The following is a 60,948-nucleotide window of genomic DNA, read 5'->3' on the forward strand; positions in this document are numbered from 1 at the left end:
GGAGGCAAGTCAGCTTTAATGGGCCTGATCTCAGCTAGTGTAAACTAATTTCCCTCCTTTGAATATACTAGAGCCATGGTGATGTGCATGAGGACTTACCTCTCTATCATCAGGTGCATTTTACAGCTAATTCATAATGAGAAGAGAATTTCCACTGTCAGATCATTGTACCGCTGAGCAAAATTGGAGCAGCTGCCTTGTAAAATGTGAAATGGCATCAATATACTATGCTGCGTTTCAGAGCATGTGACTGAGAAGGTGATTGCACTCGTTAATAATGAGCCACTAAATTGGATGCAATTGCAATAGCTCATCATTGGTATAGAAATATTATGCTTTATAGGTACATTACTGGACTGTATTTTATAAGGCTGTTAAGCTTACGCACTTTCCCTTGCAATAAATGTCAGCAAGGTTACAATAAAATTTAATACAATATTATTAAAGCTGAAGTGCATCAGTATGGAATGATCATGTACACACACTAAAAATTCTTTATTATTGCTTTCTTAACCTTCTTAAGGAACTGCTTGTTTTAAAATACAGCAGTGAAAAGGATCAAAGCTTGGAGGTCTCTCTGTCCATCCAAAGGTTCATTAGAATTTTCAGTGTAGATGGGAATTTTGTGACCCATTAGTTCAAGTAAATTAAACATTAAAATTTCAGCTCTGCCAGGAAAATTTCAATACAGCTGCAGATTATAATACAGGTGGTGAGGTCTCCTCACGTTCACCTTAGCTTTCATGGGGTGGAACTGATTGGCAGATTGTTGGCCTCAGAAGAAGCCAGGCATGCCCTCCACGGTGCATGTCTCGGAGGGGTGGTACACCTAACAAGCCTTCAGGGGTCTGACATTACCATGACAATGCCAACGTCCCTCCCCTTGTAAAAAAATCAATAGGCTGCGGGACTCCGAAAACAATTTCCCTGACCTCCCAAGGTTGCCAAAAGCAAGGTCAAGCAGCAGAGATCAAAGGCCCAGTGGAAAGAGGTGTCCCCTCCCTGACCTGCTGGCTTAGGAGAGGGATCAGTCTTACCTTGAATTATTTTCTTAATTTAAGAAACTGTTATTATTTGCACATACTCTAGCCAGAGGAAATCAGAATTAATCCCAGTGAAATCTGAGGCATTGTCTCCCAACTGATTAGGTTTTGTGTAACATTTCAGGGTGGTTTTCATGGGCAAAGCAGCATGCAGAACCGAACGGCAGCCCGAGAGAGACAGTTTCGTTTGGATTTTGGTGCAGAATGGGAATATTAAGGTTCAGCTGTGTACCTTTGAGAAAGTATCAGTGGTTAGAACTATTCTTGGTGTTCACAAAGCTAATCCTTAAGTATTTGGAAAGAGCAGAATAGACCTTGACTACATGAATCTTACAGTCAACTTCTTCAGACTTGTCTGGTATGAGTAGCTGATGTAAAAATATGTATTTCAGATATAGTCTCTTATCAGTAATCTTCAGCTTCACACGGGAGCTCCAGAAATCACCCCCGGCTTGAGATACATCAGCTCTGGGAGCAGCTCAAACACTCTGCGGTGTGTTCATCTTCTAATTAGACTCTCTCAGTCTTTCAAACTGCTTCTTATTTTCCTTTATCATTAAATAGATTTGGATTCTTGTCAAAATGTTTTGACACTTGAGAGCTCCCAAAGAGGGTGAATTTTAGGCAAGTGGGTACTTGGTGCTTCCCAGATACCTGGTCCTAGCAGGGGTCTCGAAGCAGCAGAGATCTGGAAATGCTGCTGGGGTTCATGGGCTCCTTTTCCTTTTGAAGCAGCAACTCCTGGAAGTGGCAGTTGGCTCGGATGAATTAGGTTCCTATCTCTGCCATTCTGCTTTTGACCACACTTTTAAATCACAGTTTTAAGAGCTTGTGCCAGAGGTTTCACCTCTGGAAATTTATGAGAAGCTGCTGCCTTTTGTGCAGGTGTGATTTTTGATAGCCCCACTGCAGAGCACTGTCCTCGGGGCGGCCCTGCGCAGCGGCAGGGTCTGCTGTGTCCCCACAACCGCAGAGGATGCGGGAGGAGAGGAGCTGCTGAACTGAAAAAAAGCAGGGACAGGTTCAAATGAAGGTGAAGAGACTTGCGGTGGTGCTACGAGGCCAGTGGGCAGGGGAAGGGACAGGGAAGAAAAGCAGGTGGCATTTGTTTGCAGTGGTTGAGACCTTTGGGTGCCATGTGTCACTGCATTTGGGCACAAGTGTGTGCACACGCTGGTTGTACATCTCGGGTGGGTCTGCACACACACACACAGACAAGCATATGCATATGGACACACATGTGCACATAAAACTTGCTCCCTCTAGCAATCCTATTTCAGATGAAGACTTGCCCTAGCTTTTTCTTTTCAGCTTCTGGAGTGCAAAGCTCCTGGAGGATGACTGGGTGTGATGTTGCTGCCCTGCCTGTGCTTTGGGTGAAGACTCTTGACAACTTTCTTTGAAGGCCAGCCCATGTCTGGGCTCCTGCATAGTCCGGTCAGACCTTCCTGCGCACAGAGCTTGTGCTAGCGCTCACCTTGTGTCTGTGGCATCAGCGCATGGTGGTGATGGGAACATAGGAGGGGTATGGGGAAGGGCCACTCCTACCAAAGAAAATCTTTTGATTTTTTCCCCCCTTCCCTTTTGCAAAGCTATAAAAAGGAATGGGTTGTGACAGACTTGTGAAAATGGTCAAAGAACAAATTTTCATAAGATCAAGCCCAAAAATCTTGCTCTAAGTGGATACAGAGTATACTGCAAACTTTCCTCTTTTCACCTTGCTTGCTTGCTTTCTCTACTCTCCCTTCCTCCCTGCACAGCCCCTGCTGTCTGTTTTCCTGGTTGTCTCATCACCGTGCTGTGGTACCTGGGCAAAGCACAATCCTTTTTTCCATGCATGGATGACGTGGCAGTGGCGTTTAGGTGCTGCCATGAGCTCCCACCAGCTCCAAGCAGTCGACAGCCCACCTCACAGTGGCTGTCCTCTCCATTTCCAGGCTGCTTGTTTTCTTCTGCAATGATCCTCCACTTTCCCTTCCATAATTACTTTCTTGACATTTATTTTCATCTTGGTGCCTGATGTGACCAAAGTACATAAGTCTGTATCTATTGATTTCTGACAGCAAAGTCTGCTTGTTCTCCACTAATATTTCTAGCATCAGCATTCATCTTCCTTTCAATCTAAAAGATATGTCAGTACCACATCACTAAGGCTTCAGTTTTTTCTCCCTGTCAGCAGCATTCTTTCCCCATGATTCATATCCATAAATTGCTATGGGAAAAATTAAACTTTTTATCAAACTCTTAAATATTTTGAGACTCCACATTTTTTCCATGCTTTCAGGAGGGAGGCCATGGCCAAGGAAGCTGGGTGATCTCTGGGTTTTTTGGGAACTGCCTCTTTGGTCTGGTGTCCGTGGTCCCATATAGTCATCAGTTCCTTTAATACATTGACTACTTGCATCCACATGCACACACACTTTGTTTTCACCATGCTTGAGGGTAGCCCATACTCATCGATAGCCTTATTTTTTTTTTGACACTAGCTCTGACATTTCTGGGGGTTGTAGCAATGAGCTATGTCTGTCACTGTCATGTGTGATGTAGGTTAATAGGTGTCTGTCAGTGCAATTCCCAGCTGCTTCCACTTTAGCCAGGGTTGTTTTAAAATAAAATCGATGTACATGTTGCAGAGGCTTGGTGGCAGGACATGTGTGTCACGTCTACCCAGTGCAAAACCACTTGTTCATTGCTGCTGTTCATGGGGATGGTTTCTGTTTACAATAAGAAAATCACACTGAATTTGGTGAGATGCTCTGGAGTTCCTTTATCTCATGGCAGAGAGGGATGTATTGGATATTTTGAGCAGCCTGTGAAATGCACAACCAATGCTGAAACTCTATTTTTTCAGTGACATGAAGGATGTTTTTAATTTCCCCATAGGTGCCTTTTCTATCTCAGGAACCAGCTGATGGTGGCATTAGTTCTGCTTCTATCATTTACTTCACGTGTCTTGAATTATGTCGTGCCATGCTTGACCATCAGAGAGATGCTATGATAGTTACAATATTTCACGTGACCCTTCTCATGATCAGATTCCTTTCATTGAATTGGCTGGCTGATTTCCAGGCATCAATATATCTTCACAAATTTATCACCTGAGAGCAATACCATGATCACTGATCACTTTGAACAATTCTGCTGATTTGCCTTGGTGCTCTCCCAAGGTTCATGTTCAAACTGGCATACACAATTTCCTCCAGATGTATCTGTCTGAGATCTCCATTTTGGGTTGGAACTGCTGGATGTACCTATTATTTCAGGGATATTTCAGGTGGTGTTTGATTCCTGCACCCTCAGCATAGTTCCTATTTTTATTGATCTTTTACTGCTTTCAGTTGGAGGAGAATATTTGTAGCAAGGAATCTGAGATCTGTGAAAAAACACCCAGTAAAACAGAACAAACGGACAGCAGTGGGAAACCTGTCTGTCTCTCATTACAAAGTACCACAGCAGGGTACAGATAAAAATGACCCAATTAAAGCACTTTGTTGTGGACTTCTAGGCCTGAAAGTTCAACAGAGTAGAGTGGTGGGCAGGTTCTTCCTGGTGAGAAGAGTATATTTGCATTCCTGAAGGTGCTGGACTGAATTTTGGGGGAATTATAGTGCTTGGTGGGAAAGGAAGAAGCCATTTGAAGCTTTCTAAGGAGATGATTGGAGCTGGCATTTGGAAAGTAAAGATGAAGGGATGCTTGCTGTTATGTCTAGGCCATTGGAGAAGTATGTGACAGATATACATGGCTTACATAGTAAAGGAAGAATTGGGTTCAATTTGTGGTGAAAGAAGTTGGGTACTTGGGGTGAGAGAAAGCGTCGTATATCATCTGCAAACCGACATCAGAGATCACTCGGGGAGAACCCAGCCTGTGGGAGAATCACCACAACCTGCTTTGGAGGGACGCCAGTCCCTGTGGTGATCATGAAGGTTTTGTGCCCCTCTGATAGCAGCTGGGGGCAGGTGGTCAACAAGACCTTCAGTGACATGAAGAAGCATTTGTTAATGAAATTGTCCAGCAGTTTTTCTAATTGGGAAATTAATATTAGAGCTGAAGAGATAAGCTCTCTTAAAGAGGCAATGGCAAACAATAGTCTGTTTTATAAAATGGCAGTGGTGGGCTTTGTAGGTTTTCTTGGCTGCTGTGTTCACCTGCTTGGTCTGAATACCCAGTTCTTTAGCATGTGCTGCTGTGACAAAGGACTGAGCCAACTAAGCAGTCTGCTCTGGAGACTTGAGTGTTTGGTGGCTGAAGGCTTTCCAAAGTGCAGGTTTGCGGTTGTTGTGATTTCAACCCTAAAACGAGCAGCTTAGAAGGTAAGGGCCATCCCCTCCAAGGGTTGTGCTTGAATCAATAGCTACCTGGGTACTGCCCAGAGCTGGGTCTGCTCATGAATTCTACTCCCAAATGGAAGTGTTCCTCAATTTCACTTACTCGTGTTGTCAGCTTTAGGTTGCACCAAGATGACTGGAATTGTTGTTGAAGTAGCAGAGAGAGCACAAGGAGTGGTGGGAGGAGACAGGACGCAGAAGTGAGTGCTTGAAGTCAGGGTGAAGGTGTGCTGGGGCAGCTCCGAGCTATAACTCATGTGTGTGCAGCCGTGTTTCTCCCTGCAGGAGCGCTCTCCCTCGGTAGCTACTTCTGAGACTTTACAGGGTGGTGGTGAGCTCGGGGTCCCTGTCCCCCCTTCCCATCACCATATGAGCACTAACCCCTGCACACAGCTGGGAGAGGGAGAGCTTCAAATTAAGCCACAGATGTTTCACATTACCCCTGCTAATGCCTGGAAAGAGATTACACACTCACCCTCACGTGAAGGCTGGGCTGATGCTGAGTGTGAGTGGTTGAAGGTGCAGGGACCCTGTGTGGGTATTTGGCATGATAAATTTGACTGTAGGCTTTCAGGAGTCTCAGACGGTCATCTGTTGAGGAAGGTCTCTCCAGAGGGAGCTCTGGGGTGTCCATTCCCCTGCTTTTGCTCTCTGCAAGTCATGAGGACACGGGGGCAGATTTCCCGGCATGGGGCATCAGCTTTTTGGGCTAGTGCAGCCTGCAGCGTGCATGCCCCTGGTTGCAGGGCAGGGGCTGATCCCTGCCCTTCCACCCAGCTGCTGCCTGGCACACACACAACGTATAACCCAACACATCCATTCTCTATATTCCAGCATCTTCATGAGGTTTCTGTCTGTTTTGGTTTTGTTTTAAAAAGGAAAGATTTTATTTCAGATGTGTGTCGAGTAAGACTTTGGCTCTTTGTTTTATTCCCTGTGATGGATTCCTGAGCTGTGGTGGTGTTGCACTGCAGCTCCAGGCTCTTTGCAGGGTCTCCAGAAGGACACTGAGAAATCACCAATCATTTCTTGAACCCTGCAACAGGCATCTGCAGGGAATATCCACCTAACTAAAGGTAGCCATTGCTGTGAAAAGGAAATTGTTCCCCTTTATTCATGGGATATGACTGCAGGGTAAATACAAAGTGAGAGCAAGTTTTAAGTGCTTACACTGAGAGGGTTAGAGGGGTCACTTGCATTTGTGAAATGTCCAGTGCCTCTTGTCCCTGGCGCAGCTGACAGATGGAAATCATTTCAGCTCAGGGGGTGTGAGCCGGGGTCAGCGAGGGAGAGAGGCAGAGCCCGTAGGGAACAACTCATTAATACCCTGGGGCCAAAGAACCACCTTTCTGAGCTGTTTTCTTTGTGTTGGTATAAAACACAAAGGCGAGCAGGCAAACCAATGGGCTGTAGGAGTTTAAATCAATATGACAAATCCATAATTACGTAGCGACTTGTGCAGTGAGAACATCATGGGCTTATAAGGAAAAACGAATGCCAGTGTGAAGATACAATGTTATACAATGTCCAGGTATATATATTCAATATATATAAATGCATATTTATCTTATTTTGGATATTGTGTACATGAGTGTTTTTCTAATGTCTCTGATCTTTCTGCCTAATTCATAAATCATAACAGCAGATACAATAAAATGAATTAGGTGATCATTAAAGTAGTGTGCACTGGATATATTTTTCCTTTCCTGTTTTGGTCTGAGAGCTCATTAAAAGCTCACTTGCCTCTTGAAGTATCTTGACATTGAAGATGATGATGAATAGAGCTGCAACGACTGTTAATAATTTGAAATACATTGTCAGGATCACATGATGGTGCTATAGGAGATTGTTACAGTGGTATTATTTGTGTGTGTTTTATTCAGTTATCCTCTAATCAGCCAAGATTAGAAACAGAGAATTAAGCTGGGCAAGTATTTATTTTCTTTCTTGAAGGACATTTTAATTAAAAATGAGCTATTAAAAAAAGAAGTCTAGGCAGGTGAAAATTACTGGAATGTCAGCATCATAGCCAAGTTCACCAAACCATGCTTAATTCCAGTCCCTTGCCAGAGTCTCCTTTGCTTCCCAGGCATAAGTGCTTTGCTGGCTTGGGGACAGTTCCTAACATGCTGACACTTAAGCGTGTGCTTAACCTGTCCCTGCGCAGTTGGAGCCATCTGTTTGTCCTTAGCATGGGGGGACAGTGGGCTGGACGCCCTCACTCCGCATTGCTCTGCTGACAAGTCCTGTATCAGTTGTCCGGACTCTCACTGTGGGGAGCAGCTTGTTTGCTCTCCGTGCAAAAGGCTCTGCTAATGTTGATGGAAAGAGCCCCTTTTGCTGCTTGGAGGGGATTTCTCCTCCATCCCAATGGCTGGAGTTTAGCCCATCGCAGAGGCGTTTCCAAAGGAGTCTGTCCCTGTGGATGGGCTTTGGCTTCCCCATTTGAACCACCCGAGATTCATCCTAATAGAGTTGTTCAATGTATGTAGGAGGACTTGGCCTGGGAGGGGCCATGTTCTTCAGGGAGCACAGAGGCACATGGGCAATTACATCCCTACATAGAGGTGGCTGTGGTTCAGGCTCATGCACCCCAAAAGACGTTTGGGACTTTGCCCCTTGAGGTTAGGCTGTGCAGGGGGGTCCAAGCCATTTAAACTCCGTGGGGTGCAGATTTCTAAATGTTCAAATTGCTTTTGGTGATGGGAAGCATGTACCTAAATCCCCACTGCTCTGATTTGCAAAGGAAACTGGGTACTTTGGGAGGCATTTCCAATGTGTGGGGGGCAGTTGCCCACCTTCAAGCTGTGTTGCCCTTTAAGTGCTTTTATTTTTTTCCCACTCAGCTTGGCATCCTGCAGCAGGGAGGCAGTGGCTGCCTCCCTGAAACACATTACTCATGCCAGGTCAGCTCTTCATTTTCCTCTATCCACTTGATGCTCTCAGATAGAGCGTCCTGTAAATCATATTTAAAAATACATTAGTGTAATGTTTCTGGAGTTGATATTAAGTGAGCTTTGGGGACCCTGCTGGCTCCAAATGCCCCTGTCTCAGACTAATTTACAGTATATTTCACCAGGACAGGCATTTCCATACCCAAGGACACGCCCCAACCCTTCTCTCTCTCTCTCTCTCTCTCTCTCTCTTTTTTGTTCTATTATTCAACTGTTTTTAGAGGATGATTGATGGCTTCTGATGTTGATGCAAAATTGCTGTTTTGTTTTCCCACCTACCTCTGTAAAAGGAGAGGAAAAGAATAAAAGGGAAATGTGTTACATGGGGCGGGCGAAAGCGCCAGCTGATCCCACCCTGCGGTAGCTCCTCCGGCCTTTGCTGGGGAAGCGCTGCTCGTGCCAGGGGTGCAAAGCGTTTTGGCAGGTGGAGCACTTGGCGCGGGGGCTTTTGTTTTCTGCCGTGGGACGAAACGCTGCGTTAGCAGGAACTTTTTACCCACTCTGCTCCCCAGCATCAGGAGGGGGCTCAGAGGCAGCCAGGGGCTTCAGGCCACCTGGAGCAGCAGGGACATTGTTGGGCAGTTCCTACAGCTACACGGAAGCTGATGAGTCTTTGCTCAAGCAAGAAAGTTAAAGCAATTTAGTGAGGGAGAAAAGATTTCTCCCTCTGACATGCTCATGTGAGAAGTGGAAAGCTCCACAGTCTGGGTGAAAGCTTAGGAAAAATAATACAATAATAATACTTTGCATTTACGTAAAGCTTTCCTAGAATAGTTTCAAAGCACTTTGCAGATAATACGGACTTAAGCCTTGCAATTCCCCTGTGAGACAGACTAGAAATTCGTCAGGACTTAGTGCTGCTAAGAGAAGTCCACAGCAGGAAGGGAACAGGGCTTCTTCCAAATGTGAGCTTTGCTGGTGAGAGAGTGAGCAGTTAATTTTTTAAATGTAAAGGCTGATCATAATCTTCAAAATAGTGATCAGCCCATCAGATGCTTGGACTGTGAATCTGGGCAGTGCAATCATGCCCATTCTTCAGAAGAAAACCCTTTAAAGCAAATGAGATCCTGGTGGATGCTTCCAAGAGGAAGTGTTTGCAAAAGGTACTCACAAGTTGAAGTCTCTGTTTTTGCCTCACTGAGTGCACAAATTTAAGGCATAACAGTAGTTCGTTGTTTTATCCTTCCTGATTATAGGCTATATATTTTTTTAGGGTAAATACTTTTTTAATAGACATGAAAATCATAGAGAATTTGGGCCCTTGGTTTTCCTGGCTGTTCTCCTGTAAGACAACATTGTTCTTCATCACTGAGCCTTTGGGTGTGAAGGATAAGCTGAGCGTACTTTGTTGCTTGCTGATTTTTAAATGAGATGGCAGCCCGCCACAGAGAAGTCCTGTGAACTGTGGTCCTGGTGCACCTTTGGCCAGAGATGCGTCTCAAGGTGAAATAACAACTTGTTTCGTGTCTAGGCGGTCAGACCTTCACAGGGCCCTCTCACACCTCTCTTCCTGACTTCACCTTACTTCTCCTGCTCCGTTGAATTTGAAGTCACTCCAAAATATGTCAAAAAATTGTAATAGTCATGTTGTTTCAAACTGGTTCACAGGGCTGGCAGTAGAAGCCCTGACATCTAAGGAGGCTCCCTGGAGACAGAAAGCTGATAAAACAGCAAAGCTCACTCCTGGAAGCCGGGCGGACCCAGAGGCCTCTGCTTCTACTTGGTCTCCGCTGAAGGTGATTGACTTTGAGTGAGCAATTGCTGCAGACTCTGCAATTTGATCCTGGAGTTTATGTACTGTGTAAGTAACCTTGAGATAGGGATAACTCATAACCTTTACCTGACCCTGGCTGTGCATCTCAAGTGAACAGGAGCTCTTTGTTTGAGGTTTTTGGAGCCATGGGAGGTATATTTAGCTCGTAGTCATGAATTGACACTAAACATATGTGCCCAGAAGGCTGCTCCTTCATTTCATCTATGAATAAGTATTGATTAATGGAAGTATAAATTCATACACATATTGAATTGTTCTGTGGAATTGGTACCAAACCATCAATAGGTTGACTTGGTCTTTTTTAATAAAATGAAACACTTGTTTTGAGAGAAGAAGGACTTTGGATATCGATAGGTGAGTGATGTAGTGAAGAAAATCAAGTGCAGTCTATGCTCTACATGTTGTAAAATTGCCAACAGATGGACAATTGATTTGGCGTGTTGCAGACTTCCAAAACGCCATGCTGGTGAGAAATGCTTTGGTGATGATGGGATGTGTTGTGCATGTTGTACACAGTCAGGTTGTGGCAGGAAAGCATGTACTTTCATGGAAAGGGGTAGTATCAAACAAGTTAGGACCAACAGTCACATTAGGAGGTTAACGAAGGACTGTACAAGTCTTCTTGATGATCACCCAGCTCCTGTGGGAAGAGTGTTTATGGAGTTCCTTAAACATTTGGTTTTAATCCAAATTTGATCTGTTCTGGACATATGGACAGAGCATTTATGGCTCAAAATTAATCTTGGGTCTTGGATGTTCCTGGGGTGAGTGATCTTCTTGATAGTAGTAGCAGCGTCTGTGACAAATTCAGTTTCAGTGACTGTCTCTGTCTAAGGTCTCGAGCTGCTCTTACGGAAGCGCAGCTGCAGGGCTGCCTTCTCCATGGGCAGCCTTGAAAGCCCCGGAGCATGACTGGTGGTGTCCTGGGCTTGGACAAGTCCTTGGCCTATTTCTTTGGTGGGTCTTATTCAGAGCTGAGGACATGGTATACTGCTGGATGGTAAGGACATTCAGTCCATGGTGTACTGCTGGATAGCTTTGCTCCAAACCTAGAGCTTCTGGAAGAATGTGGGAATCCTGCCTAGATTGTGGCAAATCTTGTTAAACTCAGGCTGGTTCAGATTAAACATTTTGGTCTCAACAAAATAATGTTTTTTCTAATCTGCTGTGTCCGTAATTTTGCACTCTCACACCTCTCCACTGCGCAGAAAATGGATTGTGTCAAAAATCACATTTTTTGTGCTCTAGAAGAAGCCAGAGCCTTTACACCCCTGGCTTTAAGCCTCTTTCTTTTTTTAAAGAGAGCTGCTAGATGATGGCCACTACAAATCATGCAGTGCTGCCACTCTAACAGCAAAACACCCAGCAGTGAGGTGGTGGTGCTGGGGCCAGCCTGCTCTCTCTTGCCTCTTGGGTATGGCATAGAAATTGTCTGCTGCAAGTCTGCTGGGACCTCACAGGCAGCGAGGTGGAAGGAGGAAGCTCTACAAGGCTGTGGGAGGTGAAGCTGAAAGGGCAGCTCGACCATACAAACACCAGGGGTTTTCTTTTTCCAGTAAGATGTTTGCACAGAAAATTAACTCCCATTCAGCCTCCTGCGGCAGATACATGTTACGTGCAGCCATGCAGGAGGTGCGTAAGTGATAGCATGAGTTGTGTCCCTGCTCACCTGTGCAAAAGTGCACATGGAGCTGCATGTGCACATCCACAGCCTGGACCTGTGCCTGAAGGTGTTGAGGAGGGCACGGACTGACTTTGCATGGTTGCACACACGTGTCCACATTGGACTATCCACACGTACCACGCCACAATCCCTGCCCCGAACCAGCCAGCTAGGAAAGAACCCGATATCGATAATCAAAAGTCAATCCCAATATCAATCGGGGAATAAAATGTAGAAGCTAGCTCATTTTTTGCGACGTTTTATGTTGCAATCAGTTCAGGTTGCAGTGCACCCATTGGTTTCAGTCTCTGAGCTCTCAGACCGAAGGCCTGATGATATGCAGGTTGGGTAAAAATGAGGGTTTGCCTGCATGATTTCCACATGCTGATACTTTTAATCCTTTGCATCAGCCAACAGAATAAAAAAAGGGTGAAGAAAAACAATTTACATGAGCAAATACTAGAACTATATCCTATCCTATTATTTTAAAATGTCTCTGAGGAATACAATGTTTTCTGTAAAAGGCAGGGTGCCTGGCTTCATAAACCCTGCTAAATTACTGCCTTGCAACAGCCTCCAGCAGCTGTCCTAGTTCCCCAATTCATTTTTAGCATTTGAGAATTAAAAAGAATACAAAACACATGCTTTGAAGCCAAAGCTCCCAGTGGATCCCATGCCGTGGGGAGGGGGCAGCTTCTTCTGACTTGTGAAAGCTGATGTTAGCCAGCCCCGCCAAGGAACAATAGGATCAGAGAACAGGGGGATTTGTTAAATCAGCTTGAACTTGTGTAACTTGTGTTTATGTGCATTTGCTTCTAGTGGAAAACAGTGGTGATGCTATTGGAAGAAAAACTAGCTTTAAAAATAATTTAATTCTATCCACATAGGAGCTATACAGGGAGGGGGATTAATGCAGAAAAAAGGAAATGGTTATGCAAAATGCCTCCCTTCTGCCAGCAATGTTCTGCTTTTCCCTCAGCAGATACTGAGTTTTGTTTTGGGGAAACAAGCTGAGCCTTATCTAGAAGTGGAAGCACAATGATGGGCAAGCATCAAGAGACTTGCAAGTGTGGTTGGTTTTCAGTTTAATACATAATAGGCCTGGCTCATGTCTTCATTCTGGATGAAAGGCAGAAAAGGTGTACGAGATGTGTGAGTGTCTTCACCTCCTTTTCAGCTACCTCTAAAAACTAAGCCTTTAAAAAAATTACATCTTGTCTGCATGGCAATATGAAGTCATTTGGAAAGTTTAGGATCATTAATGAGGCTTAGCTATAGCTTTTGCCTCTAAAGCTGCTTCTCTGCCGCTGCTCATAGGAGTTGGCCTTTATTTTTTGAAAGTTGTCATTTTGTTACTCCTTGTAATTATGCTTTTAACTGTGTATTTTGTGTAGATGTCACCCACCTGCCCATCTGCTGTCTCAGGGAGACTTCAACTGTAACAGTTGCTAATGTTATTGGTTGCCTTTACTCTAAGGTAGGAGTTCATCAGATTGAATATGGAGATAAACTTGCAATGAAAAAGATGACTGATTGTCCAAGAAGTGGATAAACTTGGTCTCTTTTGAATTTTGTATTAAAAAGTATGAGTTCAACCTCCATGTAGAGCAAGTCTTATGTGCAGTCTGTGTTTGAGTTTCTGTGCTTTCTCCTGGTTTGCTTATTATTAGCAGGATAATTAGTTTGTTGAGAAGCTTAAATATTCCCTGTATGATCAGTTGTAGTCCTTATACATGCTCTATCATATTTAGTGCCAACAGCATAGTTTTTCACCAAATCACTGATGCTGGAAAAACACATCCTTTCCTAATGTGAAGCTCTAGTTCCTGACTGTGAGCAGTAATTGACTGCAGTGGGTCTTTGATGCTCATAAGTATTTAGTCATTCACACTGTGCTCCTTGAATCAATAACCCCCTTTGGTCTGTAACCTAATAGAATTGCTTAATGGATAAAATTTTGCTTGTGTTTCATCCACTTAGCTATTTCACTCTTTTGATAGATTTGCTCCATCAAAATAACTACTGAAAATGATCACGCACTTGTCGTATGCCTGTGACAATGAACATCATCATATTTTCCCACACATACTCCAGGACACAGGTAACTTGTATCCTTTTAAAAGAACTGGGATGAATACGTCCTCTGCATAAAATCAGAGTTGGGTGGAAATCAGCAGCTGTTGCTGGGAAAACAGAAGCAGGGCAGAGAAGATCAGGCACAGGAAAGCTGCTGGATAAGCCTCTGCTCATATTGCCTGTGCAAGCATGTAACCTGTGCTGCTGTCAGCCACAGGGCTTGAAGAGACAGCACAACTGTCCTCGCTGTGCGTGAAAGCAGGTTATTCTCAGTTAGCAGGTACGTTGTAGCAGAGTCCAAAATGTTCATTGAAAGCATCCAACTTGTGGAACAGAGGGAATGGAATGGTTGTGTGCTAGATACTAAAGGCATAGGGTAGAGGTGAAGATGTAGAAAGCTGAATTTGGAGGAAATGAGAAAAAGAACAGGGTTTAGGCCTTGGCTTCTTGATGAAAAGGAACCAAAGGATTAAATTGTTCTGATATGGATGTTGGATACCTTGCTGCAAGTGTGGATATTTGGGCATGAAGAGGTTAAGCTGTCTGTGCTCTTTTGTTTTGCCCTGCCTCTCCCTTCAGAAGAAGATTTGCCTATAAAGTTATTTTTAGATGCCTTGTGAGCAAGTTTTGTGGGAAGACAAGCAGCCAGCAGCCCCCGGCGAGCTGCTAAGCCCACCCCTCTCAGCTTACAGCATGTAATTAGCAGATAATCATGCCAAAATCGCAGACTCCAACAGGCTAATTTTATCGCATGTGCTGACATCGGTAAGCTTGTTGAAAGTAAGTTGTGGGTTGTTGGTTAAATGTGTTTCCTCACTTGTTTATGAGCTTGTGTTCCCGCATTCGCTGTATAAAGGCGAGATCAAATGCAGGTCTTGTCATTTAGCAGCCACTGGTGTTTTGATTAGGTTAGATAACCCAGGACATTTCCTAGCATTAAAACTGCATTTTATTAAGATGTGGTTGCTGCTAATAGTATTTCCAATAACGCTATTGTGTTTTGCTGCAGGCTTGGTATGGAGGGTGTTTGAGCTTTGATTCAGCAATATATTCAAGCACGTGCTTTGAGGTGTACTTATTCAGCTAACATGTAATTATATATTTATAAATGTATGTATAAAAAACTGAAGGTGCCTGTTAGAATTGAACTCTAATTTCCCATGGTCTAAATGGGAATTAAGCATGTATTTTTAAGCTACATTTATACTCAGTTTTGCTAATTTAGGGCCTTAGTAACTCCTGCAGTTTTCTTTAGCAAAGAAAAAATATTACGTGTCTGATGGTTGAGCTGAATAGCTTTCAGGACCTGCATACCTCTCTTACTGATGTGATAAAATAAAGATACTTCTTAATAGAAAACACAGCCCAGAGTCATCCATCTGGGTACAATAAATCTGAGACAGGTAGATACAATAAAAACTATCACTATTTCCTCCTGATAATAGGAAGATTAAGTTGGCCAAGGCTATGGGGTCAAAAATAGGCTCAGTAACAGGAATCTTTGGGAAAGATGACCTGAAGAATGTGAGAAATGAGCCCGACCTCCTGCTGCCTGATTTCTTGCCCACGGGCTTGGAAAATCTGACTTTGGGAGAGGTATCAGCATGTAGCAGACAAAGGTGGTCTGGGCTGTCCCAGAGGTCAGCAACAGAAGGGGAGCATTTGGGTTCCCTTGGTTCACAGAACTGCCTTTTGTAGGGTGGGTTTCCCTGCTCGAGGGCATTTAAAGCTATTGTGGACAGCTGAAGGTTTGGAAACAGTCCTGTGGTGGCCAGAGGAAAGGCTGAGGGGGGACCTATGAGGTCTTTTCTGTTTATGAGTGTCTCTGGTTTTGCGTCAGGACTCTTAATGAATAGTATCATCCACCAAAATGGTTCTCAGTTCCTGCCCAAGCCTCTTCCCTGTGACCTGTTGGATCTGGCTTTATGGAAGCAGATGTCAGGCACAGGGATCAGCCTCTCCCAGGTGAGCATTTAGTATTTTATAGGAGAGAATAGACCTTTGTAACCTGTTTTCATTTTCTGAACACTTACTGTGACAAAAAGTGTCTGTAGCTGAATTGGACCGAGCTTGAGGATTTGCTACAATAATTTATCCAAGTCCATATGGCTCTTGGCTATAAGGTCTTGCATATATTCTCACGTGTGAGTTTGGATCTTTGCAGTAGTATCTTGTTCTTTCAGGCTGAATAAGAAAAGCAATGGGGGAAGTAATCATTCAAGCTGAGGCACTAAAAACCCAAAGTGACCCTTTGTTGATAGGCCAGCAAATAAATATTTGTCTAGGAGATAAACTTCATTCCTTTTTTCCCTAATCATAATGGAGGCTGCATGCATAGAGGAAATATCCCTTGTGAAAGCAAGCCAGAATTGCTGGGCTCCAGGTGTATTCGAGTACTCTGTCTGCCTGTCATATGGCAAATTAATTCAATGACAGAATATGGCACCATTGCCTCAAGCAGGCAAGTACCATTCTGCAGGAAGCATAGTTCATCCTAATAGCTGGCTTGTGAGCAGCGTATCAGAGTAGCAATGAAGTAACATCTTGTATGCAGGAGACGTGACAGTAGCTCCAGAAATGAGATTGCAAGTCTGGTTCCGTCACAAGTCCCCATTTTCCCACCTATCCATCTAAAGTTCACTTGGAAGCAGTCACTGACTGCTCCATCTGTTCAGATTCAGGCAGTCTGAATTCATGAGTCTTGTCCAGGTCTCCTTTGACACCGTTCTTTGTTGTCTAAAGCTGTTTGTGGCTCTTTAGAGAGAGAAGAACTGCTGTTAGTGGAAGCATCACTGTATCTTCATTTGGGCAGGTACTGATGAGGAATGGGACAGTTACCAAGAAGGGTGCCTGTCCCATAACATTGGGGCATGATGTCATTTGCTATTCGTTTGAAGATGTAGATGATTTTTGTGAGTTGCTTGTCAAGAACTTGATTTGCTCCATAGCAGAGGAAGGAGGAAAACCCTCCAACACTCTCACAGGATATGTTTGGGTTCATTTCCAGAGGTGTCTGGGGGGACAGCAGTGTCATGGTAGGGATGGTTGTTTTGGTTGCGATTCAGCTCCCAGGGGAACTGCAGTTTCATCTTGCCATGACCCTGTACTGTTGCAGCCACATCACGGGCTGGCTTGCTGTGAGATGCTGAGTGCGAATGCCGTGATGGTCCAGGCTCTGGGCACATGTAGGGGCAGAACCTGCTCAGCCTTCACTGCCATCATTTGAAGCTGGACTCTTCCAGGGAAACATTTCACTGTGGAGAAAATGGTGAATTCTGATAAAAACAAGATTCATTACAGTTTTTCCAATCAGATCTATTTATTGCCCAGCTCTCTCAGGAATCACAAATTATTAAAAATTAATTACATTCACCCTTTTGACTTGGCTTCCAAGTCAGATCTGAAGACAGACAGAAAAGTTACTGTTGGTAGTTCAGATCCTGCCAAAAACCTCATGAGAACCAGCTACTGAGATTTCTGTGTTTAAGCACTGACAGATGGAAATGGTATCTGATGCTTTAGCGTTCTTTAATTGAGCACTCAAAGGCATGACAAGGTCCAATGGCTGGAAACTGAAGCCAGAAAAATTCAAATTGGAAATAAGGTACAAATTTTTAACAGTGAGAGTAATTAACCTCTGGAACAGTTTACTGGGGTATGTGATGGATTCTCCATGGTTTGATCTCTTCAAATCAAGAATGCGTGTCTTCCTCAGAAATACTCTGTAGCTCAAACAGAAGTTAAGGGATTCGATACAGATTTTTTTTTTTTTTAATTGCAATTGCATGACCTGGACAATGCAGGAGGTCAGCCTATCATATCTGAAGAGATAAGAATCTGTGAATCTGAACCCAAACATGATCCCTTGATTCCAAGCCCTGCATTTAAACTTAATCTGGGCCTAAATTCCCCCCCTTCATTCAGTCTGCTTGGAGAAGTAGAGGGGATTTTCTAAGGCAGTAATTTAGAGAGTTTAATGCAGTCTTTTCTTCTCAGCCCAGGAAGGTCTGTGGGGATTTTGGCAGAGATGCTGGAGAGCTTGAACCTTCACTTTGGGCTGTACAGAATGGCTCTTTCTCATCCCAGATCTCAGGTGGTTGATAAAGTCCCAGTTTTATGTGGTTATCTAGAGGTAGCCCTGTGGTCAGAGGTGTTGCTGAGCAGTTGCACCTTTGGGAGTCAAGTATTCACTCTCCATTTCCTCGTGGTTCTAGGAACACCTTTCTCCCCTGCTTGTAATATGGGGATTTTGCTCATCTTTAGAGTTAAATTTATCTCGGTGCCATGCAGCTCTTATGCTCTCCGGAGTTAATTAGTGGCGCCTCAAAAGCTGAATCATGAAGTGCATCATTAAGAATGGCACACAGGTTAGAAAAAAGTAAGGCCAGCAATGTTTCAGGCACCTCCTTTTTGCTGAGGTTACACAGCTATTTCCCCAGTTTCACTTTTTAATGGCATGTTGTAAGGACTGGTGCCTCAGCCACAGGGATTGGATGCTGTTGCCAAGAAAAACTGGCAAGACAGAAGGTGGAAGAGGTCCATTAATTGGCTCCAAGTACCAATTTCTCTAGAGGGGCTTTTCTTAACAGAGAGAAACTGTTCGGCACTGCAGGGGCAAAGCGTACCTGCAGAGCAAATGGCTTTTCTGAGTCTGAAGACATCTACAGACCATGGTAATAATGCAGCAGAAATATCGGAGCTTGATTTTAAGGGACACCTGAGAACGCAAAGGAATTGCTCTTTATTAAAAAGCCCAGACCAGAGTCTCTCTTGGTGCATATCGAATACAGATTCTTTCACAAGGATCCTTTGCTGGAGTGGGGAGGAGGGAGGTGGGTGGAGAAGAGGAGGAGACAAGGAGGGAATTTAACCCTTAAGGGCCTTCCCTTGAAAACCTTGCTTTGCAGAGCAGTCATTGCCACAGGAACATCTTCTCACCCATAAGTGAGTTATTTTCTGTGTCTATAGAGAGCAGCTGGCATGCTTTTCTGAAAGAGCTGTTTGTGTCTCTCCTGTTTCACTGTATTAAAGCAGATCATCCTGTGTATTCTGGGCTGGAGGGAGAACATACAGGAAAGTCTTTGCATGCCCTCTCCAGGCTCAGTCATACAAGTCTGAGCAGCCTAATGACTGTTTTGCTGTGTATCATCTGCTTATTGCAGTGCTCAGAAGTACCCTTAGCTTTTGGGGAGCATCTGACAGAAGATTAACATAACAGTTGGATTTGCTTCACTAGGACCATGGGTCGTCTTTTTTTTTTTTTTTTTTTGATGGTATCATTGTTGGACAAGCCTTTAGGGTTTGGTTAAGCCAGTGTCTTCTGTGCAAGACAAAAGAGACCCCAGAGCAGCAGTAGTAGGACAACTTGCCCCAGAAAGTTTTCTCCTGACCTTAGTAGCTGGGAGCTGGCTCAGACTCCACATGTGATGCTGGGAGACACTTACTGAATGCAGACCTGCACTCAAGTATTTTGTTGGACCTTTGGACATTCTGGGTCTCTCCAGGATGTTTCCTGGTATTCATAACTGCCTTTATTCTCAAAGAGGTCTTTGCTGCTTCCCTGCCACCCAACATACTCAATATCGAGATCTCATCATCATCATGTATATGGCCAGGGGAAACCTGGCAGATGTGGTGGTCAGGGAGGCTTTGGAGCATTCACATGCTGCCTGCTGTGAGGTGTTTGCTGTCTGGAATGATTGCTTTGGGAATGGCTCTGCCAGCTTTATATGTGGTTGTTCTGAAGGCTTGGACTAGCTCCACAGCACTTGTTCTTGGTCCTTTGTGTTTCTGGAGGTGGGTTGGATGGACAAACATAGTACAGCAAAATGCTGATGCAGTGATGTGTGTTATTTCCAGAACTTGTGCAGACATAGGTCAACGTTAGCTGGAAACAGCTGAAGACAGCAATGGTATTTCTTAACTCTAGAAGATGCCTAGCAGTCTTTGGCTGGGCAAAACCCTACCCAGCGTCCTGCCGCTAACAATACAGAGGCACCCAGTGCATGTCGCAGCCACCATGACTGGCCTGCCTGGAAGAGCATCCTATGATGGCTCATCCCTCCTTCAGTGCTGCCTCTGCTTATGGTCCTGTTCCTGCCAGCCTGTCATCTTCTCTGTGCCACTACAGCCCAGGAGAGCAGCCAGCTGAGGAAACGCACGGTCTTCAATCCCATGTGGGGCAACTTGGCACTCCTTTTGTGTTTTTAGTTAATGTCTGTGTCACAGACAGGGATGACTCCAGCGTGGGACCGGATTGCTGGGGCTACCAGATCCAGCAACAGCAGAACTGAGCGTGCCAGCAGACGTTTTCTCATGTGTTGCCCATTGCAGCATGTTTGCTGCTTACTGATCTGGATCTTTGACTTGCACACAGAAGACAAACCCTTCATCTCCTCTTTTGTCCCCAGTATCTTTATTTTCCTCCAATCCACGCATGACATCCCTTACCAGTTTTGTCACATTCCTTGCTGATCACTTATATTCATTGCCATTAATGTTTCTTGTCTTTCATGGGGAAAAATTTCCCATTTATTTATTACTTTATGATTTGGCTTTCACTCGTCCTCCAAGCCAGAGCAGCTTTTAGCCAGCACAGCCTTCTTTCTTTTCCGTGGGATTGTGGTTCCTCTGTGTAGGCAGTAAAATGGTCTTGAACAGTTCCCAATTATCATTCACATATTCCTGCTCAAATTCTTTCTCCCAATTGTTTTGCTTTGTAATTATTTTCAGCTTTGTTAAGCTGGCATTTTAAATCATCAAGTAGATATATTACTCGTTTGGACTTTATTCTATTTGCACATAACAAATGTAATCAAATCAGTCTCTTGTACCTAAGCTGCTACTATATTTTTACATTCTGTCATCAGTTCCCCTTGATCTGTAAAAATGAGGCCTAATATAGAATTTCTTCTATGTTAGATGCGATTGTTTTTGTGTCTGGATATTTTCAAGTATAATTTTAGGAATTCCGAGCACATTTTTAGTATTTGCAGCACAAGGCTCCAACATATGGCTTTCAAAATGAAATCCCCATAGAAATGCAGCTCTCTTTCTTGAGTGATATAATTATGTTTACAATAGATCAGTGCTACATGAAAATGATAGTGTTGTTAGTAATATTGTACAGAATTTTGAAGTCAATAAATATTTCTGTTTCTTACAGTGAAAAGGGAGATTGTGTGATCATGTCCTTTAACAATAAAACACCTTTTATACTGAAAGAATATTGTATAGCAGCTCTTAATTAGAGATCATTAATACCAGAAGTTACAGCTATGTGGAAGAAGTTTAGTTTTGTGCCATTATTTTTTAAGGGATAAACAAGGTGGCTCACATAACTACGGATTTTTCTGCCTGACATTAATCCCAGACAAAATAATGGAATTGCTGATAGGGCATGTAATTAGTAAAGAATTAAAGGGATTAATGTAAGTAGTGTCAATCAACATGGGCTTATAGAATATGGTTCTTGTCTAATTAGATTTTTTTTTTTTTTCAGGAAGATTACAAGTTGTGTTGATAAATGTAATAGTACTGATGTGATAAACTTCTGGAAAGGCCTGTGGATCCTGGTCCGATCACATGGCTGACCCTGCTTTGAGGAGCAGGTTGGACTAAGTGACCTCCCGAGGCCCTTTCCAACCTGAAACACCCTCTGGTCCCCGCAAAAGCATTGCCTTTGGCTATGAATAACTTCTTGTACAAGACTGGAATGATAGAAAACCAGTTAGGCATCTGTGAAATGGATAAGAAACTGCTGGAGTCTCCAGTTTTAAATGGGAATTCATCAGTGAGTAGACTGATGGAGTCCTGAGATTATCATGGATCTATCTTTGCGATGAGATCAAAATCTGAAGAACAGATAACTGAAATAAAAGAGAGATCACCAGTGCAGAATGATTTAGATCCCATTAGTAACCTGGATAAAACCAAGCAATGTGTTTTAGTAGGACCCACGTAGAGCTGGGACGTATCCTGGGAACTGTTGACTCTGAAAAAGATGTGTGAAGTTGTGGGGACCATCAGCCAGGTACAGGCCCCTACATGGGAAGGGAAATGTAAAAAGAGAAGAAATGTAAGAAGAGAAGAAATGTAAGAAGGGAAATGTTGTCTTTGGGTATGTAAAAAGAGGAATATTGAGACAAGGAGGAATGTGCTCCTCCTGCAGTTTCCAGTTGTGACTTTGGTAGTTCAAGGAAGATGTTGTTATCAACAACTGGAGAGAATTGAGAAAAAGGTTTTAAGAATTGTTAAATGATTGGAAAGCACATCTAACCACCAGAGACTGGAGGAGACAGTTTGCATCATCTAATAAAGAGGAAGGTGATGGGGAAACTTGAACACTCCAGTGTTGAGAAACATAAATAAAATAAAAAGGCTGACTTCAGTCCATCAAACAAACATGCAATAAAAAACAGTAGAGAGATACAGAAGGCAGGTGAACCCAGACTAGACATAAAACACATTTTCAGCAGTGAGAGCAATTAACCACTCACAACAGCACACCAAGAAACATAAAGCTTTCTGTTTCATTGGAAATTTTTACATGTTTTTCTTTTCCTAAAATATCTGCTCTAGTTTTAGAAGGAATAAGTTCTGGGAAGTCTTATGGCTTGGGTTATCCAGGGGGTCAGAAGTGAAAATCACAGTGGTCTTGTCTGGTTTTGCAACTGATTAATCCAACAACCCCTGACACTACGTATGCTACCAGGTCAGCAGCCTGTGTGTCGCGGTGTAACACAAGAGGTGGTTTCACAAAAATAGGCTGATCTAGAAGTGAATTAGGAGTTTTATTTGTTTCTTACCAGCTTAGATGAGGATTTCTGGAAGAACCAATGAACCGAGGACTGAATTTTCTGAAAATCTTTTTATTTATTAAAGTGTTCCAGATACAGATTAATTCACTTAGCTTCATATTGATTCCTTCACCTGCTCAGAGATGAGAAGCGCATCCACGCAGACAAGCGGCTCAGCAGGTTCCTCTCATCGCTGCGTCTCCTGGGAGCCCGTTTTAAGGAACGTCTCTGGACCATTTGTGCAGCCACTTAACTCGGTTTAGAAACGTACGGAGGTAAATCAACACAAATCCCACTAGTGTGCACGTTTTAAAATCAAGTTACATGTCTTAAATCACTTCAGGCTTTATCCTTTCGTAATCTAGCCTGTTGCTGCGGCGTGCTGGGAGCAGCAGGGAGTCCCACGGCACACTAACCCCGGCGGTTAACGTCAGTGTGTGCAGCGCAGCTCTGTCCCCTGTCAACCCACACCATCACCAGGAGGTATTGATGCTTTCCACGGACTAAGGAGAGACCTGAGACTAGGTGCGATGTTCAGAAGGTGACGTCAGGAGACATGAACCCCTCCTGAGACTTGTGCCTGCAGGTTGCTGGGCCAGCCTGTCCCCACTGGTAAGCTGATGTCCTAATGGACCAAGACTCCTTTTCCCTTTCCACCCCCTGTGTCTGTTAATTCATGTCATGATTTGGCTCTGAAAGTCCCAAAATGTTTTTAGACTCCTGAATATTTTCAACAATTCACCTAGACACTTGGAAACAGTAGGGAAAACGAACAGGAGCATGTGAATGAATGTGATTAACGGGTCATGGTTATTCCCAGCTCCTTCTCTTAAATATAATTAGTTCATTACAATACATCCACATTACAGAACTTCTATAAACAAGTGTTAACGTCTGTCTACTCAGACTCTTTAAAGTCCAGATCTTGGAGAGGAAAAAAGATTTGGAATGGAGAAAAATAGCAATTAGAGTTAAATGGCAAAATGGAGAGTTAATGTGTAGGGAGCAAAACTCCTTTTAGTGGAAAATGTTTTTTATGTTAACTTTTGTAAGAAAACAGTTTTCCATACTTGTCAGGCTTGACAGTTAAAGTTAATGGTGTTAAAAAACAGAGTACTGAAAAATGTTCCCTTCAGTGTAAAAGATTTATTCAATGAGAGTTTGCTTGAAAAGTTATTTTGGCTAACAGTGCTGGCTTTTGCCTAATGCTTGGAACAAAGATCCTTGCTGTGTAACCAGGATGGGGACAGCCCCAAATTCATGATTTCCCGATTAAGATGACATGACCTATTTTCTTGTATTGTTGACCTATTGTTGACCCCTTTTTTAAAAGAATGCCACCCTTCAAATGCCTTTTTTTTTCACCCCTTCTGGAAAAACACATAGAGCAAATGCTGATCTCACTTCTGTCTGGAGTAAAGCTTGGTACGTGCTGGGATGCTCAGAGACAGAATTTGTGAGTTAATCTGAGCTGAAAACGGACTGAAAAATGTGTTGAATTGTTTCTACCTATTACATGCTACTTAGCAAGGTAGTTACGCACTGAAATTTCTCATGTCATATTTGTATGGACAAAAAAGGCTGCCCAAGAGCAGAGCTGGCTCTCCCTTTGCTGCGGTGGAGGTGGTGGTTTGTGAAGGACTTGAGCAGTTACAGCAGGGGCATGGCTGGGTGCTCTGGGGCTCTTTACTGGCTGAACTGGCTGCCTGGAAACATACTTGGAGAGAAGGGATTTTTCACAGCTGTCCACCTAACCTACAGACACAAAGGTGCTTGAACTGGCAACCTATTTGCTCCTTGCTCATCCCAGTACTTTTAAAAAATTGACACTTTTTTTTTTTTTTTTTAAAGCCTGATCCAAAGTAGATAGAAGTTGAGGGCAGTTTCCCTCTTAACATCAGAGGGGTTTGTCTCTTGAAGCATTTGCTGGATTTTCATCTACTTATGATAATGATAAAGTAGATATCACTTCACTTTCTGGTTTCCTGGAATTAGGCTGTGGGGCCACATGTGTGTGTTTTGTTCTGGCTGTGACCCATGTTCTTCTAAAGCAAAGGCTCATGAATGGTCTCTTGAAATCTGTCTGCCCATCGCCCCCCTTTTCACCCTCCTGATTTAGTGCTACTCTTTATAATCTGGACCTCTCAAAATCTCTGAATTCTACCTATCGAAAATCCTTGTAAATACAGAGTTAGTGTAGATTGGCAGAGCTCCACTGGCCTCCATGAAAAGCTGGTTGGCACCATTTGGGAATCTAGCCTGGTGCTTAGAATAAATCCATCAAGACTTACTCCAGAGAGGCAGAGCTTAAAGTCAATAGTGTTAAAGCTCTGGTTTGGAGCCCACCCATGTCAGAAATTATATTTTCCTGAACTACTACTGAACAAGACTTCATTGCATGTCTTTTTCAGAAGAAAGCCAAACATGTCCTGAGGCCTCTGATGTTCTCTAAGCACACGTATATACAGGTGCTGTATTTAATACACAATTCTGGAATTGTTGCTCCCTCTAGCCCTTCCATTTGTCTTACCCTGTTTGGATCCTGGAGAGTCCAGGAACTGAGAATCTTGTGCCAGTTACTGGTGTACAGTTACAAGTGTCCCAGAGGCACCTCCTCTCTGCAGAATGGTCCTTACTGCCCCACGTGCAGGTAGAGGATGCTGCCAGACCCTGGGTGCTCTCTTATCCAAGTCCTTTGCTCTTTTCCCACCTACGCTCTGGCTCTTGCGGTGTCCTGCAGCTGCCAGGATGATAGCACAGATGTGCTTACAGATTGCTCTTCAGGAAAGGGTGCAAACAGAAAACAGATCATGGAGTCCTCCCTGTAAACATCTGCAAGTGCAATGTGTGCTTGGTTTAAACATTTCCCAGTGATGTTTTTAATCCTTTGGTAAATCAAACCCTGAATGATACCCCTGTGACCCCAGTGATGTGTGGGCTGAGGGGAAGCAATATCTGGAAGCTTTTGGAAGTGTAGAGTTTCGGCATGGGCGTTTGTAGCGAAAGGTTTGGAAAGCAGAGTTAGAGCCTCTCACCCTCCTTCAGCTACACCTCTTTGGAGACACAGTAATGATGTTGCTCAGATGGATTCTGGGATCAGCACCAGTGCAGCAGCAGATTAGACCTAGGGAAGAATGTTGATTATGTCCCCCTTCTTCATGTCTGTCCACCAGAGGCTTTGTTAATGTTACAACTGAGTCAGATTTCCCTGACCTGGGAGATGGATGTGTTTTTCCTGGAGAAAATTCTGCATTCCTCACACTGTGAGTTCTGAGGAGCCACATTTACCAGTGCGAGGGGCTGGGGAAAGCAAGGAGGTGGCAAGATCCATGTGGATAAAGTCATTAAATTGCTATTTAAGATACTTCTTGAAGAGTGGTGGAAGATTATCAGATGGACGAGGATTTGAGCAAAAATGTTCACAACATGGTTCCCAGAATGGTTCCTAAATTCAGCTTTAGGTCCTGTATTAAAAGAAGCCTGATTTCTACTGGCACTGAAAAACTGTGTCTTTGAATTGCAAGTGCTTCTGGTGCAGAGTGCCTGAATGCCCAGAGATGGAGTCAGAGCCTAACTTTGTGCTCTTATAATTCAGACCCAGGCACCAGATGATCATTTTCTGCAAACTATTTTGCTCATGGATGTTTTCACTGGGATGAAAGCTTTCTAGCAAGATTGATTTCAAGTTACCCTCCTACTTATCCTCTATGCCAGTAGCCCTTAGGACAAATAAAACTAACCCCAAAATGAACTAACTTCCTTGCCCGTACAGAGTTTTCCGTTTAGTTCAATTTATGAGTATGGATTTTGACTGATTATTATTGTGCCTGACTGGGTACAGAGCCATCTGCCTTGTGTTATGTTTCCATGTGCTGCCTCTTCAGCCAGGCTTCAGATGGTTGTTCTGGCAGGAGAAGACCAGGTTCTCAATTACATGGTAGTAACAAATGGATTTTTAAATGGAAGGAAATTATATTGTTATCTATTTGGAAGCAACACTGCAGTACCCTGTGTGGAAAGGAAAAAGGTGCCCAGTGTGTTTATTATTATTATAACCCATCATCTTCTGTTAAAAGTAGAGGTGGCCTTCGAAAGAGTCCAAACTGCAGGGAATTTAGCTTTTTTTCCCAGAAATATGTTTGCTTTTAATGACATTTTCATCTATAAAAGCTAAAAATAACATGCCTCATTAAGTTCAAAGCACTCTGGGACACAGTTTGCTCTTTCTGGCTGAAAAGTTGAAATTTTCCCCAGAGAGGATCACATTTTCTGTTGAGTTTGGTGTTTTGTCTGCCTGCCTGCCACAGTTTTGCGTGGCTATGGAAAACGCAGGGGAGTTGTGAAGCACCATTCACAAACCCGGGGCCTTGGAGGAGCTGAAGTCTCATTCCCGAATGGAGAGAAGTTGTTGCTGTCTCCTCCATGTCCCAGGAGGACAGTGAATGCTGCCAGTGCAGCTGATAGGAGCATTCAGGCCAGTCATGCTGGTCTGTACCTGGGCTTTTCAAACCTTCGGTTTCATGAGATGTTTCTAGTTGCAGTCTAGCAGACGTTGTATAGCAAAAGGCACTGAGAAACCCCCCTCTTATTGTTTTGATTTGGGAAGGGAGGGAATGGCTAAAAACGCGACCGTATCAAACGTCCGTGGCAGTTCATCATACAGTGCTGCCGCTTGGTCCTCAGTACAGGCAAGAAGTTTTCCTCTATATATGATCTCATCTAGATTGTTCCTAGAATTATATCTGAGCAGGAAAAGAGATAGGGTGCAGCCCAGCATGCCATGGCTTAGTAAATGGTGTTGCTTAATAAATGGTGTCAGATGTGCGTGGTGCAAAGAAGTCAGGATGTGAGTGCGGGGCTGGCCTGGCCGCAGCCCAGGAGCGGTGTGGAGGACAGGATGCTCGAGTGCTAGGCGGGAGACCGAGCGGAAAACTGGTGACTTGGAGAAAAGATGATTAATGGAGCCTATGTGGTTCCTACTGAGAACAGTCAAGGCTGAGCTGAGGGCCTGCAGAAGGGGCTCGGGTTGCAGAGCATGAGGCTGGCAGGGGCTCCAGTAAGTGGGGAGGTGGGAGGAGGTGAGTTTTTGTGTTCACAACAGATGAGGAGGTCAACAGCAAGGAAAGCGCTGAACCGCACTGACCTGCTGCCACCTCCTGTCTTGGGACGGGCTGAAAGTGTAGAAAAAGCAGTGACATCTGAGAATGGGAAAGCCTGAGCAATGTTGGTAATAAATTCTGATGTGGCATCACCTGTGTACTGTTTCCAAACAGGAGGAGAGACCCACTGTGCTTCATGCTGTACATGCAGGTAGCAAAGAGGCATCATCTGTCCTGAAAAGTTCACAGGCTAAATAAACCTCACATCCTTAAGTGCTCCATAAGTGTTTTGGAGCAGCTGCAGCCAGGCTAGCGAGTGTTATGCTTGGGATCCAAGCTTAGCTGGTACAAGGCAGCTCTGGTCTGGGAGCTGATGTATTTTGCGCTGAGGAGTGACTGTGGCACTGTGCACAGGTTAGTAATGCCTGTAGTAGCACTGATACACATCTTCCAGACAATCTTCAGTTTAAATCGTCACCTTAGTTTCTACCCAGAGCTTAGTTGGATACACCTGGCCTCAGACTGAACCAGAGCAGATTCACTGTCATTTACTGAGATGCATTTGAGTTGCATCCATTTTCTGGTCTCTTACTGATTGTTTTAAGACAGTTGCAGATGGAGTTCAGTGCAGGTTACCTGTCTTCTGGAGAGCAGTAAAAGCTCTGTGGTATTTTACACAGGTGAAATCTCAGCCCTTCCCTTCTTATTGCAACAACTGGATGTGTTTTTAGAATGTTAAGATGTGTTTTAATTAATTTAAAGTCAAATAATAATTGTAGGGGGGTGATTTTGCTATTGATGCGCTCTTCAGTATTTTCTCCATTTTCAGTGTGAGTTCCTGCTCCGTTGAGGAGCAGAGTCTTTCTCAGTGCTGCTCCAGAGCAGTGAGTTTTTTAAATGCTGATCTGTTTTAGGCTGCATGTGGTGACTAGACAGAGAAAAATATAAAAATAAGCAGCGGGAGTGATTTGTGAGGGGCATCTGCCACATAACAGTTAGTTGGTGATAGTTAGTTGCATGACATCTTTGCCTGCATAATTAGGCACTTGTTTGCCCAGGGAGCCCCACAGCCCTTTTTCAATTTTATGAAAGATTGTGTATGGTTTTGAAGTGTTTTTGCAGCTGATCCATCTGAAATCCCATCAGGTTAAAGGAAAAGAAAAGCCACGTTTGCTGGATTATGGTTTCCAGATCCTCCAATTTCTGGAGTGGGCAGGGACGGGAGTGGAGAAGGAATCACGACTTGAGCAATTAATCTCATTGTAGCTTGGACAACCCTTGTCACAGGCTGACAGTGATTTATGAACAAGGCTTTAATATTTTTCTACTCTGACTTGTGCAGGAGCAAGGTTAGATCTGCCCCAGTGTAAACTGGTGTCGTTCCGTGGGAGCTGATGGTCTATCAGCCTTTCTGAGGGCAGTGCATTGCCTCCCGTCATCATTGGGAGACCTGAGTAATGAGGTTGGTCCACTGTCCTTCCTTCAGCGGGGATGTGTATTTTGAGGTATACAGCAAGATCTAGAGCTGTTCTCATCGCTGACTGCCTCTGAGCAAGTGACCGAGCTGAAGTCAGTGAGGTTCCTCAGCTGTGGAGAAGAACATGGTGAGTCGTACAAAGCCATGGGTGTTCCCGGTGATGCCCGGGGCTTCGAATGACTTCTGCAGCCTTTTGCCAGACAGAAGGAGCTGAGGAAGGAAACCCTTCTTTCAGACTGCTTCCTCCCCACCTGCACAGGTACTTTTGCCACAGCTCAACACTGTAAATCAAAACATTTGCTGTACATTTGGCCCATAGTTCATGTTATCTTCAGCCAACAGGCTGCTGGTAAGCCAAGCCCAAGGCCCTAGAAGCTTAGGGGGTTGGTGTTGGTACCCATTAGTGGCATAGAGAGGAGCTGCCGGAGCCTCCAGAAATACCACGTGGATGTTGGGCAACCAGCTTCCTGGTGCCAGGAAAGGGGTTGATAAGGTAAGTCAGGCCTCCTTTCCATGTAATCTGCATACATGCATGCAGTCATTTGAGAGGTTTTTTTAAAAAGGAAAAAGACTCAGGTCTCTTTTTTCACCCCATTCAGAGTGAATTTTGCTCAATTGTTCAGTTTGAAAGTAGGTGGACAAGAAGATGTTCATGGTGCTGAGCGTTAAAGACTAGATGTGAGACTGAAGAACAGAGCTGGGTTTCATTCTTCATCCACCTCTAAATTCAGGTTTAGAGCTTTCTTCAGATCATCACAGCTGCTGCTGGGACAGTGCCTGGTCTAATTTCACTTTTCTCAGCCATTTTGAAATTCAAGATTGCTGAAGTTTCCTGCTAAAATGCAAACAGCTTCTTTGCCTCTAATCTCCTTCGTTCCCTGAAGCTGCCCTTGTCTCCATCTTTCATCCAAATCCAGACAGAGGCTTCCACAAGGTTTTAAGCAGCCTTGTGAACATTTCCCCAGATGATTTTCATTTCCGCTTGCCTCTGCCCTTCTTCAGTCTAACTGGGAGCTGAGGTTTCAAAATACCTTGAGGAAAGGCTATTCTTGTGGTTTTTCTACATGCTTCAGAGAAAGACATACAGAACATTTCTTGAGGGCCCGGCTTTGGGGGATTTTCAGTCTTGTTTTCCAGATCTTGCAGCTTTAGACAAGTTATCAAAATGTAGATGCTGAACTGAATTACTGAACTTCTTGAAGATTTCCTGTCACTAATAATGTATTTGGCCATCAAACTTGGGATTGCTACGTTTTTTTGTGGGTCAAAAAAACCCCTGTCTCAGCTCTGATGCAGTGCAATGTCCTGTCGAAGCCAAAGGACAGATGTCATTCAGAGGCGAAGTTAAGTCAGTCCTGGCCACATTCAAAAATCCTAACCACAGTTAAGTCTGTTGTAACTTTTCTGCCAAAACTTTTCTTTGATTTAAGAAGAAAAAAAAGGAAAAGGGAAAAAAAAAGTATTTTAATTAAATACAAATTTCTGTGGAATGTATCTGCCGTTTTCTAAAAGCATCCATGCTTTATCAGTAACTCAAAGCCAGAACATCATGGCTGAACAAAACTGTTTACATTTGAAAGCTTTTCAGTTGAAAATGTGTATGTTTTGGAATTGAAAATCCTTTTTTACGGCTTTCATTTTTATGGGAACACTGGAAAATTTCTGCTTTGGGGAAGGCCTATTCTGACTAGTAAGCTTTTTATTCTCAGAAGCCAAGTACTGTTTTCTCAAACAGACATTTCTACATTTTTTCCTCATGTCTCTTTCTTCCCTTTTACTGCTCAGACCACTTCCCTTGACTTGCTTAACTCTCCTTGAAAACCAATATGAGAAATGGAGTTTTGTGTTACTGTTGCCCAGCTTGCTGTTTTGGGGCAGTGAAACAACCATCCTGGATAGCGCTGTGGACTGATTGCAGCCACAATAATGCAAGTTTTGCAGTGGGAGCTATTTGAAAGGTTATTTTCAGGACTGAGATATATACCAGCACTTTATCCACCTGAGCCTAGCCTCTGCTGAATGATAAGGTGCTATGGGCAGGGCAAGCATGGATGATTTTAATCTAAACGGGCATGAGAAGATGAGAGGCCAAATGCTGAGTGGATTTAATCATCTGACAAGTGCAATGATTAAACTTAAATATTTTGTATTCAGTCCCAGGGTGGAATTTCTGCATAGAAGTGAGGCCATCAGCCATGGGCATTTATTTTCTGGCGACCGTGGCCATGATGTGTGCAGCCAGCTAAGAAGTTCTGGTTATGCGTAAAGCTGTAAGTAATGACAGATGATGAGTTGTTAAATAAGTTTATAACTTGTCAGGTGCAGAAAGGTGCTTCCAGCCTGAAGTGTGGCCTCCCCTTCCCTGGAGAGCCACAGTGGGTTGGGGACATGTGTGGCTCTCCAGAAATTGCGTGATTTTGTGTTGTGAAATGCTGATGCATTTGCTGTCTGCAGGCTGGGGGTCTTTCCCTACTGCTCTCGGCTTCTTTCCCTTTAGAACTACTGCTTATGGGGTCTTTTTTTGGTAGAAAGTCAGACTGGTGTCTTGTGCACTGGAAGATGATGTGAAGGGAAGATGGCAGAACCAGACTGCACACCTGTGTGGGATATTTGCATCCTGGATCTGGCCTCTTGCATTTCTTGCACGCGAGTTTAGCTTCCAACCCAGATCCAGGTCAAAGCAGGGATTGAAACTAAATTTCCAGGTGACTTCAGTAGCCTCACACAATCTTATCTCCCAGCCTGACCTGGTCAAAGCGGCAGGTTTCTGGTTGTACTGGATGGTGGGTCTGGATCAGGCCCACCCTCCTCTGAATGGCATGGCAGGGAGATCAGGTCTCTCCTGACGCTCCTGCTTGTCCATGGGGAGTTGCTGGGAGCTGGATGCTGGTGAGTGGAGAACAGGCTTCAAGGCTGTGTTAAATTTTTAGGGTCTCATAAGCAGCAGTTGGCACCAAATGTGGCAGGAAAAGTAGTGTGGGATTAATTGATGGGGTGCCATGGCTATTTCCTTACCGTTGAACGCCCGTTGTTTTGAGCTTAGTAATGGCATTCTAATACGCATTTTATGTGAAAGAAATACATCACTTGTTTATGCATCTCGCCACTTAAAGTTCAGTATGGGAAGGGTATTTCTTCTCTCCACCTCTGGATGTTTAACTGCTTAATAATAATAGTTCGCATTAAAAGTTCATAACATTTTATCTGTAATAGCAAGACATTTACCTTTTGCCTGCAATACACTGGTGAATTTACATACTACATACCTGGGTGCAACGCTGATGACGATAGAAAATGTTAGCCTGACTTAAACCAAATTAGACACTTCTCCACAAGCATTCAGCTAGTTTCCTTCATATGGGAGGCAGCAAACAATAATATAGATACAGAAGGAGAAGACAGAACAGGTAGAAGACATTGGAAGTGACATACAGTGTGCAAGTATGTGTGAAATACTGTAGATTCAAGCTTTAGCAGTGCTGCTGGGCACAGAGTCCTTCCAGAGCCTCTCCTTTGAGTGCTTAGCAAACACCCGTCAAACAATGCTGGTGCTCAGTGTTCAGCAGACAATGTGGGGAAAGCTTGACAAACGTGATTTGTTAGAGCAGAAACTGTAGAAAGTCTGGGCCATGAAAAATATAAGCCTAATACCAATTATTTATGGTGTGCTGGGATTTCCTGATGGGGTATTTCAGGAGTGCTGTGTGAGCTGGCTTGGTTAAAGACCTTCCTGAAACAGTGTCAATGAGCTTCTCTAAATCCTGAGAAGGATGAAAAAGTCCAAAGTCACTGATGCTGCCTCTGAAGTTGGACTTGCATCCACTGGATTTGGGATGGTATCCCAGTCCGAACCTGGGAAAAGAAAGGCTACCAGTGCAAGTGCCCAGTCAGCCCCAGGGCTTGCAGTGGAATGTCAGGGTGGAAATGGTTTTATTTAAAAGATAAAACATATTGTACAAATCTTACGGAATGCTTAAATATGCTCCCAAATCTGTGGTGTCCGTATTGGCTGTGGAAGCCCAGCTGCAGCCATCCTGAATCAATTAATCAAGTCCTCCTCGTTCATAGCTAGACTCAAACCCCCACCACCTTTAAGGAAAAAAGTGGTGTGATGCACTGGATTCTTCCTGCTTGATAATATCAGGCAGCCTTTTCACCATCTCCCTGAGAAGCAGCAGTTGCTGCCTCCACATGACAGGAGAAAAGTATGTTTTAAAGAGCAATATTAATAATAATAGCAACATTAAAGTGTGGGGAAGGATTACAAAGGTAATTCCGAGATCTTGCTCAGTAATGCAGGCTATTAACAAAAGATAATCACCTTTAAGTCAGTCACCTTTAGCCCTGGAGTAAAATGGAGGCACAATTATTCAGTGCAGTACAAAAGTAATTTAAATAGAGATGGATGAACCGTTGGCTCTCTCAGTTCTTGCTTGGGAAATCAGCCAGGGCCAAGTCCTAAAGGAAGGAAAATGTGATGAAAAAAAGGCAGCAGTAAGTAAATAATTCCTGGTGTCCTTCTCTGTTTTTCCACTGAAGCCGAAGTTGTTCTCCCTTTGGAGTGTAAAAAGGAAAAGGGGGAAAAATAAGAGAATTGTATTGAAAAGCAGTTCCTCGTGTTCCTTTTATGAGTAGCTCTTTGGAGGCTCTTACACTCCAGACTGCCATAAAAGCTCTAGATCCATGCCCTGTGTCAGAGCGTGGGGTTTTGCCATCAGAAACCACAGGGCCATGTGGCTTCATCGTTTCTGTCGCTCTGGGTGCATGGCTGAAGAGTGAGGCGGGGTGAGCTTCGTATGGAAAAGGTACTCTGTCTACTGAAAGAGGGTCAGGACTGGACGAAATTGTTATCAGCATGACGAAAAAGAGATGGGCACAGGGTTTATGTGCATAGCAAACCTTTCTATGCTGGAAACAGGAGTCTCTTTCTTTGCAGCAACTGCTGTGTGATCCCTTCCCTTGTGTCCGTATCCTGCCTTCTTCCCGGAAAGTGGCCTGTGGTTGGTGGAGTGCAAGGGCTTGTTAGTTTTTGTAGAGATGCTTCTGAGTGCTACCTTGCTGGCTTTGTTTGTTTAAAAGGGTCATTGGAGTTTTATGCTGGGAAGAAGGAGCGTATGGACTCTGGAAGCAGTCATGAGACTGCAAAAGTGACATTGAAAGGTCTTCCAAGCTGCAAAGACAAGCAGTTGGGGCCCTTGGAAATGCCTGAGGCAGGGCTGTAGCCACTCGTGAGTCCTCTGGACAAGCTGACACTGTCTTACCATCTGAGCTTGCATTCAACACGCTCTTAAAATTCCCACTGATTTTCCTTCCTACAGAAAGAAGCACTGGAGCTGAGCATCCAAAAGCCATCCGTTGTCTTTGCATTGCCTCCATGAGCAGCAGCAGGGATGACAGGCAGGCAGCAAGGTGAAGAAAGTCTCAGTGAGCCTTGCGACACGTGGCTCAGCCTGACCCTTGCTCTGGAGCAGTTGAGGGCGTCCGGGAGAGATTAGCAGGTATGAGAAATTACAAACAGAATAAAGTTTTTGGAAACAACCTGAGAGTTACCATGAGAGGCATTGTTAGTGGCTGCTAATCCGCAGAGCAGAGGGAGGAGAAGATCCAGTCCAGCCCAGTATAGAGTGGAATAAATTCCGTGTTTCTGTTTTATGTCCTGTCTGTGCAAGCGAGGGGCCTTGTGCACTCATTCCTGCAGCATTCCCGTGTGGTTCTGTCTGGATTGCTGCCTGCTTTGGCTTTATAAACAACATGGTAGGAGCTCAGTGTGTGATTCTGAGATATTATCGCAGTGTTAGCTCTGGTTACTCGTTTTCCATTGCACAGCTCATGTGCAGGCTCCTTACCAAAGGCTCCTGACCTGGTGGCCTGCCTGGGTCTAACCTGTGTGATGGGGCAACCCCAAAATCCTGGTTTGTAGAGTGTTGCTACTGGTTGCAACCCTCTGTGTCCCGGAGTATGGGCTTGTATGAGAGCAGTGCTGCTGTGGGAGTCCTTCTGAAGAGTTTGAAGGACATGGGAGAGCCTGTGAATGTCCACCAAGGGACACCTTGCGTTGCAATTGCTGAGCACTGCCAGGGGACTGCCAGGATCAGTGTGGAGTTAGCACAGAAGAGACCTCACCGTGTGCTGGCGAGTGGTGTGTAGGAGGACGCAGGGAACTGGGATCAGCTTTTGCAAGCAGAGACCTCTGATGGCAGTGCTGTCAGTTGGGGTTTTGTCTGTACCTTTGGAGGCAGTGCCTCTGGGTGAGACACAGCTTTACGGGAGGCTAGCAAGGGGTAACGCAGCGAGCAGAGGGAGGGATGGGATCTGTCCCTGCCTGTCGCACAGCTCAGTAAATCAGAGGAGGGCTGCTCTGCGACCGGGAGTCCAGCGCTGTCTGGAAATTCCCCGTACATCCATCAGCATCTGCACCATTGGGGAGTCTGAACCTTGGGCTTCCAACCAGAGAGGTAAACATTTAGGACCCAAACCTACGATGACGATAACCAGAGCAGAAACCTTTCCATCCCGTTGCTGGTTGAGCCTGGTTTAGGCATTTCAATCCACAATTTCTCTCCAGGGTTATCAGGCGGGCGGTGCCTGCTCATGGCCCTTCACTTCGCCTCATAAAACCCTGCTCACGTACTCGGTCTCCATCCACCCCCTACTTCAGGCTTGTGTTCAAGACCCTGGTGGAGAATATCTCGAAAAGGCAGACAAATAAGCCTTGTAAAAACTGGACTAAATTGATAGTGCATTTATTGCACTCTGATGTTAACCCTTGGTGTGCTGTACTGGGGGCAAGCTCTGAGTTTAACACACCACATGCTGTAGGGTTTTCTGAATGCCCTTGGCCTCCAATGCTGGTAAGATGGGTGCTGTCAACTGTGCTGGCCCACGTGGGCTCCTGAAGATGTGGCTCACTACCTGCTGCCTTCTTGCTGTGGTTGTGCATTGTAGTAGCGGTGTAGATGCCTTTGAGTTAGTATTGGGCATTGTGTTGGAGACGCTTGCCGTTCCCTGGAGGGTGTGCAAGCTAGATCGAACCCCAGATGGTTGTTGTCAACTTTCCCTGTTGTGTGAAGATGAGGGGCACAGAGGTCTGGACAGAGTCTCGTGCATGCTTAGGGGCTGTTTAGGCACCACATCCATGTTGAGACCAGTGTGGGTTTGGGAAAAGAAGAAGGCGGAAGCAGCTGAAAAGCAAATCCTTCTTGTGTTTTGTTCATCTGAAGCCCTGAGCAATTTGTGAGTTCGCTTTCAATATCTGTCTATTAAAGTGGACCTTTTTTCCATAGAAATTGCTCTCAGGTTCTTGATCAGCTTGAACAAGCACAATGCCTTCCCTTGTCAGATAGGCCCACTTCAGCCATAAATCTGATGCTGAGAAATTAGATTTCTCTACTGCTCCTGAGCTGTCATCAGAAGAGTAAGACGACGGCAATCCATGGGGAGAGCTGAGCATGGCATCACTGTTACATATCTGCCCGTGTAGGCGCTGGGCAGGGTTTCCTTGGCTCGCCAGAAAGGGAGGTTTGCTGTTCAAATTCTCATTTGATCTGTGGTGGATGAACCGAAAGAGCTGTGGAATGAACCCGGGAACTAGGAACCGTTAAACTCTGCTGTGTTTGGCTAAGCCAAATGAGATAACCTCACAGCTAGTATTACTCATGTTTTAGTGGAGAAAAAAATGGTTTCCTCTTTCAAAAGTCCTGGAAGAGATGGGGTGGTATCTCCTCCGTGTTAGCAAGGTGCTAACGTTGGTAATAACATGTCCCAGCCACCAGCTGGCCCTTTGTGTCTGGAAGCCAGAACTGTTTCTAAAACTACTAAGGGGTGGCTCACAGCATCCATTATTTACTATGACAGATTGAGCACCACCAACTGCTGGGGGCCAAAATACCATGAATCAGGCCCTCAACTCAAGAGACAGCTTAGAAGAAAAAGTTTAAATAAATAAATACATTAATACTGAACTCTTTGTTCTGCTTTAGATAGCCTTTACTATTCACATTTTCGAGCTTTCCTCTGCAGCTGTAAAATTGAGAAGACCATTTAAAAAAATTAAAACTGAGATTTTTCTTAAAATCACATGTTTCCAGACACAGGGGACTTGAGAGTAAAGCTCCAGATATAATCCTGAGATTTGGCAGTGCTCTTTGTATCATATTAAGTGATGGTCTACAGCACTCGTTAATTACTGCAGGCTGAAAACCAGTTCTGGCTCCTGACAGAGGTCTTCTGCTCATTCTCAGCATATAAGTTTCTCCAGTTCTTCTGGGTAAGAGGGAAATATCACTTTCTAAAGGGCATAGGTACAAAATTACGCAGTGATAGAACCTGTATTTGTCTTGAACAGTATTTTTAACTGTGTTATTCAAAACAAAATTTGAGTACATGCAACTAAAATGATCTACAGATCTGTTTCTGAATAATCATACAGGTAATTTGGTCTTTATAAGCCTCCATGTCTAATCCAAAATCTGCTAAAGACCAGAAGAGACCAGGCTGCTGGATAAAACTGGATAGTGATCTGGACTTTATTAATGGATGCATCCAGGATCAATCCACATTTCTCTTCCCAGTCCTCTGCAAGCTGGGGTTTGTGCAGGTACCCAGGAGAGGCAGTGCTACCTGGCAGATACAGCATCAGTCTGGAAGTAATTTTCTTGTTAATGTTCATTAAAACTGGTCTATTTTTGGACCCTAGATCAGGCACTCCTCTGCAGTGCTGTTCCTGTTTGCACCCTCTGAGTTGTCTGCTTAGATATAAAAGCATTTGGGGCAGCAGCTTTCTGTCTCAGGTCTGACCCTGCTCCAAGCTGAGGCCAGGTTTGTAATTGGGCTAGGCTCCCTAGTCTCCATTAGGATGGATTTATGGCAGCTGAATACGTTGTCCTTGGCCACTAGAGACAATCTGTAGGTGCCATTGGAGATGGTGTCCCATGGCTGCCCGCAGACGTGGTGGAGAGGGGCAGGACATTGCCTCCAGGGCAAGAAAGGTGTTTTGCTGCAAAGCTGTCAAACACAATTCATAAGATACAGAAAAGTGAAGCTGGCATCTCTTCCTTCTCTAGCCAGCTCACAGCCAATCCCCATTATTTTTACAAGCATCCTCCACCTGCTCCTGGGCCGAACTCTGCCATTGCCAAGGATCTGCACAGGCTGTTCTTCGTCGCTGAGCAATGGTCCCTATCTATAGATGCTGCCTTTTGCTTTTTGGCAGCGTGCAGGGGAGCATCCAGCTCAAAGCAAAGGCAAGAAGCATTTTCACAGTGCTGATCCCCTGGGGGAGATGCCTCTTCTGTCCCATGGAGCTTTTGATACTGGAAAAGCAGCAGCAATTCACTGTGGTGTGGGGGACTGAGGCAGAAAGGCAATTTATCTCGATTGGGGTTGGAGAGGAGGGGGTTCACCTGTTCCCCTTACATCGTCCCTGCCTTTGCTCCGCTGCCTGCAGCCTGGCGTCTGGCAGGGCTGACTCCAGCAGCCGGCGGGTTTGCGGGGCTTTGTCTCTGTGCGAGTGCTGACACGTTCCAGCAAGCTGCCACACAAACACAAACATCAAAGGGCTGGCATGTGTGTTTTCTGAAGCAGCTTTCTAGGTTTTACTGGGCTATAAAATACAGCGACGAGGATATAAAAACAAAGCTGTGATGGACTTAGCAGAGAGCCAAAGCAAGCGAGGAGAGAAATGATGAAAATGAGAAAAAGGGTTATGAGTGAGGAATGATGTATCAGCTCCGTGTCAGGAGGAACAGATTTTGGAATAACTGTGAAGAGCATAAAACTGGTTTAGTCATTAAGAAAAAAAACAGAAAAAAAAGGAGAAAAAAGCCTGATAAAAATGAATAAAGGAGGGAACTTCAAAGCATAAATTTCCTGACTGCATGACACTGATGTTTTGAACAGTTGTTCTGTGTGAGATAGCAGCAGTGATTTTAATGAACTTTAAAGAGCAGTATAAATAGGAACAAACAAAGAAAGGTGATCGCATTAACACAGAGCTAGGCACTAAGCTAATTGCCTGAACAGGATTTAAATGGCAGGTTATTATTTTTTTATTTATATGTATAAACCTATTTTTCTATTTGGGCTTAAGAAAATATAATAAAATAAACTCAAGCATCTCAATTTGAATTTCGAAGAGAAGTAAATGCATGCTTGATTTCCATGAAGTACTTGAGCTGTTGAGCCAAAGGGCAGTGAAATGGGTGTAGCAGAGAAAGGGGGAGCATTTTGTTGGCCTATAAGGGGGCAGGGTGGGTAGAAGCATTTATTTCAGTATGATGCACAGGCTCTCTCTGATGTTTCAAATGGATTTCACAGTGCAGCTGGATGGGGACTCGGAGGATCAGAACCATCAGAAATGGGGAAAAAACAGGTCACCTTGTGCTTGGAGCAGGTCACCTTATTCTCATCCTAGGCTAGAGATTTTCTTATGCTTTGGATTTTCAGATTAGAGCATCTGGTTGTACTCAGATGTGCTTCTTGCTTTTACACTTAGTGTAGCTCAGGGCTGGATGCCCCCACTGCTGTTGCAGTAGATGTGCAGAAGCACCTGCCAGGGCAGGCAAGAGTGCTCTGATATATGGCAACCCACTCCTGGCCTTGGCTACCATGAGATATCATTGATGCCTGCTTTCCTGGCTTGATATACTCACCTGAAAGTAAGTCAACTATATCATGGGCCAGATTCACTTGCGGGTCTGACATTTCTAGTCAAACCTCTCTCACCTGTTCTACATTTGGTGGACTAAGAGCTACCACTGTGGAGATAGGCCAAGGGAGCCAGCCCTGAACATTTGCAATGTTGAAAGCATCCTGGCCTCTATAATGAGTGGGTTGTCTTGTTAGAGAAATTTGTGGTCCTTAAAGAACTGCTAAGGAAGTTAATTAAAAATTATAATTTCTAGTTGGGTACATGACTGGAAAGTCAACGGTTCTGTGTACCTGAGGTGTAGAGTAGTACAAATTCAGATTGCAGTCACTGCTTTCTAATTCCCATCTCAACTTGCCCCTTGAAGGCTTCGAAGTATTGACCCACTGCAAGCATTAATGACCTCATCAGCTCTCCCCAAGGCCCATCATCACTCTGCTGCTTGTAAAATAGGTTTCTTCTGCACTGGGGAAGAAGTTCACACACCACAGCCACTGCTCTTACTGTCGCCTTCTGCCCTGCAGCGCAGTCAGCCTGCCTCTTCGTGTGCCATTTCTCCCTGGAAGAGGCACTTGCCGTACAGTGTATTTCTGTGCTGACACTCCTATGATCCTTGGATACTTTGTCAAAAAACAGCAGCCAAAGGAGGGAATCATCTCTCTGATATGTTAACCACAATTCTGGTTGTGGGTCGGAACAGTAGAGTTTGGACAAAATCCAGCCTATCTCCATCAGCTCTTCCAACTGCTGCCCCCCATCATCATTTTCCTCCTTTGATTAAAGAACAATGTGATTCAGAAATCCCCAACAAAAGCCAGCCTTCAGTGGAAATGTGATTAATCCTTACTTGACTCCATATTTGTTTTAAATTAAAATTCTGGAGGAGTTCATGTGCTTTTCATATTTATTCTTCCTCACCATGAGAAGAACTGGCCCAAGATGGACATTTCTGAGCATGTAGCTGCTCAGATGGCTACATACTGGAGTGATTACAATTATCAACACTGAGATTAAGGGATTTGAGTTAAGAAAAGAGGGAACTGGGGAGGGAAAAAGCAGAAAGAAGGCAGAGTAAGAAAGGAGAAACACTTCAGTACCTTCGCTTGCAACCCAGAAACAGCTTGCATTTGCAGTCCATTAGCTCCTGTTGCCTGCTTTATTTTTAGTGACCATAGTCTGGGATACCATGAGAAGTCCTTTAAAGTGTGGGCACAGTTGGAGGAAACAAGCCAGGTTAAAGCAGAAAAGAGGCCCCACAGTTTTGCCAGCTTCTAGAAACCAGCCTGAATTGAATGCTTGCTTAAGGTTGCCGAAGGTTCAGAGAATATAAAGGTTCTTGTAGCACTGTTTGTAGAAGATTTAATGGGTCAGTCTGTTCTTTTTGGCTATGCTGAACTGTATGTTTCTGAGCCAGGCACTCAGATTTTTTTAGTGCCAAACTCCTGATACAGTCAGTGGGGCTGACTTTTGGGAAGTGCCTGGCTTTGCCTGGCCTGGAGCTATTGATCCCCCCTCTGAACGATTCCGGTGGGTCACTGAAGAGAGGGACATCACAAATCACTTTTGCAGAGCTGTGTCTGGGCGTGCTGAGCCTGGGTGCTTCTGTCTGCTGAGTCTGGAAGCTCCACGCTGCGGGTCCTTGTTCCACTTCAACAGAGATCATGTCCTGGGTTTTCTCATTAACATCAGCGAGGAGAATTATTTTGATATGAGTTTATTCATAGGGACTAAACGCCTTTCCTCCACGTGTCCAAACGGTGATGTGCAACATTGAGTTTGCTCTTACCTGATCTTGGTGCCATTCAGAGCAGGACCTATTCACAGAAACCTCTCTAATGTTTCCTGCTCAGCAGTCTTATGGTAGCACAGTACAAAGATTTTTTTATGCTCTACTGAGGGACAGTGAGTTAAGACCAAATGATTCATAACAGGAGACCCTGTCTACCCTCCACCAGCCCCCTGACCTGTTCTGGTCTGCAGCAGTTGCTGGAGCTGCAGCTGGGGAAAGGCCAACTCCACTCCTGTGCTCCAGGCAGGAACGTGCCCCGGATGGGTTGAGGTTTCTGCAAATGTAGGTTGTTCTGAGCTTGTGCAAACTCTGACTTTACAAAAGCTTGTAAATTGCCCACATTTTCTCCAAGACAACCACAGGGACATACATCTCAAATAAAATGCCTGCTCCAAGGTGGAAAAGGCAGTGAGGAATTTTTAAGGAAAAAGTTGCTCGAACTGTTTAACTTAGCTGAAGAATGTTATTTTTGCTCCTGTTCTCATCCCAGAAAGGGGCAGGTCATTTTAGATATAAATTAAAGAGAAAATATTGCTGGAGGCAGATTGTTCACCTGTAAAATCTCATCTCAAATCATTAAAGTTTGGCAAAGTTGTATAAGCAAGTGAGGTTGAGAAGTATTCAGCAGTTTTAAGACTTGATAGTGTATTGCAAATATTCATAGGCAATTACAGCAAAATAACAAGTTTTAAAGAATATTAAGAAAATTTATGATTATAACAGGCCAGAATTTAAATTGCTGCCTTGGGTAAATGTAGATATGGTTGCCTTTCATTTCATGGTCACCCACTATTTTTTTCAGATACCTTATCAGAATATTGTTGAGTATTCAGTGGTAAGAGGTGAATAGCCTGGGTAAAGGATGTGCTATCGGATGTTTATGCTGCTCCTGTGAAACACTCCATAGTTCACTGACAGTAGTATCTTGGGACTCTTTATCAGGAATGTAATAAGCCAGATATGGCAAAATTCAAAACATATTTGATTTGGACCTCTGAGATCTGGAGCATCGTGATTCACTGCCAAAGCAAAGCTGTCCCAAAATTGACCTGAAGAAACTTCTTGCACATTTTGGTGAAGTCATGGAAGTTCAGAATAGTGGAGGTGGGAGGCAGCTTTCATCTGCTGAATGGTCTGTGCTTTTTTAAAAAAAGCAAACTGTTAAATTAGTATTGGACCTGATGAATTCCAAAATACTTCATTGTTTCTTACTCTTTTTTTTTTTTGCAGTCATTGCAATCCTTTTTGCCCCATGAAAACTGGGTCTGTTCCACTGGTCAAAACAAAGCAGTTCTGTATTATTCTGACACCAAAAACATAATAATGAAGTGAACTGAAATCAGATTTTCTTCAGTGGATTACTGAGAGGCAAATTTAAAATGGTATTACAAATAATACCTCATAATTACAATGGGAATGATGAGCATGCCTTGCAGCTATGTTTGTTAATAAGAAAGCAAAACAGGGTAGTATTGTGACATTTTTCATATTATTTTTAATGTAGTCTACAGTTTTCAGGCCAGATTTTAAGATGGACCAAATAGCCTTCATTGCCTCCAATATAAATAGCCTGCTTTACACTGGCCAAGCCTCCAACCTTGTTTTGCTTTAAAAAAGCTCTTTCCCCCACAAAGTCTTGCAGTAGGGAAGGAGAACGGATCTGTGGGACTCTGGTTCGTTTCAATTGAAACTCTGTGCATTAATCATAGGTTTGACGCACTAAATGTTTCTAATTAACATCCAGCTTAAAACCACATGTGCTTCAGCCCACGTTCAAACGCTCGAACTGCACAGGTAACCTCAGGAAAACCATGAACAGATGGCAGGACATGGCTGAACCGAAAATCAGGCGAGGTATTTGTCCACTTTAAGCAAAGCAGAAGCCAGAGGAGCAGTTGTGATTTAAGGCTGCTGAGCGGGCTGTGTCCCAGTGCCTCGGGATGGCGGTGCCCTGGGGAGGGGACCGGAGTGTGTCCCGCGAGTGTCCGTGTGCCCTCACAGACCTCTTGCCACGCTTGGGTCCTTGGCTGGTGGAGGGAGTTGCTCATGGCCAGTGTGGCTTCTGACTGCTGGTGGGGCCAGCACTCATTTTTCTGGGAGTGGGGAGAGTCATTGCAGTGGTCTGTAAGTGGGATAGCCCCGAGAGGTGGTAGATGCCCCATCCCTGGAAACATTCAAGGTCAGGCTGCACGGGGCTCTGAGCAACCTGATCTAGTTGAGGATGTTGCTGCTTATGGCAGTGGGGTGGGACTAGATGACCTTTAAAGGTCCCTTCAAACCATTCTATCATAGTGGCATCAGCAAGGGTGAGTTTGTTGATATCTTTTGGATGCTGCCAAACCTTTTCCTCTCCCAGCTCACAAAACCAAGGTTTGCTGCAGTCAGGCTGGTAGCTTCGCTGGTCGTACGCCTGCTCTGGTGGTGAAGTCTGCCTTGTATCCTTGCAGTGCTTTTAGCGCCATTCCTGGAACTGCAGTGTCTGGGGAAAAGCTTTTGAAAATTGCACATCATTAGCATGCTGAAGAGAAGGTAATGTATGTAAAGCATTTGACCTCCTTCTGGCTCCTGTGGCTGGGACAAATTCTGATCTCATTTGCAGCAACGCAAATCCAGAGTATCTACATTAACTATGTTAAGTTTAGTGAAGTTGCTCGGAGTTTATACCGCTGCCTGGTAAATGGAAGATGTCACTAGCAGTCTTTTCGTGACCCAAGGGAAGGAAGTAACGAAAGCAACCTGCAAATGAAAGAATCAGAAAGTTCCCAACAACAGGACTTTTGCAGGGGTGTGAAATTTATTAGGAGTTGCTGCACGCTCAGTGTTTTTTAAAACCAGCTCACACTTTTGGTACTAGAAGTATGGAATTAGGAACCTTACTATAGGCGTCAAGTTTTTAAAACATGTTCAAAAGCTACCTGGGGCCTACCTGGAGAAAAGGTTGATTACAGATTGACAGAGCAGTTTGAAAAAAGTTAAAGTATGGGGAAGAGTGTGTTTTTAATTTCTCGGTTTTGCTCCTTTTTTCAAGAAGGAAGAGAAGATGGGGAACAAAACAAAATGAATAGAAGGGGGGAAGAAAGCTAAAGCCAGTTTTGTGCAAAATTAGTTGGAGGAATAAAATATCCCACAAAATAACAATTGCCACATTTTTTAATTCTCTATCTGCAGTATAAAACACTGGTGAAAGATCAACCATGCAGTTTGGCTAGTGCCCCCCCCCCCCCCCCCCCAATCCATTATCACTAACTATTCTTAGTATTAAAGAGTCATTTTAGTTTTTACAACAATACAGAAAATTAAAACCATCTGGAAACTAAGGACTTCTTTGTGTGCAGTGTTTCCAGTCCGAGTCCCAACAAGCCCGGAGAACCCGTGCTTTCCTGGCGGTGGATGCGGCAGAGAGACCCGATCAACGTGATGAGGAGCCTGACTGAGGTATCGGATGCACCTTGGAGACACTTGTGTCTCTTCTTCTCTTTTTCATGGGAGACAGCCAGATGTAAGTGTCAGCTTTCTCAGAAAAAACATAGTTGGTTTGTCACCCACATGCGTTGGATATTAATATATAGATGATTGATTGTGAAAATATTTAAGGGTCCAGTGAGAGCCTTTATTCATCCATGTAGAAAGACAAGAAGAGACCTTTGGCTCTGTGGCACGGTTATCCATCTCGCTTGGATGCCTGTGTCCTCATGGCTAGGAGCAGGGAAGAGCTGCTGTGCAGGGAGAGGCAGCTCCTCTCCCTTCATGTGAGTCACTCTGATTTGGATCCCAGCAGCTGGACACGCACGTATCCTTCACCTCATCACTGGGCAGCCCTGTCTCTGCCGGTCATGTGTGGATTGGCAAAAGAAACTGCCTTTTAATTTGGGATGAGGGAATCCTGCTGTGAAATGAAATGCGGAGAGTGGAGTAAGAGTTACCTGATGAGGGCTGAAAGGATCTTTTCTCATTTACCAGGACCAGGCTCTTCTGCTTAAGCATAGATGCCACCGGGTGAACAAATGGGCCCCAGCTCCCTGCGAACAGAGACCAGCCCTCTGTGTGGTTCCTTTCCTCCTAAGGTACCTGCCTAAAGTAAGCAGATATTAGCCCTGAAAGTCCCCATTTTTCTCTGTTTCATGTCTCCTTTTTTCTTCCAGGCTGTGTCTGTGGTCAGTTACCCTGTGTGTCGATTTGCTCCTCCACACATCATGCCATGAGGTTTGATTTTGGGGCAGACTGAGTTCTTGGCTGCTCTCTGAATGCTGCTTGGGTCTCATTCCAGAAGTGTGTAAAGCTTCTTATTTATCATTATTAGACTTAATTTGGACAAAAATGCCACAGATTAGATCTTTCTTACAAGACCTGGTTGTCAAATAGTTTTAAATCACAAAATAGTTTGTCACTTTAGATTCTTAGAAAATCCATGCTGTGCTTTACAACTTGGTAAGTCTGGGGAACATGCACTGGGATTTTCACACGTGCTATTGCTTTCTGCACAGGAGGAAACCCGTAGCTGGTGAAAATCCAAGGTTATACTTATTAGGAGGTTCTGGAGCATTTTCTGCATTTCCTTGCTGATCCCAGGTAAGAAGATTCCAGCTGAAACTGATGCAGGTGTTTGGGGAGAAAAGGGATGTGATTGAAAATATTTTCTGAGCACAAAGGTAGAAGTGGTTCATGCTAAGCAGCACGATTCCTGTATCCCATGGGATGCCTTGCTGTGTGCTGGTGGAGCACTCTTCAGTGTGAACAGCGATGGGAGGAGAAGAAGGGAAACAACATTAGCCTGCAATAATCAAGTGTGTGAAAATTAGTAGGCGTTTGCCGTACATGCGTTTGACTGAATTTCCTCTTGAAGTGAATTTGACAAGCCTGGAAGACAGTATTACACACAAGTGCTTCTGTTTGCTCCCTGCGCAGCTATTTGCAGCAGCTGCCAAAGACCCGACGAGCTCTGGGCACGGGTAAATTCCTTCCATGTGCTGATTTGTCAGGTCTTGTACTGCAGAACATGTCAGACACTGGCAACTGCCCATCTGTGAAAGGGTTTGGTGGCTCCTGAGCTGTCAGTGGGCTTTTAATGCGATGCTCGCAGAAATGAGGTGTGTCTGGGCCAGCCCCTCATTTGACCAGTCCTTCATATTTTTTTTACAAGGTTGATATCATATACCTCCCTCTCCCTAATTCATTGATGCAGTTGTGTTTCTTTACAAAGAAAATGAGAGAAAATAGTCAGCAGTGCAGAATAAATGACAATTTACCAACAGCTTTCCAGTGTTGACCTGTTACATGCCAGGGGTCTGGAGCAGCCCTCCAAAACTGAGCCAGTGTGCTCTTAAAAGAGGAAAGAGGATTCTTCAACAGAAAGTAGAGTTGTTCTCTGCCTTTGCTGTGTGATTACTTAACTGACTTCATTAACAACTACCTGATTGTGATGAACAGTAAACAACTCTGTCAGTCGGAGTGAGATGGGATCTGGGCTGTATCACAGACCCTGTCATTCTGAGAACTGAATTTATCACAAGATGCTTTAATGCAAGGTCCATTAGGAACAAGCAAGCCTGAGATCTTGCTGCACTGCTGCCAGGAGGTCCCATATACCTCTTAAGCTTATGTGAAAGCCACAGCTGCCAGGACTTAGTTTAAGCAGTTATCTCACGGAAGTGGTTGGCTCTTTCCTGCCTGTGTCTGGCCCAAATCCAAAAGCACAAATGAGACTAAAGAAGAAGTGGGTGACTGAGACCACTTTTATTATCTTCCCTTTTATGCCCATCTTGTGGATTAGCTTGGGTTGGACAAAGCAGCGCGAGGCCCTGAGCTTCTTGGTGAATGTTGAAGGCATTGTTAGAAGGGGCTCTAACACTGACTAGCAGCAGACTGAAGAGGCTGAGCTTCTGCTGATACCCAATTAGCTGATTATCCCAAAGGGAATTGAAAATGAAGGTTATCTTTCAACTTGTGATGAGCTTCCAAATAAATATTCAACATGCATTTAATAAGACAGTTTTATGCATTATTTAAGTATCAATTGATGGGTAGAAGACGAAACACTGCACTACTGATGCTGAGGTCTTGAAAGGCAAGGACAGAAATCTGGTGACTGAGTCATTAAAGGAGATTTGTATCACTCATTTTACTGGATTATTATTTACACAGTAATCATGAAAAGAATTTTAGCAAGAATTCATTTCTGCATTTTGGTTGTTTGGGGATTTTTTGCTTTCAAAGCACGAGATGAGCAAGGCTACAAAATGAGAAGATTAGGGAAAAGGGGATGTTGGCACAAAGGATGCCCAGCCTTCATCTCAGGGCAAGGTCTCCATCTCTTCTGGGGCCAGGGTGTACCTTTGTTCCTTGGAGTTTTGTGCCTGATTCAGAGAGAATAACTGTTTCATGGCAGGGGCTAAATCTTTTTTCTTGAACTTGGAGGGTTGATTCTCTTCTTGCTCTTGCTTCTGGCGTATTTCAGGATGGACTTTGCTGGGGGCAAAAGCCTTCTCTGGGAATGAATCTGTTGCTGAAGGACAGTCCAGCTCCTCACGTGTAGTGGGAATTTTTAATGTTGTAGACACTTAAGGGAAGTCTTGACTGTTGCGTCATTCAGATCGTTGCTGGATTGATCTTGCAGGGTATAGACCAATAATGTGCCCTATTCACATGGAGAAATTGTGTGTGGCTGGGAGTTCTGGTGTCCGTGACCCAAAGGACTGATCCCTGTGTTAGGGACCTCTAACACATCTGACAGCGATGCCCATTTTTGACCCGTACTTTTCCCTAATATTGCTCCTCCAGTCCGGGTTACCTGAAACCTTGATGATACACTTTAACTTGGTCCCATCCCTGTGAGAAATCCAGGATTTGGACCAATGCACCATGGTTCCAACACCACAGAAATGTCATTGAAACTCTTCTCCTGTGGGATAGCCGAGAGCAGGATCAGCCTCGTGGTCCTGGGAGACATCACTTGGTTAATTAAATAAACTGGTGACCTCTGAGACAGGAGTGAAAACAAGAATGAAAGGAGGAGAGTGGGTTTTCTCCCCACTGTGTCTCTGCCTCTCCAGTGCTTCATTCTTCAGCTGCCCAGCAGGGCTGAGCTCCTGGCAGCTCGGGGTAGGCTCTGTTTTCCCTAACACCCCATGGTATTCCAAATATTATTTTATGCATTTTTTTAAAAAGAAAAGGTGCTAAAAGAAAAGGTGCTAAAATAAAAACAGAGAGTCTGTCCTGATTTGTTGCACTTCCTTTTTTCAGCTCTCGCTGTTAACAAATTTATTAATCTAATTGGGATTATTTGTCTTTCCTCTTACAAATGTTTTTCCCTCCAAAGGCAAAACTGGCAATGTATTATTAAAGTGAGGTCAGATCCCAGTGCCCTTTTCCTTGTTGCTTCAGTGTTTGGAGAGAAAACTTAAAGGGTGTTTTTTTTAAAAGGACACTGTTGAGAAATAAGAACTTGAGTTCAATTTGCCTTTTGCCTTTAATTTTCCACCTTTCCCTCCCACTTTCACTCAGTGCAACATGACCTGTTTTCTGTATATATGTGGTTTCCCAGCCTAATTTATCTAGTACAGAGTGTTTGCATTTTCATTACTTTGAAGAAAGATTGTATCTCCATTTTAAATGAAAAATCACCTGTTTTATTGGAAATATAAATAATTGTCAAATGTTTTCATTGATTTTTATGTAGATTTGTTTTCAAGCCTTTATTTTGCATCTAATATTTTGATGCTCTCTTTAATTTGGTGCACATAGCTATATTTCTTAATATCTTTAAATGATCTCGAGCATATCAAAAAGGTAGATTTTTCAGAAGAGCTCAGAACTAGAACTCTGAATAATTGATTTTTTTACTTTTGGTTGTTAAACTAAAAATGTTTCTTAATTTCTTTCTGATCACACTAAGAGGAAGATTATTTGGCAAAATAAATAAGATACCCTAAATGTTTAGTTTGATTCATTTTGCTTCAGCTGTATGCTCTGAAACGATTTAAATCCCTCTTTAAAAATTAAATACTGATGATTTTTTGAAACAAATGTACTTAGGAAGGAAAACTTTAAACATTTCAAAACATCTTCAAAATGCTAAGTAGAAACAATTTTTCTTTTCCCAAATATACCCATTTTTAGTCCCTTAAAGAAGTTATGGCCTCTTTCTTACCATGTAGTAGTTACCATGGGAAGGTTCCCGTCCCTAGTTATTGTAGGGTCCCTAAAAAAATCAACAAAGTAAAAGAGATGCCTCTGGAAGGTGATTCAACCCTCCTGCCTTTCTCTAATAACCATAGGGATAGGTCTCCTACTTATATTCTTTCATACATTTAGGGTCAGAGGGGACAAGCATGGGCCTGTGGATATACTATGTTAAGCACAGTGTATATTGTAAAGTCCTTAAACAGGCTCACTTGCATGTTTAGGGTGTAAATGTAGTTATATAGCAGAAAACAGTGGGGTTTGTAAGTGAAAGGCATTAACATCACGAACAATATGTAGATTAGTCGATATTAACAACCACATTAATTTAGATGAAGTTGATGAGCCAGCAGAGGAGGTTTCTCCACGGAGTGAGTATTGTACCAGCGACCTTGGGTGGGGGCAGGAGAGGTCATACTGTGAAATATGGTAATACTGTTAAGGGCTCTGGATGCTTTAAGGTGGTGCAGGTATGTATTAATACCAAGGCTTCGTTAAAGTCTAAGCAGGGTTGTTCCATCCTCTTAACAAGATCCGTTTTGCTATTTCTGCTGGATACCCTAAAATAAGACCACATAGTGTTTTGTCTGGTGCAGGCAATGCAGGAGTGGGTGAACTGATTCTTGCAGAAAATAATTAGAGATTCAGATAGTCTAAGGCGTGATGGAAAATATTTAAACACAAGGTGTCGTATTTTTATTGTGAGATCTTTGTGTAAGTGTCTGTAAGATGCAAGTTTGGTGCTTATTTTGGAAGAAGGGCTAGCAGTGTTTTTATTATCTCTGAGCATGCTAAGCTGACTCAGTGTAATGTAATTAATGAGGCCATCTTCCATTAGAGGACAGTGGTAAGAACTATTGCTAATTACTTCAGGGGCATTGGAGAAACGCTGCTGAAACAGGAGCTCTCAGTGCCCAGACGATGGTGTAGGAAGACGTTGATTCTTCGCAAGTCACCAGCTGCAGCATCGTGTGCTTTCAGTCATGCTGCAGAAACTGTCCTGCTGCTGGCGATCGAGTGAGCGCAAAGAGAGCAGATGAAGCTGCCGCTGCCTGCCCAGAGCGTGGCCCCCAGAGGACTTTGTTGGCTCCAGCAGCAGATATTTGCTAACACCAACATAACCCCTCTCTAGTGCCAATATTTCCTTCGGTCATGCTGGGACCTCTGACGATAACACAGGCCGTCTGAGGACAGCCTGGGCACAAGCCATTGCTCCCGAGTGAAGATGTGCTTGATGGACAGTTTTGTTCTTTGCAGTGGCATGAATGAGACTGGAAGGTTTGGTAACCTGATCCAGAAAGCCCTGAAATGTGATATATAGGGTGTGGAATATAGAGATCAGTGCTGGCTTCCCTCCCTGTCAAACACAGGAGAAAATGCTACTGTTTTATAAACTTTCCTCAACTTCCCCATAATTGAACTTATGAGCAGAGTGGCCTTGAACAGGCTCTTTATTATTCCCTCATCCATTTGTTCAGAGATATGGGCATATGAGTGCTGGAAACATCTAAAGCCTATCTAGCCTGACCTGCTGAATAGCAGACTGTCCATTTTGTCCATTAACCTCACCACTGAGCCCACTAACTCATTTCTGGCTAAAACATCTCTTCCACTCTTGGTCTGAAGAGACTGTGTGGTGGATAATCCACCATTTTCCTTAACAGTTTCTTTTAACGGCTGGACTGTTTCTTCACTTACAACAGTAATTATCCCTGCTGCTCCTGTCATGTATCTAATCCGTGGTTCACTGTAGTTTGCAGTCTGCACAGATGGAGGTCAGGACTCGGCTGAAGGGTTGCTGTACGTTAGGAGGGAGATGGTTTGGGTAGAGGGGATGGTGTATAGGAAGCCTGAGGTATAAGGTTCAGGTCTCAGGAGTAGCACTGTATTTTGAGCACTGGGGTTTATCGGTGGCTCAGTGAGGGCTCAGGCCAGAATCGGTGCTGCTGTCCTGGGGGGTTTGCAGGGGTGTCAGCAGAGCTGGATGGGGTCCCAGAGGTCCCCTGGAGCTCTGCAGAGGATGACTCCTTGCTGCTTCTGCTGTGCACAGTGTCGGGGCTGATTCAGCAGGTTCCTGCTGGGTTGCCTTGGTCAAACTAGAAGAGAAACTACAGTGTTCCCCTATGCCTTGCCTGGCTACAGTGCTTTTCTGTCTTTGTTATCGCAAGCCCTAAATTCACTCACAAAATCATTCAACTCCTTGTTTATCTGCTTCTTGGGCTCCATAATTACATCTGGTGCTGAGACAGCAAAAGGCATGGTGTGGGAGGCCACCAGCACAGCCCGCGGGGAAACATCAAGCCCCCGCTGCATCGGGATGTTCTTTCTGCAGAGTGACTGTGTGAGTCAATGGATAGATTTGCCTTTCTCTGGACTGAACAAATACGGCGAGGTGCAGCCTGCTCCATGGTTCTGTAGTGCTGCCTGAGCAAACGAGCAGCAGCCTGCTGGCTCCAGCAAGGTGAGCAGTATTTCACTGGGGAAAAACTGGGGGTGAATGTTGTGACAGGCAGCCTGGCAGCTGGACGTTGCCTCCTGAACAGCTTTGGTTTGACCATCTCTGTTTGCAGAGTGCGTTTTTTCAGAGCTTGTCATTTTTAAGGGCATTGATTTTAATGTGTTTTCTTTGGATGGTGATTTGACAGAGGATGAATCGGCTCCAAGAAGGAATGGCATTCCTTGGACTCTCACCTCGGCATGCCTTGACTGGAAGCTCTGGCTGTCAGTGGTACCCAGAGAGAGTTTTGTTGATGAAAACCGTTCCTTGGACTTCTCCCACGCAAGTGCCAAAAGAATGAGCCGTTTGTTTGGAGAATTGTCTTCTTCCCCATGGACAGGTGCCACTGTGAGTGAAACCATCTCAGGCAGCACACACAGCTCTCACGGACATTGCACAGCACCGTGGCAAAGAGCAGACTTTGAAGTTCACTAACTGAGAGGAGATTGCCAGATATTTGTGAGCTGATGGATAATTGACATCAGGAAACATTCGCAACTGGCTGCTCATGAAAGCCTTTGAGGAGCTCTGGAGCCTGTGATTTCCTTCCGACACACCAATTTCTAGCAGGTCAGTGTTTGCATCTGGGGCAATTTCAGTGGGTAATGCTCATTGGCAAAGCACAAAGTTTATGACCCTACAAATGGCATGATGGCTTTTGTTCTCTTCTTGGATACATATTTGAGGAGATCTCAGCTGTAATATGGTGAGCCAAGATCTGGAATGAGAGGCAGGCTTAAAGAGCTCAGTCTGTCTGGTTTGCTGTAAAGGAAGTTTGAAGGCAATGTGATCGTGGTAGATAATTTCCTGCACCAGGAGAAGATTTCTGATGTGTAACAGATATAAGAAGATCCAGTGGATGGATGTTGAAGTTAGGTTGGAAATAAGACAACTGTGGAGCAACACGGTAATTACCCAGTGGAGCAGCTGACCAAGGCAAGGGGGAAATTCATTCTAGCTTGGATGCTTCACCTTGAACCTGGTTATCCTCCTGGAAGGGATGCTCTAGTTCAGCTCTGTGTGAGCTGGATAACATTACATACTGATGGGAAAAACAAACTGAAAAACGGTGGCCTGGATCTTTTCACACACTGGGCAGCTTTCCCTTGTGTTACTGAGCTCACCACAAAAACAGTTATTTCACCATTGAAAGGCAGTAGCTGCTCTGGGCTCTGCACCTTTTTAAAGTTACTTTAATGGCAATGCAGAGGGCTGGGTTTACACTCCTTAAATGGAGAAAGCTGGTTACCTGTCACAAGGACAATTCAGAGCCCTTCAGTTTGATGCTATAAGTAGACACATTCGGCTTTCCTCCAGCATGTTAGGGGATAGGTGTGGGAAATACAGACATGTGGTGTGGCTGGCCAACTCAGAAATCATGAAGTAAAGAAAGAGTGATCACGCTAAACAGAAAAGTTGCTGCTTTTTTTTTTTTTCTTCCCTAGAAAACAGAAGTAATATTGGCACAACTGAGTTGTTTCATTTTACCCCAATATTTTGCTTCATTTTGGAGTTATTTCTGACTTGTATGTTTGGCTGTTTTTATTTAAAATGTGATTGGCTTGTAGATGAGCAAACAAAAAAGTCACTTTGAAGCAAAGCAGTGAAAAGTCTGATTCTGAAAACTGGCAAAATGATTTGGTTATCAGCTCTGTGCCAGGTATCACCTTCTCTCTCTCTCCCAGCTGCCTGTGCGTTGAAGTCTGCTTATGACTGCTGATGAAGACCTTAGTGCAGCCAAGGCAGCGATGCTGTCACGGGAAACGATGCTGTGGTTTATACTGTACCCTTTGCAAGGCTGCAGCGAAACCTCAGGGATGTGGGCAGTGCTGTGTGGCCGTACAGGTGCTATCAGTGCATCCAACAGCTGCACACGTGCTTTCTTGGTGGGAGCAAGCGCTGGGTTTGTGTGGCAGGACTACAGCCCCTCTTGCAGTTGTATGAGGCAGCAGAGCTGCGTGCCCAGGATCAGAAGCCATTTCTATACAGTGTGTGTAGTGTTTTTCTCCTGAAAGGCTTAGCTATGATAAGGCAAGGTGAAATGGGACATAAATCACAATCAAATAGCTGTGGTATGATGCTGTGTTTTTCCTCTTTGTGATACTCCTCTCAGTTCATCAGTTTTATAGCTGGGGCTTGGAACAGCTCTGTGCCTGATTCTTGTTAAAAGTTGCAGATATCTGTTAATGTCGGGCAGCTGCTGTGGCTGTCGTAGCGTTTCTGGGCTGCAGGTCAGTGTAAAGGGATTTGGATAGCATAGTTCCATCTGAGGGGCTGTCTTGTTAATTCTGGTATATTGGATGACTCCTGGAAGCAGTTTTCCTGGGCTATCACAAGGGTTTGTAATAAATCTTAACAAGACACCTCGACTATGATAAATCATTTGTTTTTCTAGTAGGATCATGGCTTATGGTCCCCAGAGGGAAGGAGAGGAACCTCAAACCCTGCGTCAAGACAGTGTCAGTGGTTACCTGGCTGTTTACTATCCAGCTAGAAAACATTGCAGCAGTCACCCAAAATCCCCAGGACGTTGTCTGCTGTTTGTAAAAGTCAGCATTTGCCTCCCAAGGTAAACAACTGCTCTTGAATGAGATGCTTTGTTTTAACCCAAGGGATTCTTTCCTTTCCCTGTCTCTCATGCTAAAAAGGGTCCAGGAGGGATTTACAACCAGTCAAGAGGAAAGGTGACAGAGTCAGGAGTAAAGCACACCTGAGCAAACGCTCCTGTTGCTGCTTTCACTCTGTTGGTATCTAACAGCTCTAGCTGAGCACTGGTGCAACTGGGGGGAGACTTGGAAAACTCATAGAAGGCAGCAGCTGTCCTCTTGTGGATCTCAAAACAGGAGCTAAAACTGAAGAGCAGAGTTGACCAGTTTTCCAAAGGTGTGTGATGCATTAGGCCAGTCCTGCACCTCCACCACCACCCCGTTCCCCTTCCTTTCCATGTTACGTGTTATTCTGGGTATTTTCTTACACTATTTTTGCTGTCAGCAGTAAGCAGACACATCCCAGTGTGGGGAGGTTTCCAGGCGAGGAGGCACAGGAAGCATGAGGCAATAGGCTTGGAGAGATCTCTGGGAGATGAGACGTGTAAATTAACATAATTGCTAATTTGCCTTTCTCTCAACAGAGATGGCAGAATTCATGGGTGTCAGTCATTGGTATGATGGAAGACAGATCCTGTCAGAAACATGTCCATGTGGTCTAGTTGGCCAAAACACTTACAGAGTAATTTTTAATTCATTAGTGCATGACCTCTTGATTAAAACATTTACATGGTTTGTAACTAAAAAAGTTCCTAAAGGATCAAATCTAAAACCTGTTGAAGTGTACCTAAGTCTTTAATTGACTGCAGTAGGCTCTGAATCCAGCCTTAAAAGTAACTGTTAATATGGGACCCTCTAAAGGGATGGTGTAAGTGCTGTGCTTACAGGTTGGACAAAGGTGGTGGTGTGGTAAATCCCCAAGGAGGAGAGGTGAGGTTACAGTGATCTGCACTGCTTAGTTAAATGGATTCAAGCCAGCAAAATTATCTTAATCCAGGCAACTGCTTTTGTGTAATCCTGTAAATGGGTTAAACTTGTAGGATGGCAAAGATTCATCCCATTAAACTTGGGGACTTAGCTGTGGCATCTAAGGTAGAGTGTCATCGCCCTCAACAGTGGAGAGGGAGAGTAATGACCAGAGGGTGATCTGGATTTTAGTAGTCTCACTGATTTGGTTTGGCAGCTACCTTTTCTCTCTCTCTGGGTAAAGAGAGAGCTGAAGGAAGTGCCTGCTGTTTGGTGGGGACAATCTGGATCTACAGCTTGGACAGATGGACATTAGAAAGAACCTCAGAAATATTGTAGATATCCCTGTCAGTAGGAATTCTAGTGAATTGCTGTGATTAAAAGGGCTGAGGTACCCTTGGATCGGTTTGAGTGATTGTTTTAAGATGAAGTCTGATAAATTTATGGAAGGGATTGTATGACAAAGCAGCAGAATTCCTAGGGCTTGAAAAGCGTACCTAATCTGTTGGTATCTCCAATGGGTTTGAAAAGAGATCAGATCACTCTTTGTACCATATTTATATAAATTTGGTGTTCCCTGGCTGCTTCTGTTTACCTTTGAGATCATGAAGGAATGGCTTTCTCTCTTGATGCATAACTCGGTTTCTGGTGGGTTGGGGGAGCTCTTCCAGGTCTCTGTAGCACTGGAGCCTTCAGCGTGGCAGGGGGTAAGCAGCTCACTTCAGACCTTCTGGTGGCATTGCGTTCTCTTCAGTGCCCGACTTTTGCACTCAGTCTCCAAACCTGCGGTCAAGAGGGGATTTTCCATTCAGGTTCATTTGGTAAGGGCTGCAGGGGATTGCTTGGTAGTTATGGTATAGTTTTTTTCTTTCTTTTTTTTGGTCATGTTTGTTTTGCCCATCTAAATAACAAGATCTGCTTCCCATGTTCCCTTAGAGCCATATTTAACAAATTCCCTGCTAATGCTGTCCGTGTGTTTCCTCGGTCTGAGGAGGAGCCCTCAGGGGAGAGAGCCTCTGCCACACCATTTCTGCCAGACTTCACGTGAAAGATAGGAAAAGAGATGTAAGGGGGGTGATGGTAAATAAGGCCTGTTTTGAAGGGGAAATGGAGTGCAGGCCTGGGGAGAGACAGACACAACTCATACTACTGGAATGCAATTGCTGATGGACCGGTTAAATTTAAAAGGGAACGACCCAGGCCCAGATGTTTAAGAACTTCAGCATGGCTTGAAACTGGCATAGCAATAAAAGGGCTCTTGTTCGAAAATAGTTTCTCTGAGGTTAAAAAAGAGCCCTTTAAAGTAGCTGCACCTTCTGACATTGAAATCCATGGGTCCTGGGCATGGAGAACCAATGATGCAGCTGTGGAGTGCCACCATCCTTCATAAATGACGGATCTCCTTCACCTTGCTGTCCCCATCCAGCACCAAGAGGGATGCAAACCCTCCATGACTGGTTGAGCATAGCCATGCTGCTGTGGCTGTAGCACGGCATTGCAGATGGTGCAGAAGGTGACAAAGGGGTAGCAGTGGTCCCCACAGGGAGGAGAAGGGATGTAGTTAATGGAGAGGAGTGGAAGCCACTGTGTTTGCCAAAAGGTCTGGCACCCCCTAACTTCAGGCAACTGTGTGATACACATTAGGTATAGGAGGGCCTGTAGCCATCCCTTCTATGTCCTTTGCCCATCGTTAGGTGCAAAACAGACCCAAAACCACCTAACAAACTGAAATTTTTAATATGGAAGACTGAAAACATAAAAAATTTCAGTGAGCTGCCAGCTGAGAGCTGGGGCTTCTTTTTGGTGCCTTTAGATGAAAATGTCTTAACAATCCTGGGAACTTGGTAACACCTCCTGCTGTGGTTTCATATCCGTTTTATTTTTTGAGGTGAGCAAGCCGAAGGAGTTGCAGTAAGACACTGAAAGCTAAGTACAAAGGAACAGACAAATACTGCTATTTCCTATGGAGTAATTCTCCATAAATGGTCCCTTAGGTGCCTGGGGAGGAGCTCCTTTGGTCATGCTGCAGTAGAACTGTAAGGTCAGGCTCAGGAATTTGGTTGCAGATAAATGAGACCACAACAGAAGAGGCAGAGCACATCAGACCCACCTACTGCTGTTTGCCACAGATCTACTGACTCCACATGGCAGAGCTGCTTCTGCAGCCAGCAAGCTCCATCTTGAAATCGCAGCCTCGCTGATGTGAGTGGCAATATTCCCATCGTCTTTCGGGGACAGCACTTTGCCCCCACGCTTTCTAATGTGCAGCTGGATCTTTCCCAGTGATCCCATTAAGGCTCTTCGGGGAACTGTGGGGAAATTATGTTAAGAAGATAATTATAGGGTAGCCCAGATAAAAAGGCAGGTCAAGAACAATTTGAAGAGTTGGGGAATGAGTTCAGTCAGCTGAAGAGGTGTCATAAGGTCTCTATTCTCTCCAAGACGTTTTCTCACTGCCTCGGATGAAACTTTAGCTGCAGCTTTATACATGCTCTTCTGGTTTTCAGTATTTCCCTGGCACAGAAAACTCTCCTTGCTGTATGTATACCAGGTACTGGCAGAGCTGGAGTTAGCTGAGAACAGTTGGATTATAGGATTTAGAGACAGATGGGACCTTTTTCATTATATTTTTTTATGATTAGCTCACAACATAACATGTGAGGCAGTCACGTATTTCATATTCACACAACAAATTATGCATCTAGTATGAAATAGCTCTCGTTTCCTTCTCTGAAATAGAGTATGAATTTCCATCTGGAATATATAATGTGGTTTCCATATGTACAAACAGAGACTTGTTACAAGTATCAAAGCAGAAAGAACGTTTTGGATGATAATGTGCTGTGGAAGTGTCTGTCCAGTGAATGCATGAGAGCCGACAGTTGATTCACAAATCCTGAAACAGAGACCTAGCTCAAGGGTGGGGTTTAAGCCCAGTAGGATCTGTGAACCCTGTGTCTTCTGGTTAAGGATACTGAATTTAAGGCATCCAGTGCTGGAGTGGGCTGTAATGCCTGAAGTCCAGTCTACGCAGACCTTATGAACAAGGGGTCAAACCGCCTTTCAGATCTGGAAGAATCTTGGTTTCTAAATTTCCAGAGCTCAGCTTGCAGTGGGTGCTGAGAGCCTGCTTGTGTGTCAATGGTAAGTGTGTCCTGGAGAGGGGGCTCAGGTCCATGCTCTCACCATTAACCCTCCAGTGTGTGCATCAGTCCCATTCTGGGGCCAGCCCACCACGAGTGCCTGGAACAAGCTGCTGAGAATTGTTGCTATAGGCCTGTTTTGGGCACATCTCCTGGTGGTGGGTGACAGCCCTGAATGTTCGGTGTCTTTCAGTGTGACCGGTGTTAGTGCTCTGCTGAGGTGGCGGGGAATTTCTGCTTTTGTTACCTCCAGGTCAGAGAGAGTCTGGCCCTGTTACAAGCCAGAGGTGCCCCACCACCAATTTTAATATCTTAGTTTCTGGTTAGCTTCCATTACACATAGAATGTGTCACAGTTTTCCCTTTTTTTTTGGCTTATCATATCCTCAAAGCCTGTTTCTGAAGGGTGAATGTATTGTTTATTGCGTAGCACAGTTTTGTGAGTATCTATGGAAATGGCATCTGGTCGCCAAATGGAGACCTTCTCCCCCTTCCAGGTCCTTAAAAGAACATGACAGTAATTGAGCAATAATGAAATGTTTCAGGAGGAGTGTCGGAAAGTTCAGAGTGGTATGGAGGAGTTATAAATCTGGGCTGAATTTGGCTTGAGGAAGAAACCCTGTTATAAACTTATTGGCTGCTGACACTGTGCTTCTCTCACCTTGCACAAGATGTAAAGCTCACCTCAACACCGTCACGCTGCCTTTCACTTGCACCTGACTCAAGGTGCTGCTGTCTCAGGCACCGCTCTGCCTCCCAGGAGATCAGTAGCAGAGAGATCAAGCGCACACTCCGATGCGTGCAATATGCTCTGGCCAGACCTCAGTGTGTCGCCTTACCCGGACATCCCTTCTTCCCATCGAGCTGGAGTTGGAGTTGCTAATTCCTGCAATAAGAACCTGGGCCAAACCTTTATAAGTGCAATCAGTGTGTCTCCCTTCTGAAGTAATTTGTCCCAACAAAATACTTGGCTTCAGTTTTGTTCAAGCTAGCTTTTGTGTACCTAAATGGAGACTTCTATCCAGCTTCATAGTCCTCTGTTAATTATTCATGTTGTTTCTAATTTGTGTCTCTCAGAAAAGATTGCTCTTTCCCTTTTCTCGTCAGAACGATGGTTTTAGAAATAAACCTGGAGTTTCAAATTCCAAGCTGGGAATCTTTTAGCAGTGGAAGGCTATTTCTGACATGTCAGATTCTGTCAAATTCTACTCTTAGATTGGAATAAGTTGCCTCCAGCTTTCAACCTAAAATTTGGTGACTTACTTGAGGAAATTGTATAGGCTGTTGCTACAAACAGGGGTGGGAATTTGGTACTTCCAAGTGGTGATTCATCTCGTCTGTTTTACGTACCTCTCTTAGGGTTGGATGTTTGCATGGTTGGCAGAGGTGTCTGGGTGGTGGGTTTGTGTTAGACACCCCATTCTGAGACTGTGAGAACGGACCTCACCTGCACAGATACAATGATTTGTAGTGTAGACATCCATATCTGAGAAGATATCAAGGTTTCTATCACCCTTGCGGAGAAATAGGTACTTGTAAGGTGTGATTTATCTGGGCTGTCTAGCTCAGATGGAGAGGGACATGCAAATATTGAATGCTGTTGCTTAAAAATTATTTCTGACATTGTCAAAGAATGTCATCAGCCAAGGTTTGTGTCTTGATTAATTTTTGACATCTATTGTGCAGTCATTTCTTGATCCATGTGACATGCAGGATGCAGCTAGTGGCGGACCCTAAGCAGAGTATTTTTGTTAGTATGTAAAATGGCTGATAAAAGTCTATGCACTTGACAGCTTTGCAATCGATCAAACCCGTGGTCCTATCAAGGAATGAAATCACATCTTCTTGACAATAGAAGGAAAATAATACGGTCCAATGCTTTCAAACTGGTACTTAAGTATCCTGCATTCAGCTGAAATAACTCAGAAACATGCAAGGAGTCTAAAAATATTGGTCTGACTGAAAAATATTT

The 60,948-nt window shown here is 44.2% G+C and overlaps 2 long non-coding RNA genes across 2 annotated transcripts; both read left to right on the forward strand.

Annotated features, from left to right (window-relative positions):
* The first annotated feature begins 22,817 nt into the window (after positions 1–22,817).
* LOC141952270 (uncharacterized) lies at positions 22,818–34,659 on the forward strand. Its single transcript, XR_012631593.1, has 3 exons — positions 22,818–22,912; positions 23,003–23,249; positions 34,532–34,659. It is a non-coding gene; the product is annotated as an uncharacterized LOC141952270 (long non-coding RNA).
* A 19-nt stretch (positions 34,660–34,678) lies between these two features.
* LOC141952269 (uncharacterized) lies at positions 34,679–45,842 on the forward strand. The gene is made up of 5 exons (XR_012631592.1): positions 34,679–34,711; positions 44,095–44,176; positions 44,983–45,082; positions 45,608–45,711; positions 45,790–45,842. It is a non-coding gene; the product is annotated as an uncharacterized LOC141952269 (long non-coding RNA).
* Positions 45,843–60,948: the final 15,106 nt, after the last annotated feature.

The sequence above is a fragment of the Strix uralensis genome, chromosome 19 (genome assembly GCF_047716275.1).
Source record: "Strix uralensis isolate ZFMK-TIS-50842 chromosome 19, bStrUra1, whole genome shotgun sequence".
Classification (NCBI taxonomy): Eukaryota; Metazoa; Chordata; class Aves; order Strigiformes; family Strigidae; genus Strix; species Strix uralensis.